We start from the raw sequence: 72089 nt of genomic DNA, 5'->3' as shown, positions 1-72089 counted from the left end.
TAATGGTTCACTTGCCATATTACATTTCTTTCTTGAAGATAGCATAGTGATAGACATTTTTGTTGCAACGGCATGGATCTAGTGACTCTCTATTTGGTTTCTGTTCAGAAGCTTGAGAACACCTAAATACAAAAGCTTGAAAATACTTAAATAATAAGGGTTCAACTATTTGATAGCACACATGCACAATCAGTTCCATGATATTCTTAGTTAGGGAAATAATTGAAACCTGTCACAGTGACACGCCAAAATAACCTCCTGTCACGGATGATAAGCTCTGACATGAAGTTCAGCACGTTTTGGTGCACGGCACGCTAGTGTCATGGCCTAAAACATGCCGGACTGGGTGTCCAGGTTAGCTGAATGTTTTCTTTTTTGTTGTTGTGTGTGTGTGTATGTGTGGGAGGAGAGAAAGAGAGAATAAAAAAAAGGAAATGAGGTGCTGACTGTTGAGAGATAGATAGATGAATATGATGTCTTGAGTTGAGAAAGAGGGAGTCAAAAGGGGATGACATGTCATTCTTTTTTTTATTTTTTTATTTTTTCCATTTACCATATATATATATATATATACATATATAGGGTGCTTCTATGGTGGTACCATTGTTAAATTGTATGTACATACACAGACACGTGTGTATATATATATATATGTCATAATATACATACATAGTAACTAAGTATTAGTTTAGTTTTTTTAGTTTCTTTTTGTTCTATTTGAACTAGTCAACATAATGTTGATTAGTCAAATAGAGACGTTGGACCAGCTCCAACGCTATGTCACATGGGTGCGGGTGCGACACGGGTGCGGCGCAATTTCAAAAATTTTGGACACGGGGACTCGGCTATATATATATATATATATATATATATATATATTTATATATATATATATATATAAGACTCGGTCAAAGTTTTGCCCATTAGGGGACAGGTGATGAGTTGTGAAGGCATTCTGTACACTTTCTTCGTACAGGAATAATTCACTTTTGGGCACTTTCTTCATACACTGTAATAATTCACTTTCTTCATACAGGAAAAAACCACAAAAACTTGAGTTGTGCCCATTCTGTACTTAAAACTTGAAAGTGTACAGGTTTTTTTAGTTGTGATGGGGTTTTTTCCTTACAGCTGTAGCCCAGAAAATTTAAAAAAAAAAAATTCAATTTTTTTTTCCAAAAAATGGACCGAAATGACCCTGGGTGCGTTGACCACACCCAGGGTCGGGTTGACCGAGTCCGAGCCACACCCGTGTCCGCACCCGTGTCGGTGCGTGTCGACGCGGGTGCGGCGACCTTGGAGCCGAGTCCGTGTGACATAGCTCCAACGTCTCTTAGAGCCTCCATGTTATATATAAAAAGGGTAGAAACCCCTCAATTGAAACAATGCATTTTGTTGCATTTCTTTGATCAATAAAATAATATTTTTTATCTCTTTTGTGAGAATACCCCTTTGAGGATTTTGTGTGTGAACTCCATTGTGAGTGTTTCTCTTGGTGATTGTCCACTTGTGTATTTTGTGGACTTTGGTGGTGATATTTAAATATCACCATTTCATTACAACCATAACACCATAACTTATGGTGGTACACACTTGATTTACATAGATCTAAGCTCCAAATGCAAAATCTAACCTTTGGTTCATGTTTAACATGTTCTATTTACTATTTCCATGTGCTAAAGTTGACTGAAATATGATGTTTTATACCATTTGTAGACCTCCCGTATTTTCATGAATTGTGAGGCATTGATTTTTACTGTCTCAAAAATCAGATTTTATGATATATTAGGCATGATAAAGCCTTTGAACATGGTAAATAAACCATGCTAGACACATCTGCACGGTTAAATCTACAATTTGGTGGCTAGATCCATACAAACAAGAGTGTGTACCACCGTAAGATAAAAGTCTTCATTGATTTGATTCAGCCATACCGGGTGTCGTGAAGGAACCACCAGGATTTGATTCAGCCATACCGGGAATTTGTTGTTGCTCCAAGATGACTTAACGTAAAAGTCTTCCATGATTTGGAATGGTTTGCTGGCTTGTATAAAAGCATCTCAATGCTATTTCTACCTTGAAAGTAATGAATATTCATCTATTGTTTTGCATCAAGCAAGGGATGAGGATGTCTCTTAGCACAGAAAAAATGGGGAGGCATTTAATTAAGATCATCAATTACGTGACATAGGATGTGGTTTTTCCTATATCAGAACCTTTCCATCAATTACATGACATAGTACATGTTTTTTTATATATCAGAACCTTTTGTTTATGTCCTTGGTGGTTTGCTTTTTTAAAGAACATGAATATTCAGAAGGCCTATAACCTTGTTATGCTGCATTCTTATGCATAAAGAATTTGTTTGTTTTGAAATTATTCTTAAACATTAGATATTTTCTCTTTTTTCCTTTTTCCCCCCTTATTAGATTTCACTTGAACATATTGAATATCTTCTAAGTCTTTCAAGTTTTAGCAGTTTTCTGTGTTTCTTTATCTTAGGTTAGTGTTTCATACTTCCATTTCCATCATTATTTAACATGTCATTAGTGAGAGCTCTTTGCCTGCAGTTTATCACTCACTGCTTGTGATCTATTTTTTCAGGATCCATTGAACTCAGTGATAACATGTGACTATAGGCTTTGTGAGCTTTTCAATTGTGAAAAATTTCCTGCACTGGGCTTGTCAGAGATGCTGTCATGCCATTTCTTGAAGAGATAGTGTGATAAATGTAAACTGGTTAGTTTAATTAGTGATTTTATTTTCTTTTTCTTTTTAGAAAATTTATGCTGACCTTTTCAATTGTCTGATAAGTTCTTTTGCCTTGTAGTGGGATGTTGTATATCATCAGAAATGCTGAATATTGCAATTCCAGATGACCCTTATTGCACTACCTAACCGTTCTGCTGTCTGTCATTTGCTTTTGTTGGTAATTGGCCCTTCAGTACTATTGATCTACACAAATCAGGATCTTAACTTATTCCTATGCAAAGAGTTCACAAAGCTAGGACCTTAGTTTGATAGAAACTGGAAAGAAAGTCTTGACTACTTTTAGAATTTAATAACTATGAAGTACTGTGATTGACATGTGGTAGTATGGAATGGAAACTGTTTCGCGAACTGTGGTGGTAGCACAGTCCTGGATATTGGAATGACGGAGCTTGTTATCTAATTCCTCAGTATGAGAACATAGACTCTTGACTAACGTTAATACATTTTCCGCTGATGGTTCTGTCAATTCCTGTGTCAAATTTTAATGACACTTATGTTTTAAGGTACATTACCTTTTTATTCGTCTCCTAGTAGTGTATTTTCCTTCATTGAAAACGAAAACTGTTCTATTTGTGACTGCTGATTCTTGATGATTTTTCTATAATGAACTTATTCAAGTTGAAATATCTTTTAGAAAGAGATTCTCAAAGGGGAGGACACTTTATATAATACTCTTAAGCATAGTACCTGGTATTTGTTGAAATTTAAGCCTTGGAGGACCTGTTACAGTAGGAACTTATCCAGGTCCTTAGCCAGTTAGATACTCGAAGGTCTCAACTGTCTGGTCTCTTATATAGTTGATGACTCTTGGCATTGAGTTTCTACTTGTGTGGCCATGTTCTATGTAATGCTTAATTATTTGTTTGAATTTATCAGAGAATAGATATGGAAGAGTTAGGAGTAGCTTGGAAATCATGGCAGATGTATTTTTCTATATCTTTTGATTGTGTCATGTACCCTTCGCTTCCAACCATCTAAGGTAATATTTCAGTTGCCATGAAGCATTAACAACAGAAAGTAAAAGGAAATGTCTTTGAAATTTGTGTGGTGAAGATAGTGGTCACATTGTGCATGAACTATTTGCTTTATGCCTTTTGCTGGTTCATTCATGAATGGAAAGAGATTTATCCCATCCATGATAAATTTTCCTGCTGTATTATAATCCCACCTTGGAGAATAGACAATGCAAGGAAGTGTTTGTTCCACAAGAATCTCTGATTAATGTTTCACAAAATCTGCTGGACCGAAATATCCTATAATTCTAGATTTACATAGAATTGCTCTAAGACAAAATTAATAAATGGATGTCATGCTTCTATGTGAACAAACAATCTTAGACAAAATATAAGTGCACCAACGTGTGAATTGTATACACATTTGATAACCAGGTGCAGAGTGTATTGCGTTTCTGATTATGTTATTTATTGGCCGTTTACTTGTATTTTATTAACAGTTTTACAAGTTGAATAGTGGTCTTATACTCCAAGCAGCTTCAGAGATATGGCACAACTCTTTGTGGGTGGTGATTGAGTACCCATAATCATAGGGATTTGGGATGTCATTGTGAGCTAGTGTTTAACATTATGCAGAATGGAAAAGTTGCACGCTGATTGTTTCTGTGTGGATTTGCATAAATTAATGGTTCATGAATCTAAGGGTAAAATGATTGGAAACTGAAATCAGCAATTTCCAGTGCATTAATGTCACTGAATGCCACTCATGTCCAAGTTTTGAGTTATTCACTTGAGGAGCCTCAACATTGTTGATAAGAATGAGACAAGAATAAGAAAAGGAGAGAAGGAAAGCTGGTATCGGTTACAGAGGGCTAAATCATCTATTAGACAGTCTTTACTTTTGTTATTTTTTACTGGGGTTGAGTCAAGGTACCTAAAGCTGGTATATTTTATCTGGGGTTCATGACAAATATACCCTCAAGACTGACAAAAATAGCTTTGCTACTTTGTATACAGTAAAAAACAAAAATACAGCTGTTTAAAAAGACCAATATACCTCTGTGCATTTCAAGACTCCCCGTTAAGTTGGAGATGATATCCTTTAAGCATTTTGTAATCCTTGTGATGTTCATGATATTAATATTGTTAAGATATACATATACGTGTATATATATGTATATATACATGTATATGTATATATGTGTTTATTGTTAACTGAAATACCCATTTGGGGTATTTCGGTCTTTTTTCTGTAATAGGTGTCAGCCCATTAGGGGCTGACATTTCTGCATTTTATTTCATGTATTTATTTTTGTCTTTTTCTTTTTTTACCTTTTTGTCTTTTTCAGATTTGATGGGACAACTCCATATAGCTGTTGGAGCTTCCCCAACAGCTATATTTATGATGGGACAGCTCCATATAGTTGTTGGAGCTGCCCCAACAGCTATATTTCTGACTGTTGAGTGCAGCCCCAACAGCCATATTGAGTTGCACCCCATTGGCTTCATTGTATTATAAATTGGCCTCTTGTGGCCTTGTATTCCTAACTCATTCTTGAGTGCTTCTATGCAATAACAAGTTTGTAGACCCTTGTGTGGGTGGTTTTGTGATTCAATCAAGTATTTTTACTTGATTGAAAGTGTGTTCTTTCATGTGTATCGGATTCAATCCACTTCATTTCATGGTATCAGAGCTTTGGTGGTTCAAAGGAAAGTTTTTTGAAGAAAGTTCGTGACAATATCAAGAGGAGAATCGTACGCTTAGGGGATACAACAAATCGAGGATTGTTACATCGGGAAGCGTGTCATCTCTCAAATAAGTGCTCGTATTTCATTTCTTTTTTTTTCGTTCTCTACCCTTTCTCTTAGCCTTGTAAGGAAATGGAGAATGAAAGAGAGGTAATGGTCTCTATTCCCGTACGCCTAAACGATACAAACTATATGATGTGGGCATCCAGTTAAACACAAAATATGGGAAAAGGGATTATGGGGTTTGGTGGACGGTACCGAAAGAGAACCCAAGCTCATTCTTACGAAAAATAAGAATGGGAAAGAGGTTGCTTTTCAAGGAGAGGAAATGGGTAAAGCTGTTTTCGATTACGAGAAAAAATGGAAAGAGTGGAGGATGGGCCACTCCAAAATAATTGGATGGTTCATCAATAGTGTGGACATCCACAAATCTTCTAGCTTAGCGAAATTTGATTTCGCTAGTGATGCATGGAAATATCTTAAAGACATGTATAGTCTTAAAGATATTGCACACATATGCAATGTCCAAAACAAGGTGAGAACCATGACCCAAGGAGAAATGAGTATTAGAGAACATTACAATGCAATTTCTCTCCTTTGGGATGAATTGGCTCTTCTTGAGCCAAAATGGCATTGTCCTTAAGATGTAGAACTCCGTAAAAATCAAATTAAAACGGAGCATTTCTACCAATTTGTGAATGAGCTTAGGCCCGAATTTGAGGGAACTAAATCGGCTCTCCTTCATAGAAGGAGGTGTGCCATCCATGGTCGAAACTCTTGAAAAATTGACTATGAAAAAAAATAGATTGAAGAAGCCATCCACTTCAAAGGATGAAGAAACCATGCTTGCTCTATGTTAAAGCCCGGTAATCATACTAGGAGTTATAAACCTCCTCATTTTGTGAAAAATGAGAATGAGAGAAATCCTAACAACTATGAGAGGAATGACAAAAAAGGTGGCAAAATCATATGCTATCATTGTTATGAACCGGGACACATCAAGCCGTTTTGTCCAAAAAGAAAGAAAGAAGATCACCGAGATGATAAGAGAGTTGCTTCGGTGGAAAGAAATGATGTTGACAACTCCAAATGCATTGGCTCCCTATCTTTAGCTCAATTAATGGAGGCACTACAACCAATGTTCAAAACTCAAGCTTCTTCCTTTTCGGGGGCGGTCGTATCCACAAGTGGTGACCCTGGTAAGACTTCTTGGATCTTGGACTCCGGTGCCTCTTTTTATATGACTCCAAATGAGTCAATATTATCCGAATGTCATTCTAACTCAAAGGATTTTTATGTTTCAACCGCCGACGGGACATTCTTAAAAATCAAAAGTCTTGGAATCTTTAAAAAACAACCAAACTTTCACATACCAAATATTAGGGTTGTGCCAAAATTAAATTTGAACCTTTTATCGGTTTCACAAATTATGGATCATGGTTGTAAATTTTTATTTTCTTCTAATGATTGTTTAATACATGATCTTTAGTTCGAGAAACCGATTGGGCAAGGCCATAGAAGAGGAGATCTCTATGTAATGGACAATCTTGATTTATCAAAACAATCTTTTTGTAATTTTGTAGAAAAGAAAGATATAGAAAATTGGCACAAAAGACTAGGACATCCTAGTGTGACCAAATTACACTTGTTTCCATTTCTTACTTATTATAAATAAAAAAAATTGGTTTGTGAAGATTGCATTCTTGGCAAAATGAAAGGTTTACCCTTTGGGTAAAGACAATTTATATCCAAAAATCCATTTGAGTTAGTACATTCGGATGTATGGGGACCGGCTCCAGTTATATCTAAAGGCGAGGTATCTTACTATGTTATATTTGTAGATGATTATAGTAGACATTCTTGGATCTTTTTTCTTAAGCAAAAGTCAGAAGTACTTGATTGTTTTAAAAGATTTTTCTATTATGTAAAGACCCAATTCAAAACCAATATTCAAATTTTTAGATCCGATTCTGGGGGAGAATTTGTATCAAAAGAATTTAAAAAAATTCTTGATTCAAATGGCATCATTTATAAAAAATATTGCCCTTACACTGCTCAACAAAATGGATTAGCTGAAAGAAAGCATAAACATATTGTTGAGACCACTAGAACACTTCTTGTATCAAAAAATGTTCCAAAAATGTTTTGGGTCGAAGCTACTCTTACGGCAATCTATTTGTTAAATAGAATGCCCTCAAAAGCTATTGAAAATATATCCCCTATTGCAAAATTGCTTAAAATCCCCCTCGATTATAAAAGATTGAGAGTCTTTGGATGTAAGTGTTTTGTTCTTACCCATAAGAACGACAAACTTTCCCCAAAAGCAATCCCTTGTGTTTTTTTTTTGCTATGCCGAAAATCAAAAGGGATATAGATGTTATGACAGGGAAAGGGACAAATTATATGTTTCACGAAATGTTATATTTCTTGAAAATGAAGATGGTTTTAGCAAGGAAAAAACCCAAGAAAACTATGATTATTCGTTTCTTTTTTATCTCATCAATGAACATGAAGGGTATGAAAATCTTCATAATGAGCATGAAAGTGAACATGAAAACTCTGACTCTCATGATGCAAGTGAAAATATAAACAACAATCTTAACAATATTGACCCATCCCATAGTAACATACAAACATATACTAGGCGGACCGAAGGGCACCCACCATGTACTTTAGAAAGATATTCTCAAAATCAAGATATTGATTCTGCTAGTATTAGAAAATCGGTAAGAATTTCAAAAGCCCCTAGTAGATTTGTATCCTATGATTCTTTTAAACCAAGATACTGAGCATGCTTAATGGCCATACACTCATATTTTGAACCATCATCCTATTATGAAGCTAAAAATCATCAAGAATGGATTAAAGCCATGAATGATGAATTAGAAGCATTAGAAAAGGTAAAAACTTGGGAAATTCAAACATTACATAAAGGAAGGAAAACTATAAGTTGTAGATGGATTTACAAAATCAAAACCAAGTGGGATGGGATATTGGAAAGATATAAAGCTAGACTAGTAGCTAAGGGATATGCTCAAGAATATGGAATTGACTATAATGAGACCTTTGCCCCAGTTGCTTGAATGACGACTGCCAGAACTGTCATCTCTATAGCATCAATGCAAAAATGGCCAATTTTTCAAATGGATGTGAAAAATGTCTTTTTAAATGGTAATCTGGATGAGGAGGTCTACATGGATCCTCCACCAGGTTTGAATTTAGCATATGAAAAAACTCTTTATATACGAAAAACCTTGTATGGGTTAAAACAAGCTCCTAAAGCTTGGTATGATAGATTTAGTAATCTGATGACTCAACTGCATTTTAAATCTTGTTTTACTGACACTGCATTGTTTGTTAAGTCTTCCAATGCAGGGTTGGTTATACTGTTGCTTTACGTAAATGATATGATAATCACAGGAGGTGATAAGAAGGGAGTAAACCATATCAAGGATGTGCTTAAAGACAACTTTGATATGACAAATCTTAGCTTTTTACGGTATTTTCTTGGAATTGAAGTAGATTACTCACCTCGTGGTTATTTTTTGTCACAGACTAAGTATGCCGCAGAGATCATAGAGAGATCAAGACTCTCAAATGAAAAACGAGTTGACACTCTAGAGGTCATAAATGTAAAAATGAAGAAGGATGATGGAGAACCTCTACAAGATCCAACCCCATACAAACAAATGATTGGAGCTTTGTCCTACCTTTCTATTGCTCATCCTGATATCTCTCATGCTATTCACTCTGCCAGTCAATTTCAGCATGCTCCCACTACAGTACATATGAGTGCTGTAATGAGAATTATTAGATATATTAAGAATTCTATAACTCATAGATTGTTTTTATCATCTTCTTCCGCATTAGAAGTCATTGCATACTCAGATTCTGACCGGGGAGGGGATGTGAATGATAGACGCTCAACTACTGGTTTGTGTGTTTTTGTAGGCGACTCCCTAATCTCCTGGCGATGCAAGAAGCAAAAGAAGGTGTCTCTCTCCTCAACTGAAGCTGAGTATCGCGCCATGTGTATTGGTGCACGCGTCTTTGTGTGTGGGTGGGTGGGTGCGCATGTCTGTCCCTGGAGATGGCATTTCTTGTTTATCTGCCAAAATATTTCTTTATAGTACTAAAAAATCTGAAACATTTCCCGCATTGAATGAGAACAGATTTTGGTATGGTTTGAAATTCACCACAAATTTGACTTTTAGCAGGAGCTTTATTTTCTTTAACTTTTGAGTTTGCTTGATTTTGTTAAGTTGATCTATTTCAATATCTTTACTTTTTTTCATGTAATACATCTTTTGAAGTTTTATGCCCTTCCGGTTTGTTAAGAACACATGCCTGTCTTCTAGTTAATCAATTAACACAGATTTTTTGTTCACTATTGTAGGATGTTAAGGGCATCTGAATATGGGTATTTAGAATCCTTGTTTCCTTCACATGTTGATTTTTTTCTCTAATGTTTTGCTTTAATTATATATACTTGCAGATCAGACAATACAACATCCCTTTTCATTTATTTGCTGCTGTTTATGATTTTTTCCCCATGTGTTTTATCCTGTCACATGGGTGCGGGTATGGGTACGGGTGCAGGGCAATTTCAAAAATTTTGAACATGGGGACACGGCTATATATATATATATATAAAGATTGATTTTTTTTATAGTTTTTATACGTCTTTTGCTCTAAAATGGACAAAAATAGACTCTGTCAAAGTTGACCGAGTCCAAAATGTGGACGGACTCGGCCCTGGTGCATTGACCGAGTCTGACACTTGGTTGACCATGTCCGCCCCGTGTTCGAAGCCGCACCAGTGTCGGGGCATGTCGACGCGAGTGCGTCGACCTTATAGCCGAGTCCGTGTGACTTAGGTTTTATCATGAATTCATTGTTACCGATTGACCTCACTTCCCATTCTGGCTCTTGGCCATCTACATGTGTGGTCTATAATTTTGGATGCAAAATCCACAATGGATCAGTTCTTTTGGCTTTTGTAGATCAACTGGACCCTTTTATAGTTCACACTTCTGGTGCAGCTTTTATGCTCATAAAGTATAGGACTGCAATTTCGTAAGGCTTTCTGCTAGTTTCTATTTGTGGTGCGAATGTTTTGCTTGAGGCTTGGGTTGGCCAGTGTGAATGCTTTCTTCTTGGTTGTGCTATCAGAGTAGGAAGATATATAGATTTATCCTATCAGATCATTGAATGGAAATGGTAAGGCACGATGCATCATCTGCGTTGTTTGATTGCTGCTCTTATTTTCTTTAGAGTTCTTGCTGTTGTTCATCAGTGTATGTTTGTGGAGTTCTTGTCTATGGGGGATGTAGTAGTGATTTCTCTAGTTGTTTGAGCTTGAGTCATTATATTTGTTTGCAATTACTCTTACCTAGTCCTTTATTCAACTTCTCATATTCCTTATCAATGTACATTTAGTTCTTCAAAATGGTGCAATTGAATCATTGCTCAGTAGTTCCTAGTATTTGCTTTTCTTCCTTCCATTCCTGGATCTGTTCTACCTAATGTCATTTGAACCAACTTTGGAGCCTACAACTTTACCATCATCATAAATTACTTTTCCTTATCTGCTTTTTTAGGATCATCAGTTAATAACAGTGCATGTTGGAACGTGTGATAAAGTAGGTGATTTGTTTCCTGATGTTTTCTAGCTTTGGCCATTGCTTGGGTTGTTTTCTTTCATGTATTTAGTACTGTTATCAACTCTAACTTCAATGGTTCTAATTGGCATTTTCCCTAAATTAGATGCATTATTTATTAAAAAGGTACAATATTTTCCTCTTTCCTTTTAAAATGGTTCATTCAGGCACCTGTGTCCTTGCTGGACATACCCATCGTGGTATTCTCATCAAATTTTGTTGAAGAAAATTTTAGACAGTTTGTTATTTTAACATAATTTAGTCGGCTTATTTCTTCTGCTATTTATACTTGTGGAAAGTGGGATTTTCAGCTGTTTGAAAAAAAAAATGAGAGCAAATCATGCTTGTCCAGCTTCAGAATATATACTTCTGTTAGTACGCAATTATGCAGCTTTCAGGTGTACTTTATTCTTTGTACATATCATTTCTGCTTATATTGTTCTTTTTCTTTAGGTTTATTTATGTCCTTTGCTCTTTTCTATTCCACAGTTTATACACTTATTGCATCCAGTGTAACTACGAAGGTTATTATTATATTGTCAACTTTGAGATGCATTTATTTAAATGGATTGCTTAGAGCTCTAAAATTGGTTATATGTTTCATAAATTTAAGAAAATAACTTTGGTGCCTCCTTGAAGACTAGGCACTTCCTTGGATTTCCTATGTCAGGGGTAATAAAAACTGCTGAAATTCTTAACATCCAATCGAATACGATTAACCCATGCACGGACATGCACGTGTATTTCTTACTCTTTGATTAGATTCAGGGGTCTCTAATCCAGTTTCCCTAGGCAAAAAGTAAATGAATTTGCTAATTAAGATATATAATGTATCGCAAACATGAACCAGTAACCATGTTCCTGCACTGTATTGAAGAGCCTGTCAAGTTTTCTTTTTTGAGAGAAGAATGAATAGTTCAGATAAAAGGGTATACAACTGAGAGACAGGTTTGATGAAATATCAAAGCCAATATAGCCAATAAATAACGGTTGCCAAACAGAGCCTGACAAAACCCAACATGAATAATGTCAAAGAGTATTTACGGACATAAAATTAAAATTAAACCAAAAACATGGAAGAACCGATTGGGATCAGCCCTGTAGAACAGCAAGAAGATCCCTCTCCCAATCAATTCAAATCTGTGCCCAGGCCACTTGGAGCGTGCTCTATCATAAAGCTCCCACCTCAAGAGTTCAAGTGTGGCCGCATAGTTGCTGAATAGACCTCTAAAACTACGATGATATCAGCCATACCCGCCATATAAACTCTCAACGTTTTCCTTTGAGATTCATATGCAACGCAACCAAGGTGTCTCTAGGGAAGCAAAAATCTACCCAATTAAAATTCAAGTCCACCCATACACGATTCAACATATTTCTCATAAAGTCACTCCCAAAACAAGTGCAATAGTGTTTCCTCCTCACATTGGCATAAAATGCACAGACTTACTTGCAAGCGAGAGACCCGCCTTTTGAGTCGGCATTCTGTGTTGATCTTCCCATATAGTATTTGCCAACCCAAGAGAGAACTTATAAGAGGGATGCAATTTCCCCAAAGTGCCTTCTTTGGAAGCCAAAACATCGTTGGGAATTGCAAAGCTTTATAGAAGGAGACAGCAAAACTCCCCATCCGATGTTAACATCCATCTTGGTTTATCCTCCCATTGACCAATTGGAAAATTCAACAATTTTTTCATGAGACTCGACCATTCTTGAAAAACCAAATCTGATGGTACCTTCTTTGAACTATATCCCAATTGTTATCAGTTTGAGACCAAACTTCCCCGACGAACGAAAGCTTCTCCCATGAAGCTGCATACAAGTTTGGGAAAGCATCCCTTAGCCTCCCATCTTCCCACCACCAGTCTTGCTAAAAGAAGGTGGCACGGCCATCACCCACCATTGCACAAACATATTGACCAAATTCAGCTAAAATGTAAACCTAACCTTTTCAAATCCCCGAATCCCTCCTCCATTTATGATTATCATTCCAACTGGAGGGCCACCCATAAACTTTATATGTTTCCTTGAAGATTACCGAAGTCCTTCTCTCGTCCTTACAAATCATCCATAAACATTTAGCCATAAATGCCTTATTGAATCTCTTCAGGTTATGGATTCCCAATCCACCTGTATCTGCAGATTATGGATTTCCATAAGAGCCTGTCAAGTTGACGAGTTTGTTCTCTTTGTGCGACGAGTCGAATTGTTCCTTTATTGTAAACCCTATTACATGACCTTGTCTGTCTCAGCATGAAACTGGTTGTATACATTTTTATTGTGTTACATTTGTCGTTCTTCACGTCTTATCCCACCCAGTGTGCAGCTTACGTGCAGTTTGTTTCAATTCTATCTGAAATTTTTGTGTATCTTGAGAATTGGTGTTGCTTCATGAACATGATGTTGGTGTTCATGGTCTCTTCAACCTTGGATTGTTCATTTATCGATAATCTATAAGAAAATTCTTTCGTATTTTTTTTCATGTGTTGGGAGTTCTAGTCATTGATGGAACTGATCTGTACACTAAAAGAAATGTTGCTTCCTAGTGCAACAGAATGGGATACCTTGAAAATCTGTTGCTGTTTCATTCTTGATTAGTGACTAAATGGTGCATTTGTTAAAAACTAACGCATGTTCTGATCTCCAAATCTGGTTGGAATGAAATAACTTTAAGCTCACGCTTCACAGTTGGGACACGTTTATCTCCTAGCAAGATGCTTCACAAAATCTGCCGTTTCGGATGGTGTCCTTGGGTAATAGTACAACTTTCAGGTCATCTGCATGCGGAGTAGGCAGGTGAATATGCAAAGCTATTGTTGGAATAGACCTGTTCTATGGTTCAGGTTGTCTTGTAGGAAAATTTTCATTTAGGGGCCAAGTTTTTGCCCCTAATTCCAAAAATTGCCCACACTTTTATGAATTTCCTGATATCAGCCACAGGTTTCCTGAAAACCCCCGGATAGTGTTCTCAGATTAACCTCAAACATCCTGGAAAACATGCCTTTTGCTGAGGATATTAATGTCATTTACCCCAATTTAACTGAGATTTAACGTGAGTTAGTGATCCATAGTAAGAGTAGGTCCCTATTTGACAATTTTCAGAAAAACCGAGGCCCATGTCAGAAAATTCAGTGACGTGACTCCCTTCTTTGGGATTAGGGCAAAAGGTTGGCCCCTTAATGGAATTTTCCCTTATTCATAACTTGGATTGAATGAACAAAACTAGGGGTGTCAATGGGTCGGGCTTGACCCTGCCCCGACCTTTACCAAACCCTATAGGGTCAGGGTTTGGTGATAAATAAAAAGGTCCAATTAGAATTGGCCGATTAATATATGGAACTGGGTATGGTTTGTTAAATTTCATACCAGACCCGGAACTGACCTGAGTTCAAACAAAGATCCACTATTTTTCAATGTAAAAAAAGATTTAACACATTTTATTTTACCGGGTATGATTTGGGTTTGGTTCATGTAATCCTTATGGGATCCGGTTATGATTTCTCTTATGGTGGGTATGATTGAACCTGGGTCTGGACTTGGTACCAGCATCTCAAATCAAGTTAGGGTCTGGTTATACCTGGATTGAAACAAACCCAACCTGTTGACACCCCTAAACAGAACCCCTATTCCAGCTGCATGGTGAAAAAGGGCCACAAGGGACAAGTCTTTTGAACAAAAACTTTTAATTAGTCCAGTGGAAAGCATAGGTCGACGTTTAGATTAGGCCTAATCCTGGTGCACATTTTAGCTTGGCAAAGGTTTGGTACATGACTAGGGATGGCAGTGGACCAGGGCGGAGGCGGAGGGACAAGGTCTCCACCTCCGCCCTGTCTCAAAATCTGGACCTCCATCCATGCACAGGTTTGGATTTTAACCTCCATCCCTGTTTCATGTCCTCCATCCCCGGTCCAAACAGGGTGAGGTGGGGCGGAGCCCCGTTTCTCCTCGGTCCATTGCCATCCTTAGAAGGATTGGGGACAGGACGGGACAGGGGAAAGTGTAGGTCCATCCCTGCCTCCATCCCCACACGGGTTTTGACTTTAACCTTCATCCCCGCCTCCATCACCGTTTCATGTCCTCCATCCCCATTCCAAAAAGGGCGAGGCAGGGCAGGGCCCCGTTTCCCCGGTCCACTGCCATCCCTGTACATGACATCTAAGAAAAATACTTTTTTTTTTATGTTATGAATTTATGATTTGCTCGCTTCTTATTTGTGATTGTCTGTTGGGTGGTCAAATCTGCAAAAGGGATAACGTGGTGTGATGCTCAAGTCAGGTAAGTGAATGAAACGTATAGAAACAAATTTATTTTTTAGTGAGAAACATATAGAAACAATTAATGAATAAAATTTGTTTACCACGCCCACCCCTCTTTGTATTTTGCAAAATAAGAAAATGGGCCTTCCATAATGAATAGCAATACCACGGCTCAAACTGAATTCGAATGAATATTTCAATCATCTTTTTGTTAATTTTCGAGAAGCAGGGACGTATTTGAAACTAATAAAGAAGTATTTTCTTGAAAAGTTTTCATAACATTGTAGCAAATGATCAGGATTTGTTTTCTCAAAGATACAATTGTACCAAGAATCTCTTTTCAAATAAAAAAACAAGCATCAAGAATTACCATTTTTTCATAATAATACAATTATACAAAAACAGGGGTGATAAAAAATTCCCACCCATTTGCGGCTTTTCTCAAAATTACATGGTACCTCAAAAAATACCATCAAAAGATTAGCTCTTGTTTGGATGGATCGTACCCGTCGGTTTGTCCATCTTTTTTCCTTGTGGCATCTCTAAATCGCCATCTTAAGAAAATAATGTTTCGAAAGCTGCATCTGATTTTAACGTGACAAACTCAGTTTTAATCGTTATATTTAATCAAATCAACCATAATTATGTTTGACAAACCAACCGTAATTGGTCTTATCAGAGAGACTGGTCCGAAAAAATTGAACGGTTAGCATTTGATCTTGACCATGTCAAAGCTTTACAATGTAGGTTTAGTCTTCTGTTTTTCAAAGACTAATTAATATTATGAAAAATGCATCGAATTTTAACACTTGTTCTTCAATTTCTATTCATTTAATCATATTAACCACAATTATTTGTCACCTACGGCCGAAAAGCTTGACTACCCGAGTTGGGTGCCTCAATCGCGGTCTACCGATGGGCATGGTTCCGAGGAAAATGACAGCAGTTATTATTATGTGCAACCGTGAAAAGATATGATTGCACAAATATTTGTGCATTACGCACCTGATCACCCTCCATCTTGGGGACAGGGCCCGTCAGTTGTGAGGCCTGATGGAGGGCGATCAGATGCTTAATGCACAAATTTTGTGCCATGTGATTGCACCCGATCCGGACTCTGTGCAACCATGGGAAAGAGAAAAAACACTAAACTTTTCGAGTTACGAGAATCATCTACTAAATCCATGCATGCAACTATGCAAGCAGGAGGATCGGGTACCCGTGTACCACCAAATAACTAATTGTCACATCCGGGTTAGTATTTTGTCTAGTTAAGAAACTGAAATTTCAAACTCAGGTTCATATAAATTAGTCGGATTAAGGTGAGCCCAACCAGATATCCCACAAAAAAATCATAACCTAAAACCAGTGCACATATTACCCGAGCTAGGTTCAGGTCAACTCACATAATATTCATCATTTTTATGCCCATACTCGGGTATTCTGGTTCAAGCTTCCAAGTAGGGTGAAATTGGGTCTGGCATACCCGACCCAATCCGAACCGATATTGGTGGACTCTTGGATTTGGGTTGGGACCAAAATATAGACTCGTAGTGAAAATGGGACAAGTATTGGGTATTGTAAATGAAGCCCCGAACCTAAACATGAATGGACTCGACCCGATTATGTACCCTGATTATACACCCGAACCCACCCGTAATCGAAGAGTATATACCTGAACCGACCCGTACCCGAACCCGCTTCATACCCAAACCATTTGAAAGTTTTCAATTGGTAAATATTATATATTCAATTAAACATTTAAAGATGTTAATAAACTTAGAATTAATATGCATTGCATTTTAATTTATTTTTTCATATACCTCCTATTGTCCTTTTGTGATGAAAATGGGGGATTGAAGTGAATCCCAAAATAATACTCGAGAACTCATTGAATTTGATACATTTTGAGCATGATTTGTTTTTTTGTTTCAACTTAAAAATTTTGGTTGGATTGAACATATTCTTTTATATTCAGATTTTGACAATTTTGTTATCCTATAATCTTCTTAATAAATAGTTGATTTTATTAATTTACATACTTTTTTTGGTGGGTAATTAGGTTTAGAATACTGATCATACGAAGACCCGAGCTGAAACCCAAACCCCTTAAGACCTCAACAGCTAAAACATGAACCCATTAACCTATATGGGTCTACTTTTTTTTTCATCCATACCCGGGTCTACTAATTAAAGACCTATCCTGGTTATACCCGACCCGATGTATACCTGAATCCATTAACCCATATAGGTCCACAGTTTCTAGCTGTACTCGAACCCAAACCCGAATTAGATTGAATCAGGTTTGGTTCTTAATTTTAGACCCAGTTCATAATCGAGTCTGATAAGACCCGAATCAAACCTGACCCGGTTACACCCCTACTTCCAAGCAGATCACCGAAACATCTGACAGTGGCCCTAGAAAATGAAGACTGCACTTCATCGATATGCTGAAATCCAATTAACCAAGTTTGTCCGTCGCCCTGCAAATCTGCATTTCCATTCTATTTGCCACTTCTCTTCTCTTATATTCTTTATTATTATTATTATTATTATTATTTTTATAGAAGAGATGAAAAGAACCACTATTCTTTATTGAGAATCTTTTTTTGCTCGGTCAATGAGCCCAACCGTATCATGGACGCGCCAACAAGTGAACAAGACACGACGATATGAGACACGTTACAGGACACACCATATTTTTATTTTTTAGTCATTTATACTTTATTCATATAGATTAAAATATAATAAATATTAAAAAAATGTGTCGTAGTTAGAACTGATAAATTAACCTAAAAACTGCAGATGAAGTGTTCAATCTCGGGTTGTTTATGTTGCAAGTCAAGCCAATAAGTAGGGATGTCAACGGGTTGGATTTACCCAGACCCGACCTGTACCAAACCATATATGGTCGGGGTACGACGATAAATAAGAAGACCTGATTAAGACCCGGATTCGGACCTGAAGATCCGATTAATACATAGATCTGGGTATAGTTTGTGAAATTTTATATCAGACCCAGGCCCAACCCGAGTTCCGATTAAGATCCACAAATTTCCAATGTAAAAATGATAAAAAATATTATTTTACCAAGTATGGCCCGGGTCTGGTTCATGTAGTTCTTAACGGGTCTGGGTATGGTTTCTCTTATGGTGAATTCAATTAGACCTAAGTCCGGATCTGATACCATATCTGAAAATCAGGGCCAGGTTTGGTTCCACCTGGATCCAAACCAAACCCGACCCATTGACACCGCTACTCATAACGAGCTCTAGCTAAAGCGGCCGAACTACGGGTAATTTGTTTACTAAATATATGTTGTATAGGTAACAGTATTTGAACTATCGACTTGACTGAGCCAAGCTGAAGATGATTACAAAAAATATGCATTGTTTCAAAGTGAGAAGCAATAACAATTCAAGTCTAAACCTATTGCTTGCAAGCCAAAACATTTTCAACTATTCATTCTAAATTATACTATAAAATATATTTAAAAGATGTTTATTATTACTTACTGAGCCTGTACGAGCTGAGGAGACCCCGGCACTTGTTGCTACAGTTTTACAAGTTCGAACATGCTCCAGAGTTTAACATAGTTTGAATCATGAGAGGCACGTATTGGACCTGGAGTCCGTGCCCGAATCAGTGTCCATGTGACAGAGTCCGTGCCCAAATCAGTGTCAAAGTGACAGAAATGTAGGGTCTGGATGGATCACACCCTTTGATTTTCCGACTTCCGACTTGTCCCATCATTGTCTCGAAGGCCTTGCTGGGCGGCCTTCAAATATCTGAGGCCATTAGAGTACCGAAAAGTTTCACTTAAAGCAAGAAGATACCAGATTCTTCTAGCCTGACTGGTAAAAAATGTTAAATGCAGGCTCCTTTTTACCTTACCGATGCTACTCTCGTGATACCATCTTTTTATCAGCAAATCCTACGATTTTTACTGAGATAGCAAGAATACCCCTCCGTTCGTCCGACTACCGTTTTACCTGAAAAATTCAGCGGCAGTAATATAAAAACACAAGGTATTTTTGCTTTTTAATTTGGGAGGATAACAAGTTGGCGCACCTCATATGTGAAAGTTAGGGCCCGGTAAATGAAGCAAAGCTTGACGGAAAGTCGCAAGTTCGAAACCATGGGTGGTCTCTCTTGCCGCAAGGCAGAAGCTGGGTGTATTTTTCGGTGGGCAGAGAACCTCAAGGGTTTTACCAAGAGGAGGTCAGCCAATGTGTAGTCGGTGATGAGAGAAAATAAAGCATGAGAGAGGGCTCAATTTATGGGACTGCGTCTATATAAGCTTCATGAGTTGCATGGTTTTGATACAGAGTGAGTGAAGAATACATAAAGGCTAAGAAAAAGAAGAAGAAGATGATGACGACGACTAAGGGTTTGGGAGTAATGCAAGTGATGGTGGTGGTGGTAGGGTTGATTGCAAGCACGGAAGCATTGTCGATATGCAACATGGACGCTGGGGAGTTCTACGGATGCCTTCCGGCCATCGGAGGCCCCTCGCCGTCGCCGCCGACCTCCGGTTGCTGTGATGCGATCAAAAGGGCAGACCTGAACTGCCTGTGCAGCTACAAGGACTCCGCCCTCCTCCCTTCATTCGGCGTCGATCCGAAGCTGGCTATGGCCCTCCCTCGCAAGTGCCACCTTGTTCCTCCTCCTGGCTGTGAAGGTTTTTTATTTTATTTTTCCTTTTCTTTTCTTTTCTTTAGGTTATTTAATTAATTCCCACTCCTTTGTTTAGCTATTTCTTTGGTTACTGAATGAATGGAGTGGCTATAGACTACATTGACATCCAACTTAATTTTAATTTGTAGTTGCATTTTTCATTGTATTGCAGAAGGAGGTGGTGCCCCTGAGAGTACTCCAGCGCCTTCCAACTAGAGAGAGAGAGAGAGAGATTATGGTTATCTTTGATGGTTCTCTAGGGAAATTAGAAGTCTTTTTTAGTTTTTAGAGATAGGATGATAGTATAAGAGTATGTAAGAGGACTACCTCGAGCCGTTTAATTTTATAAGCAAGTCTGCTTCCTATTACGGTATTACCCAACGTTAATTCTTACTCTCAATGAAGGAAGAAATCTTAGCTGCATTGTGGTAATCCCACGCTACGTTAAAGATGGCCAAATAGTGCAAGTTTTCGTTTGACAATATTGCCATTCATTCAGTTTAAGTTTCTGGTTTGAATATTATTATAAAAAAGGACATGTTTCATCTAACAATATTGCCTTAGTCAAACAACGGTTCAAATTGAACAGCCTTTAGGATGCACAAAAGATTCGTCCTTTCCTCGAGAAAATTAATTTGCTAGTTTATAAATCCCATTATGCATTTGTTTCATATGAGAAAACTAGCCCACCTTTGCTACTGGAAAACTATTCATGGGTATGCCTTTAATTTAATTTGCTCTAGCGGCCGTTTCATGTATTTATGGGACGTGCCTTTCGCGTAAGAAAGGCACACCCTTTGGAATAATGTTGCGAGCGTAATTTTTTCATATGACATTCTCTAATGGCCGTTTGTTTAAGGGCACTTGCATGAGAAAGTGCCAAAACAAATACCCCAAAGGTAGGTAGAAAAAGCCTACATTGCCCTGCTACGGGGCCAGGGTCCCCAGTTTTTTTTTTTTTTTTTTGCTTGGGTATCTTTTCTTCTCTCATGGGAAAGACAACTTGGTAGGAGGTTTTAGTAGGGATGGCAGTGGACTGGGGTGGGTGCGGGGGACAAGGTCTCCACCCCCGCCCCATCTGAAAATTTTGCCCTCCATCCCAATCTCCATCTCCACATGGGTTTTGATTTTAATATCCATCCTCGATCAATTCTCAGTTTCATGTCCTCCATCCCCGGTGCAAACGGAGCGAGGCAGGGCAGGATCCCATTTCTCCGGTTCTTCCATCACTGCTGCTTTTCACCTTCCACGGTTATCACCTTTTGCCATTAGAGGAAGGAGAGAAAAAAAATAGGAGCTCACACAGCTTGTTAGAGGAAGGAGAGATGTGAAAATGAGTTTTATGCTAAGGCTAAGAATATATATAGTAATTTTCTTGAGAAATCGAGGACGGGACGGACAATGTAGGGTGGGAGCAAGGTAGGGCGGGGGCAAAAATAAGTCTATTCTTGCCTCCATTCCTGCATGGGTTTTGATTTTAACCTCCATCTCCGCTCATTAGGTTTTAGAAACTCATGCCATCCCCATCAATTGTTATTCCCGTTCATAAAAACCAAACAAACGGCCTCTAAGCAGGTGGGACTTGTGGATGAGTATTCATGTTAAACTGTCATGAGTGAGAAACAGTGGGCCCACACCTGCTAGCGCATGTACAACACAGTATTTTCGTTTCATGCATAGTAGGAAAAGCAGCGAACCTTTTTCATTTGAAAAGATGTCATCTTCACATGAAACAAGCGGCTTAAAGAAGTGCATTACCTAACAGACTCCCCTGTCCACTAAGTTCAAGGAGGAGAGATCCAAGATATTGAAATAAGAACGACACAGGTATGCTCCTTGGCGATCCCCTTACGATGGAAAGGACACAATGTAAAAAAACACATTATTTAACTAACAGATTCTTTGCTAAACCATAAGATTGAGACCACAAAGACGCTCATCTTGTTGTTCAAATTCGATATCACAAAAACACTGGTGATGTATATGCCACTATCCAACCTAGCCAAAGCATAGCCTCATCAACATGCACATCCCATCTCACGAGTCTCAAATGGAAGGTGCAACCATGCATCATTACCATAGTATGAAGTACGCGTGACAAGCCATATTAGAAATGAGAAGCAAGAGAGTGAGTGTCAAAGAAATACTGGAGAACGATGTGTCGGATTTTATCCAATATTCAACTGAATCCGATGTGTCTTAGACCAATTTGTTAAGTCAAAACCATATCCGATTATAATAGGATGCAGATATGGTTTTGTTTTTTTCCTACCAAATCTGATAGATATCTGGATTTGATGAATATCCTAACCCAATCATAAGTAAAAAAAATTGGATTTGGTATGAACTTTTCACCGACTGAACCTGAAACCAAATCCAAACCATGTAGCCAACATCCGATTAGTAGAACTCTAGCTTACATGCCTATGGTGAAACCGACTCGAATTCCAACAGTTTACATGCCTATGGTAAAACCGAATAGAGGGCAATAATGAACCAACAAAAAAACTCATCATGCGATAAGTTTTAAAAGGAAAATTCAATTAACAAAATACCATTATTCTAATATGACATTTTCAAAATATCGTGAAATTTATGAAAAAACATAAATACCGCGATTTAGACACTATATTTATATTTTAAATGGCTATTTATCATAAAAAAAACTGTGTATTTTTATTTTTAAATAATTTTTATTAATATTTTCTTATGCCGAGGTTTTGCCGAAAAAAAAGTTTGTCACTATGATTACTCGTACGTCATTGGCTGGGAACAATGAGACGTGAAGTCATACATCCATAGTATAGATGCGTGATGCAATTAAAAGCAACCAACGAGGGCTCCACTTGTCTGGTAGGAGTAGTTAGTGCACGTCACCTTGTGTTGGGACGTTGAAAGTTCAAATCTCAATGGTATCGTTTGTATAATTGATAGGGTTCTGCATAACCCTAGCTTGCCTTTAAAAAAAAAACTTTGTGGTGATTTAAGAACACAAAGAAATTTGTGTTTCGACATATCTTGAAATCCATCGCAAACCCCTTTGCATATTCAATTACCACCGCACATCTCAATCGAGAACCTTGGGCCTCACGTGGGATATGTGACAGTGGGGTGAGGTCGTGATATGTCAAAACACAATTTTTTTGTGTTTTCAAATCACCGTCCACAACCTTCATCTTCAGCTTTAATTATATCATGACGGCATCTGCTTTTACGGTGAGCATCTGATTTCAAAGCACAAAAAATTGTGTTTTAACCTATCACTTGAGCTGACCTCTAAGTGGGGCTTTGCACACCTCAATCAAGTGAGAAGAGGCAGTCACTGACGGAATATAACCAGCAATTTGGTTAATTATATACAATATGATCGTTGCTTCTGTCAATGGCTACTCGCACATCCTTAACTTGGATGTAAGCGGTTCCAATATAATATCTGGATGTGGGCTAAACATATTCATATTCCGATTCAGGTTTGGATGGCGAAAAGCTCATATCAAATATGTCTGTTTTTTTACATCTAAATGGACTCAAATAGTTGCCGAATTCGGATATTTATCGAACTCTATAGCAAGAAATGAAAACTATAGCAGCATCCTATTATAATTGGATGTGGTTCTGGCTTACCAAGTGCAAGTAAACAGAATCGAATTCGGTTGGATATTGGATAGAATCCAATTGATTGACATCCCTACGTTTAATGCAATACAAAATACAGGCTGGCTTGGCCTGACCAGACCTGCAAATTGACTATGTCAATCGAGCCATTGACCTGCTTGGGCCCAGTCAAGCCCGGTCCATCAATTAGGCAAGCTGAGCATAAGCCCAGTTTGAGCAATATAATATCTGCTTTAAACAGACTCTTAAAAAACGTGTTTTTAGGTGCTAGATCTCAAACCTACACGAAGCCAAAATGGCATGTCCCTGCGACATAACTCTGAAGTGGGTTATTGAAGTTTTAAATAAACACTCTTAAAAACGTGTCTTTTGGAGCTAGATATCAAACATGCAAAATCCTACTTTAAGCCTCTCTTTTTTGTTTTCATAGCAGATCTATAAGTTGAGGGAATTGAGGCCGTCTCCTATAAAAATGTTACAAATCTTGATTTTTTGACAGACAGAGGGCTCAATTCATGGGATTCCACCTGTCTTACGAACAGCGAAGACTGTATAGGCATATCAGCTTCCCGCAAGCTGCGTTCAGGGAGCCATAAGGCCAACCTTTCACCATGCTTTCGGTAGCATGATGCTACCGTGAACTCACCATCCTCCTCGTGTTCCCACCGAATCCCATCTTCACCATCCGAGAGCTGCACCTCCATGCCCAAATCCATCAAACAACACAGCTGCCGGTTGGTGACACTGTTGTGACTACGCCCTACATGTACACTCCATTGGTGTGCCACCAACCAGCAATCCCTCACCGTGCTACTTGTCCTCTTACTAATACTAAACAACTACAGATAAAAACTTGTCCTAGAGGCGCGCCGGCAACCCATACATCGCTCCAGAGGCGGAGCCAGAAATCCGAATTAGGTTGGATACAAATGTATGGGTCTATCTGTGCATGCACGCTTTCATATATATATATATGAAAGGTAAGCTGGGGTTACGCAGACCCTATCAGATAACTCTTAAGCCCCATATGTAGCAGAGGGATTCAAACCTGCAACTTGGCACAAGACCTTGCTTACCACATGGGATACCACCTGGGTCACACACACGCGTGTGTATATATATATATATATATATCCATCACCGACAGGAAGTATTTTTTTTTTAATTTAGCAACGGATTAGTGATGGATAATATCCATCGCTAATTTAAAATAGCGAAGGACTCACGACGGATTATGTTTGTCGCTAATCCATCGCAAATTAGCGACGAAAGTAGCAACGGATAAGTTTTGTCGGTACTTAGCATCAAAAATTTTGCGATGAAATCTAGCCGTCTCTAATCCGACGTTAATCTGTCGCTAAACTGTTTAGCGATGGATTAACGTCGAATTAGAGACGGATTTAGGTCGTCGCTAATCCACAAGTTTCTTGTAGTGATACAATAATATGTGAGAAATTACTCATACCTAGCAATTGCACTCCTTCGTACATCCTGCATTCGCTAGCCCTCTGAAGTAGATAGTTGAGCACCTTACGATGAAATAAACAGTAGAGGGGATAGAGGGTCTCCCTTGCCTCAAACTCCTCTTCAGCTTGCAGAAGGGCTCCCGCACGTGCTGCGCACATGAGCACCACCGCATGCGTGTGCTGCGTGCAGTGCACCATGCACGACATGGCACAATGCAGGCATATGTGCATGCCACTTGAGCCAAATTTATTTCATATTGTTCAAGACTCCCATCCCTAAACCACTCGTGGGTTGTCAAACCACTTTAAGGGTTCTGGTTTTTTGTAATCACCTTGGTAGGTCTTTATAAGCCAAGGTGAGAAGAGGTAAGTTTTTTTGTCATTGTGAGAATTTTCTAAGTGATACAACTTATGAGTTGAGATTTTTTTCTCTTTGCTTGAATCAAGTGCTGAGATTTTTGGTGAACTCAAGATCTTTGAGCTAGCTTGCCATTCTTAAGGAATTGGTGAGTTTGAAAAGATCACTTAGGTGAGACCAAGTATTTCATCACACAACCGACGAGTGAAAGTGACATTAGCGAGTTCAACCAGCCTGTAAAACTTGTGAGGGTGCAACCAACATAATGGTTCTTTCTATATCCATTCTAACATGTTTTCACCGTGAAAGATTGACAGGATTGCGATTGGTGAGTATCTTGGTTCTCTTTTTAGGTGTTCAATTAATTCCATTGAATCCTTTCATCGCACTTGTTTTTTCATTATCATCTTCGGTTTCTTGGAGCTTGGGACGATTATGAACGTGAGTGGCATGTTATTGGTGTTATAGTTTATCTTCTTGGTCAGTGAATCAGACATTAGTGGATGCAGCCACAATGCATTGTTGCACACCCCGTTGAAGCCACTTCTTGTGCAAGTCCATAGCCGCACACCACGAATAACCAATTCTACTCGAATCTTGATCAATGTTTGCTTTGTGCATTCTTGATAAAACACAAGCCCATGATCGTATAAATTGGTCATTAGGGTTGTGCATTGTCAATTGCACTTAAAACCCTCTTGTAGAGGTTCTTGAAGTACGGTCTTGTGAGTGTGCACAAGCTTGTGATTGATCGTGCAGAATTTCCAATTTATACTAGCGATATGCTTTTTACTTTACATTTTTATTGAAATTTTATGAGCATATTAAGGGTTGTACAAGGACCCACGTGTCCAAATTTTTACTCTACTATGTCCTTAACCTGGGTTTGTAGGATCATGACCAGAACTTGTAAGAACTAGTGATTGACAAGACAAAACCTCTCTTCAACCTCTTTTGCACTTTTGTTTAGGCTACTCTTGTAAGGCTGGAACCTCTTGAGAAATTTCAAGGACATCAAGATATAAGGCCCCGGTGTAAAAATATCAAAATCATTTTGGCCTTTCTTTGTATATGCATTTAGTGAATTTCACATTAGAGCACGATATGCACAACTCTACAATCAAGATCCATCCACAAGAGACCCATCACCCCCAAGTGTTCCACCCCTCCTCCCGCAGTTGTGGTACTTGGGACATATGAAACAAAAGCCAAAAAGGTAGAAAAAATAAAAATATAAAATATAAAAAAAAATCCTTTTACCAAAAACTTGACTTGTCCAAGCCATACAAAAACGAGCCTGTTCTACACAATTCTGTACGTACAGTTAAACATCCTCTGAGGGTGGGGTACAGAGATGCATATTTCTTGGACTATCCACACACAAACCATTCATAGTTGTGAAGCCTATGTGTCAAAATTAAGGACATGAATATGTTTGTCCCAAAGCTGAGATATTCAAATATTCTTTTCATCAATTGTGGGTGAGCTTTCTTGTTTGTTTACGTGGATGTACATCCTATGAAGCCAAAACTGCTAAAAATTATGCCCAGTTTCTTTTTCTTGTTACTTTACACATGTCATATGCTGGGATGCGTTTCGTAAAAGAAAGAGGACAGGGGGTGCCTGATGTCCATGATTCAATTTCTTGATGCCTTGAACAAAGATCTTTTCTAACCTTTACATTAAGTGGATGTTCAAACATGTTAGCACCTGGTCCTCTCTGAGAGAAACGGTGGCCCTGAAACAATCATGAGGCAGGCAGCTTTAATTCCATAAAAGGTCCTTAATTTGTCTCTCAGTCTCCATCTTCGTTCCACAACATTATTTGGAAAAATCTTGCTCCACCAAAAGCATTTAAACAATGGAGTAATTTACAGAGAGCCACTCAATTTCAGTAATTACTTTGAACTACCTGTTCTTATAAATTATGTTCTAAGTCATGCTTGATCTTAAAATCATTCAGTTGACCATTGTTTATTCAAACCAAGTGGCTAAAACGCCATAGTAGTAAGTTTTTTTTTTATCAAAGGCTATAATATGAATTAAGATGAGTGTTGTTCCATAAAGAAAAAGGCAAAAAAAAAAAAAAACATTTTAACCTCCCGTCCTTGCGTATTTAAAATGAATTTCAGAAAAAAAAAAGTAAGCAGCTGTATGTAATAGTCGACACATTCGGTTTTTTATAAATAACTCATAAGTTAGGCGGTTTTATGTAAATCAGTATGTCAGTCAACATCTGGAAAGCTCCGCAGAGTGCTTCCCTTTCGCCAGTAAACAACTCATAAAGCGACTTTCTGCAAACTCGTGGTGAGATGATGCAATAAGATAAGACTATACGGAATGTCAGAGATCAGATTAATTACAGGAAAAAAAAAACAGGACAACCTGAAGCTACTTGGGCACAAACAACAAGTTTTTCTTGGAAAAGGTAACCAAGAACCTTCTCAACATGTGAACCTTGCATGGATAGGTTTAGATCTCCGACTGAATTCCAATTGAGCACGGGATCTGGTCAGTGTTATTCTGTCATAGCACTTCTGGATGCCGTTGATCTCAAGATGCCCATCACTTGGATGGGCCCCATTGGTTGGTGTTAAGGATGGACGGCATCGGATGGTTTAAAATGAATGACTCACAATGAGCTTGTTCACTGTTTTGATGAGTATTTATCTTAGAAATAAACGACATTCAAGGCAGCTCTGAGGGTGGAGCTGCCTCACGTTAACCTCTCTCATTCCAATTTGTTTAGTCAGATTTTGAATATCAAACAAAATCCAATTAATAATTAGAATCAGTTTTTCTTTTATTTTAGTCAGACCCCTGCCAGTTATACAACTATACCATTGGGTTTTGAACCTGCAACATCCCAACACAAGGTAGCGAGGATTAGCTGCTCTACCAGACAAGCGGAGCCCAAGTTTTTGTTTTATTGATTAGGCTAGGGAAAGCTCCTCATCACTGGCTACATATTGGCAGATTCTCTAGGTGGTAAAATCCTTTCTGTCCACTGAAAAGTACACCCAGCTTCCAACTTGAGGTAAGGGGGCACTCTCCTCATAGGTTTTGAACTCATAACATCCTGTCAACTTGGTGACATTCACAATTCACCCCTACCAGATGAGCAGAGCCCTTGGGGGTATAGGATTCAGATTTGGTACGAAGTGTTATACATCAAAACATGAATAAGAATGTAAGGTGTATCTGAATAGGTCTTCCAAGTCGATCGATTCGAGGTAGAATGAGCACAATTCAAGCTAATTTCACGGATTTTTGAAGAGGGACGAATGGACTTGTATATCGTATGACAAAAGGCTCACTACAACAAATTTGAGAATTAGGAACATGCTTTTCGGATGACTTTTTAAAACCCGTTCCCATTGACTTGTGTTTTGTCAGGTCTCTCTCTCTCACACACACTTCTCCTTCTGCCTCTTGAAACCTTAGCTACTTACAGACATGGATTCCCCACTCCTTTCCATCTCCCTCTTCAAATCATAGCTACCGGAAATTGATTCCCCACTCCTTTCCATCTCCCTCTTCAAATCATAGCTACCGGAAATTGATCTCCCACTCCCCTCCTTCTCACTCTCCAAACCCTAGCTACCGGTCGTTGATCCTTCACTCTCTCCAAACCCTAGCTCGATCCCACAGCTGATCTCTTCCTGCTCACATCCAATCGCTCTCCCTCTACCTCTTCAAACCCTAGCTACCAAGCCAGGATATTTCAAGTTCTTGGAGCATCCAAACGGGATCTCATTTCTTTGAGACTTCACCATCCTCACAAACACCCGCCAGAGGATTCTCAAGGTTCTTTTTCTGGTCCTCTGCTTCTGATCTCCGTGGTTGGTCCTTCTTGAGGCCTTTGACAAACCCATGGGGGCTAGCAGAGCGCAACTCCTCCTTGGTGGAAGAGCCACATGAAATCCTGTAGTTACTCTAGTTCAATTATTCTTAGAATATTCTGGCGATCAATCATGTCTAGTTAGGTTTTTAGCAAAGCAGGTTATATGCCCCCCCCCCAAGATGCACTGTAGCAAAAGTTTCGTGTTCGGGGGTCTGAATGAGTGTCATGTATATAAGCATGTGGGGCTCGTATCCCCGTGTGTGTCGGCATCAGTTAGCATCGGAGTTTGGTGCGGTTGCAAAGACTTAAGTATCCTTTCTCAATGTTCTCGTCATGAAACAATGATTCTATAAAAAGACAAAAATGTCTTTCATCCAGAAAAGAGAGGATGATCTTAACTCTTTAAAGTCCAAACGTTTTGTTTTCTCCCTAAGCAGTAAACTCTTCTTCTGTAAAAGGAGCTCCTCACAATATTTTGCCCTAAACATTCCGGATCACCCTTTGACAACGCATCATCTGTTGTAACAGAAGCTCCCTTTGACGATGCACCTTTTGCCATCGTCTGCTGTCGTCGAAGCACCCTTTATCGTCGTCTGTTGCCGTCGGAACACCTTTTGCCATCGTCTGTTGCCACCAGAGCACCCTTTGCCGTCATATATTGCCGCCAGAGCACCCTTTGTCGTTGTTTGCTCATGAAAAATAGTTGAACTACTAGAGGAATCAATATTTTGTCTATTGTTCATCATAATACCAGGGTGCAAGTGTCGAACTGAGTAGACAGAGAATAGTAATTTACAATAGAGATAATGGTGACAACGTCAAACTGAGTAGATAGAGAGTAGTAATTTATAATAGATATCAGATCAGAGAGTAGTGATTTATAATAGAAATCAGATCAGAGAGTAGCGATTTACAGTAGAAATCATATCAGAGAGTAGCGATTTACAGTAGAAATCAGATCAGAGAGTAGCGATTTACAATATAAATCAGATTAGAGAGTGACGATTTACAGCAAAGACCAGGTCTGATTTTTATTGAAAATTGCTAATCTCTAATCTAATCTTTATTGTAAATCGCTACTCTCTAATCTGATTTATATTATAAATCGCTACTCTCTGATATGATCTCTACTATAAATCGCTACTCTTTGATCTGATTTCTACTATAAATAGCTACTCCTTGATCTGATTTCTACTATAAATAGCTACTCTTTAATCTCATCTATACTGTAAATCACTACTCTCTAATATGATTTATATTGTAAATCGCTACTCTCTGATCTAATTTCTATTGTAAATCGCTACTCTTTGATCTGATTTCTATTGTAAATCGCTACTCTCTGATCTAATCTCTACTGTAAATCGCTACTCTTTGATCTGATCTCTACTGTAAATCGCTACTCTCTAATATGATTTCTAATGTAAATCACTACTCTCTGACATGATCTCTACTATAAATCATTACTCTTTGATATGATTTCTACTGTAAATCGCTACTCTCTTATCTGATTTCTACTGTAAATCGCTACTCTCTGATCTGATTTCTACCATAAATCGTTACTCTTTGATCTGATCTCTGTTGTAAATTGTTGCCCTCTGTCTACTCAGTTCGATGCTGCCACCATTATCTTTACTATAAATTGTTATTCCTCTGTCTACTCAATTTGACGTTTGTACCCTGGTATCATGATGAACAATAGACAAAATATTGATTCCTCTAGTAGTTCAACTATTTCTCACAAGTAGATGATGACAAAGGGTACTCTGACAGTAATAGACGACGGTAATGGGTGCTCCGACGACAGTAGATGACGACAAAGGGTACTCCGGCGACAGCAGACGACGGTAAAAGGTGCATCATCAAATGAAGCTTTTGTTACAGCAGATGGTGCATTGCCAGAGGGTGATCTGCTGGCAGCATAGGAGTTTACTGCTTAGGGCGAAAATGAAATGTTTTAACTTTTTTAAAGAGTTAAGATCATCCTCCCTTTTCTGGATGGACATTTTTGTTCTTTTCTTGAACCGTCATTTTATACCGGGAATAGCAGGAAAGGATACTTAAGTCTTTACAACCACACCAGACTCTGATGCTAAGTGATGTCGATGCACACGGGGATACAAGCCCCACATGCTTATATACATGACGCTCATTCGGACCCCCGAACACGCACCGTAGCAAACCATGCATCTTCGGGGGAGTAGACACGTGAATGTTGATATTTAGAAATAGTTTTGGTCATTCATAAAAGTTATATTTGTTGTAGTGTCGTTGATTCAATCTAAATCGGCGAATTGAGATCGATTTTAACCCAATGTGAAAAACAAGCCATGGGTCTGTAGTGGGTCTAATTTCATTTTTCTTGGGTCAGGTGGGATTGAACCAGATCCATATATACATAAGTTTTAAGGGAGTTCCCTTTGGGATAGAAGACAAAGTAAAAGAGGAGTAGCCACGAACGTGCGAGCCAAACCCATCCCTCACCAACCTAGTGCATGGTCAAACCGTGGTTTATATGACCCAACTCCTAGTCCTCCTCAATCTCTCTCCCTCTCACCAGTTGCCTTGCTTCACCACACACACACACACACACACACACACACACACACACACACACACACACACACACACACACACACATATATATATATATATATATATATAATGAGTCCATGTTAAACCCATTTAGTGTTAAACCACATGCTAAATGGGGTTTTGAGTTTCTCCTGTGCTTTTTATGTGGTTCCCACCCTATAAATGTGTTGGACATGGTTGATTTACTAAGCATCCACACCTAAATCATGTGTTTTTTATGAAAAAAATGATGTTTGGAGCTTAAAAATTTACAAAGATTTTGGATAGTTGATTTTTTGAATTTTATAAAAACCCACCGATGTATTGGAATCAAACACTTCAAGAGCTGATCCCTATAAAATCAAGTACATAGATCACATCTGTACGGTCAGGATTTTAAAATAAAATGAAAAAAACCCAAAACACTCATTTAGCATGCGGTTTAGCACCCCCCCCCCACACACATATATATATATTTATATATATATATATATATCATTCACCTTATGTCACCGTGACACATCATTTAGACTGATTGGGCTTTTCCTTTACAATAGATCAGGTTTATGGATGAAAAAATAGGGTGGGGAGCAATTTTTACAGATTATACTAGGTTTTGGATCGAACTTGGTTTGTAAAACCTAGTTCTTTGTCACCAATGTACGCAACCGTGCTTTACTTGGTAATTTGATGTCATCCAAATGACCTCTGAAAAAATAGATGAGTTTTAAATAACTCAACCATGTACGAACTAGAAAACCTAAGTAAAAAACTATGAAGTACCAGAAAGTGTAGGTAACACAACGTGGTGATAAGCTAGGTTTGTGTATTGGTGTAAGTTTTATAAAATACATTTTTAAAACAATATTTTCAATAAAAATAGTGTGAAAGTCAAACACCAAATACTAAAAACCGGCTCACACGAGTGGTGGAGTTCGGGTCAATCTAAGGGAACGAAAAACATACTTTATATTTCACAGAAATTAAGCTACTATTTATTGCTAAAATAAAATAAAAATAACAAAGTAATTAACTAATTAAGAGTGTTGTCCTCTACGGAGGGCTTAAACAAATAAAAATAATAATGAGTGGCCTTGTTACGAACCCAATTGAATTAATTAAATAAAATAAACCTTGAGCTAAAAATAAAAGAAAATGGTCTTTAGTGCTTTGAACTTCTAGTCCATTCTTTGAATCAATGTATGTTCTTCTTGCTTATTTGATTCATAAAGGGCTCCTTGAGAGACTCTTTGAAGGACTTAAAGGGCCTTTTTAAGGGATCTTTTGGGGGCCTCAAATGGCACTTCGAAGGTACTTTTGAGGGCTCACTGCACGTCCAACCATTTTTCTGTAAAACAGAATCACAAAACATGAAAAAAATATAGAGAAACTGAATAAAAAATTGATGTTAATTAAAAGAAAAATCACAAAAACAAGAATCTAACTACTACTAATAAATTAACTAAATGTAACGAATATGAACTAATATGTAACAAACTCAAGCACTAAATGACAAAATAGCAAAACAAACTAACTATCAATCAAGAACTAATTTATGTAACAAACTAATAACAATTTAACTAAGAAATCAAGAAACTAAGCTAGCCGAGAATCAAGAAGGAAATTAAAACTAATATGAATGACTAACTAATTAACTAATTTAACATTAATAAATAACAAAAATAACGAGAAAGTTAACTAACAAACAATGCTAACCGACTAACAAGAATAAATTAAAACTAGCTATTAAACTAAATACAAGATTAATAATTAACTAACAAACAAATGACAAATGACAAATAACTAAAACATGTTGTAGGAAATTCAAAATTGAACTAATCTAAGTAACAAACTTGGAAATAATATAATAACTAACCTAAGCTATTAAATCTAATTAATAACAATGAATAAAAGGGCAAAAACAAGAATCAGCTATTATTATTTAACAACTAACCTAATTATAAATTGCATATTGAATTAAAAACTAAACAAACTTAACATGAATTAAACAAAATTAAGGCTCACTAAATGGATTAAAAACTGAAATTAACCTACAACTTGATTATTAACATCAACTACATTAATTAAATAAAACTCGATAATTAAAAGAAAGCATAAACCGACTAAAAAAATATTTTAATATAATCTAAGCAATGAATTAAAAACTTTTGAAATCAAACAAAACAATTATCTAACAGATACAAGATGACAAAAATTAAATCTAATTTATGTGGCTGAATTAAAATAAACAAAAAAAGAATAATAAAAACACGAATCTATTTTCTATCGATTTTTTTAATCTAACAAATAACTAACTAAAAACTAATTTAATATTGATGAAGGTTTAAATGCATGCGTTGAACGGTAAATAACTAACCTAGAATTGAGTTTAAACCAAGAAAAATAAGATCTACTTGATGCAAATAAGAAAAATATTTCAAAAAACTGCAAAAACCCTAATCGGCTAATAAAAAAAAAAAGTTAATTGTTCTAGTTAATAGTGAATATTAAAAACATTATATGGACTAAATCTATCCTAGATCTAACATAAATTGAATTAAAACTCACAAAAATATCAGAAAACTCTATGCTAAATCTATCAATTTAAATAAAAAATTATTATTCTATGCAAAAATAAAAAAAATCAGCTAAACTAAATTAAGCTATTTTATTTTTTATTTTTATATTTATATTCTCAGATGATAAATATAAAACTAATCTAGTCTATTTAAAATAAATATGCAAAGATATGATGAACTACATGCATAAACTAAAACTACGAAACTACGGAGAGATGGGGGAGAAGAAATGTACTTTCCAATCTATTTATAACAGAGGGGTTGAGAAAAAGAAAGTGGTCTTACCTTCGAGCTACACGTGCCTCTGTCGAGTGGGGGTAAGAAGAATCGGCACCAGAGAAATGTTAGAAATAAGATAAAACTGGGGGAGAAAGGAAGAGATCAAGGGAGAACCAATTAAGAATGAGGAGGATGAAGAGAAGAAAAGAGGGAGAAGAGGCCTGCGATTTCTCTGAAGGCAAAAACGTGTTTTATGGCTGAAAAAATCTATTTTATACTCTAAAATTAGGTCAAAACATGATTTTTTAAAAGAGGTCTGATAATTTTCAAGAATTTTGAAAAGAGTCCTCCTCTAGAAAACATGTTTTCAAAAAGAAAAACTTCTAAACAAACTAACATTAATTAATACACTCCTAATTTAGTTAGACTACACATTAGAAAATTCTAAACTAACTAAAACTTTGAAAAACACAGAGAAGAGCTTGAAATATGCGAGTTTACCTGTATTTTCAATTTCAAAACAGTTTCTCAAAAACACCGATAAGAATGAATTTTTAATGCAAATTTTCACTAAATCATGCATAAAATCGTATGAATAAAATACAAAATATATACATGATCAAATTCTCCCATGCTTATCATTTGCTAGTCCTCGAGCAAACTGACCTTGAACGAAAAAGCAAAAGACAAACTAAATAAAGCAAAAACCTAACTCATTTTTATAGGAATCACGGTTGTATTTAGCGTATGCAACAAGCCCTTTAAACCCCTGAGTTACTCCAATGGATGAGTAAGGTCTTGTGAGGGTTTGCAGTGATGCTACACACAAACATCTTTGTCATGTATGCATAAAAACTTTAATTCAAGAAGCATTAGGTGATCAAGGAGTTTGTTTTCACAAATATTACATGTCATTACATTATCAAGACATTTAGAGTCTTACAGACCACCACAAAATAAAACTTTTTCTTTTACTTTTCTAAATATCATAATCATTTATGGTTTATTATCAGAAAATTAAATATATACATGTCATTATTTACTTATCTTCACTCATATGTTTTCCGCACAAGTTTCCTCAATACTTATTCCTAGACAGTGAACTTAATATTTCATGCTCTTAATTTTTTATTTTTTTCTAGATTTTCAATTTTTTCATACTTTTCTTTCTTTTTGTTGAGTACTATATCAATTTTTTAGTTTTCGTAACCCGTGTAATGAGTCGTAGGTCAGTGACTCACAGGCCAAACGACCTTAGGGCATAAGATATAAAGTATCCCTCAGACTTAATTGCTCGAGTCACTAGACATTCCATTTTTATAGTTTTACGTATAGTCCGAGTCTTGTCATATGCAATGTCAATATCTATTAGGCTCCCTATAAAGTTCATGTAATAGACTTTTGAGCTGGTGGCTCCCACACCAGATGGCTTTAGGGCACTAGGTGTAAACACCCTTTAGGCTCTATTTGCTTGAACAAAATAGGCCACATATATTAACTTAGACAAAGAAGTAATTTTCTTCGTTATTCTTTTTAACATTAGAATCAAACACTTCAACTTGTGTCTGAGCCTAGTTACTGGAGAATACGAATAGATCAAAACTAAATGTATGTGCTCTTTCATTTTTTGAGCTCTTCTTTTAAATTTTGTTCATTTCCTTAGTTTTTCAAAAATAAACCATGCATATTCATACCTATAATTTAAAACAAACTTTAACATGCACCTACCGTAATTTCTTTAAAATCCACACAAATAACCATATTTTTCTAGATTAGTGTCAGAATTTTTTTTTTGTGGCTTAAAAATTCTCTAAAAACATTAGATTATATAAAACATTTATATAAGGTCAAACTCACTCCTTAAAAGCCTAATTTTTATAAGTTTTGATCAATGTGCAATTATAAAGATAGAAAACTTTGGGTGTGCAAACTACACCCTCCCCTATGCTTGAATGAAACTGACCTGAGTGACACTCCCCCATGCTTGCATGGAACTATATGAATGCACGTGAGAAACAGAAAAAATAGGAGGAAAGTAATAGAAGTCCTCTGATTTACACTGTAGAATCTTACCTAATGTTGCTCTGTACTGGCTCTACAGAGATTTCACCTGTCTCAATGTTTATAATTCATAAAAATACACAAAATGCAATACATATATGATCTAACATTCATATTCATGAACAACGTCTTAAGAAAACTACGAAAGAACAAAAAATCTAATCCTAAAAATACAACATACAAACACTGTGCACGACCTCACTCATCAATGAGGTCAATGGGCTCGATGTCCTGACTAACTACTATATCAGAAATATAGGGCTTCAGTCGTTGCCCATTGACCTTGAAGGTCTCGTTCGTACGGGGATAAAAAACAACTACTGCGCCATGTGAGAACACCTTTTGTACTATGAACGGGCCGTCCCATCTGGACTTCAGCTTTCCTGAAAAAAGATGGAGTCACGAATTGAAAAGTCAGACCTTCTGACCAGGCTCAAACTGTTTCTTCAAAATATGCTGATTATGAAAATGTTTAGTCCCAACCTTGTAGATCTTGGCACTCTCGTAAGCCTCATTTCGCAACTCCTTAAGCTCACTCTATTGATTTGTTATGGATGTCGTTGCGAATGTGTGGGTATGATGTATATGTTTTGTTTTCAGTATCGATAATGTATGATTGTGAATGAAGCTTTGTTGTCTGGGTCATTGCCTTGGCCATCACCTCATACATGCGGTCAATGAATCTCGAGCTCTCCACTACGATCCTGGTGTTTGTCCCAATTGTCAGCTTAGTTGTCATAAGTGCTAGGCAGATCTTAGGTGGTGAGCCTCTAAAAAAGCTTGGGCAGACTAGGCTGTACCCCAAATAAAAAAATTAAAATAAAAACATACAAAATATGTAAACAAACTACTAAAATTAATAAGAAAGATGTATACAACATAAAATCAATCAACAATAAGTAATAGACAAATAATGTGTTATCAGGCACTAGAAGCAATTCTATTATATAACCTGTTCAACAAATTAAAAATAAATTAATAATTGAATAAACAAACTATACAATTAACAATGTCAATGAACAATATACAAAAAAATAAAATTGTATACAAAAAAATTAACAATAATGGACATAATACAAATAATAGACAAATAAAAAGAACCGAGCCAAAGAGAGGGGTAAAAAAATACCCTTTTATAAGTTGAATAACCCTAAGCCGTCGCAGCCTAAGCAACACCTAGGCGAGCTAGGTGGTAAAATAGGGCCCCACCGCCCAAACTAGGTCGGACAAGAATCGTCACCTTTGACAACTAAGGTTGTTAATGAATATTTGAAACACAACATCCGAGTATGGTCTAAACAAACATTGTGCTCGGTAGAGTTTTAAGGAAATGTTCTAAGTCTTTTTTGTTTATTTCTGGACGGTTAGGTTTGTACTATTAACGATGGATGTAGTGTTCGAAACCTATGGCAGATTGTCTGTCACAAAATAGGACCCCAATGTGCTTAATTGTTTATAGAAACATTTTCAAAAGACACCTAGCTTTTCAACATAATTTAAAGACTGCGCTAACATTTGAAAATTATTAAAAAACGACAATGTTATTTTGTATGTAAATAAATAAAAATATTTTAAAATTAACAGCAATCGCTATTAACATATTTTAAGTTAGTAGAAAGAGCTTGCTTTTTTTTACCCTTTTTCATTTTATTATTTTTGATTTATGCACACAGTGTGCTGATGTTTATTTAATAGACAAGCTAGGGCTCAGGCAGACCCCTACTAGATATCCCTTAAGTCCCATGTGGCAGACGGATCGGAACCTGGGCCTTAAGCTTGGCACAAGATCCCCTTACCACATGGGATACCACCTCGGTCAGTGTGATGATGTTTAGATCATAAGAAAAGGGAACCCATCTCATCTAACCTTCTGTGGAATCAATAAGACGCGGTTTCTTAGTGAAAAGGACATTGAGCCCACTACGCTCAGTCAAATATTGTGGAAAAAATAAAGAATGAAATGAAAATCAGAAGCGACTGATGAGTGAGTGCAACAGGAAAAGCGAGTGGTTTCCTTCATGTACAAATGTCTCATAAAACATGTTCCCATGCCATAACAAATTGGTTCAACTAATTAGAAAAAGAGATCGGAGTTGAAGGCATAGATAAGAAAAAAAATGCTTAATAAAAATTGAAGTCATTTTTCAGATTTGAAACAGATTTTAACATATTTTTATTAATCATAACAATGTTTCAGTGTACTGAAAACTTTTTAAAAGTTGAGTCTGCTTCTGAATTATACCAAAAAAGTAAGTGCCAAATTGACAAATTATCCTTTTTAGGATAGATTGGAAAGACAAGGTATGTAATGACAAGGGATCGCTATCGATCCGTATCATCGTGTTATCAACCACCACCTTGTTCTTAGGCGACGTATTTTCCTACACTGCACCCCCAAAGACCCCCCCCCAATCCCCATTCCTCACCACCACCATTTTCTCCTCCCCCCTTTTACCAGGTCCTCACCAATCTTTCCCATGAGAAACCAACCATCCAACCCTCTCTAAAACGTTAAAAAACCAGAGAACAGGCCCAGGCCATCATTTCTCCCCCCACCATCTATGCTCATTTCTACAATGGCACCATCGTTGGTCCTCCTCCTCCTCCCTCTCCCCTAAACACCCATCTCGTTTTCCTGCTCGTCTGGCTCTTGGGATGCACGCAACTCAGGCTCAGAGGCCCCATTGGAAGAATGCCACCACCAACAATGCGAATGTCGCGAAGAAGAACGCCACCATCACGGTGAAGTTCACCGACCTCTACGAGTTCACCGTGGAGGGGAACCTCGACGATGTGAACGTGTTGAACGAGGTGAGGGAGAGGGTGAGGCAGCAGGGCCGCGTCTGGTGGGCTTTAGAGGCCAACAAGGGCGCCAATTGGTACCTGCAGCCGCAGATTTCTTCGATCTCTGAGGGGATTACGGTCTCTTCGCTGAAGATTTCCGTCCTCGCGAATTCGATCCTGCTGCGGAGGCTTATCAGGAAGGGGATTCCCCCTGTTCTCAGGCCGAAGGTCTGGCTGTCCCTGTCCGGTGCGGCGAAGAAGAGGTCGACGGTCCCGGAGAGCTATTACGCTGATCTCATCAAGGCTGTTGAGGGCAAGGTCACGCCTGCGACCCTGCAGATCGATCATGTGGGTTTGCAGTTTTAGTTTTTCCTTTTTTCTTTTTATTGGGTTCCTTTATTTCTTTCATGAATTCAATGGTTCTGTGGGTAAAAATCATGTTTTTGGTTACTGTTTGATGATCAATGGTGCATTGGTTTCTCAATTGTTCTTATAGCCTCGTATGCTATTATTGATGCTTATGAATTTGCAGATTTTATCGTGACCATTATCATCATGATCAACGTCATTATTATTGTTGTCATCATTAATATTTTGTTTAAAAATGACATTGTAGAAACTTGATGCTACGTAGCTTTCGGATGCGTGAAGAATCCTTCATGCCTGATTTTTGCCAATTCTTGACATCCAAATGATATTTAAGTCATCAAGCAAGATTTGGTCCTACATTTCTGATATTCAAAATCTTTGGACAAGCACCTTGTTAGTTGTTTCCATCTATAAAGATGCAAAAAATGCTTCAGTCTTCATTTGATGTGTGAATGGCTTCACCACATAGTTGCAAGCTATGCCACATGGATATGGCTCCCGATATGGAGATACAGGAATTTTCATGGAGTTTCACGTATGATTGGTATATAAGGGGATATGGAACGGGGGTAAAAATGGAGTATCCATGTGATATAGGTTGCAAGGTTCCACCCTAGAATCCTACTTGAACAACCTTGACCCAATTTGAAGCTAGGAATTGCTGCCATGTCTTAAAGAATTATGTTGCATTCTTTTATCATTATTGTATGGAAGTAAAGGTTTGACTTTTTGTAATATCGTGTATTTTCGTACTTAGTCATTTTCTGATTTTATCAAAATTTTTTCTAAGTCTGGGAGAAAAATCGTTTGAACCTCGATTTTTAACCGATGTTTTTGAGTCTGAGCTTAGCTCAGGTATCATCGACAAGGTTGAGTATGAGCCAATCTGCATTTTTAAGGGGTATGAGTTGGGGTCGTTACACTTTTGGCCAGTTCTGTTAGTTGCATTAGATTTATCTTGCATTGCCTACTTCCAATCTGTAATTTTGTACTTCCTTTGATCATTTGTATTTGCTTATTGATCATCCAACAAGTCACAGAATGTTGTTGCCTTAATAACAGTAGATAGTTGTTTCTTTCAACCCTAGACAGGAAATAAATCAGATGGGAGAGTCTGTTAGGTGGAGCAGAAGTTGGGTAATCAAAAGCAAAGAAAAAGGTAGGATAGGTCTGTATTAATGGCTCCACTCCTTGAGATTTTCGCAGTTTCTCATGAAAGAACTGCCTATTGGCAGGGGGTCTTATAGAGATGTCAACTTCACCTTCACTAACCATGTCTATGTTGTATTGATCTAGGTCCTATCCATGAATATCATGTTCCTCTCATAAAACTCTGCCTAATTCCTAGTCTAACCTAGGTCTCTGTAACATTGTATTCCATGTTCAGTCCTTATATTGGGCCACATGGGGGTCCAATCTGATGTGTTCAGGTTCATATTTAAACTTCATAACTTCTGATCATATTCATTAAGGCCTGATATATTCCGGTATTGATACTGATCTGAACCTATCAAGAATAACAAAATACAAAAACACAGTTCAGTTGTTGTTCATAGGCTTTCTGACGCAGGTCTGTAAGAGTCAATTTTTAGCATCCAAACAATCAGAACCATATATATATGGAATCTATATCCTAGATCTACTTCTATCCTGACAGAAACCTTGTCAAATTCATTTTAGACAGTAAGCCAAGATTGAGGATCCTTATCCTGTCAAAACTGGTTCATAGGTGGTTGAATGTTTAAGCTAAATTGTGGTATTTTTTTCCTAGAGATAATAATAATAAAGATTGCTGTGATATTGCAGATGCAAGGCATACCAGTTTTAACTTTATTACCTTGAAACAATAGATAATATAGTGTAGGTTCAGGGTGTTGAAAAATCGAGTCAATGACACGTGGCTAAGTGAGCCCTCAGAGTACTATAAGCGAAAACTAAAGTAATGGCTTCTGATCTGGATTTTCTTCAGCCAACTCCTACAAGGGAAATTTTAAAATTGAAACTTCATAGTTGTAGACTTTGTGCATTTTAGCGCTCGCTAATTTCAATTTATCCATCCATGTGTTCCCTTTTTTAGGACTTTGCACAAGTCATGGTGAGTGAGTGATGTCCATCTCTTAAGTTTTCTGGTATAATGTATCTACGTTTGTTTATTCAGTATCATATTGATGAATGAGCTGCCTGACTTATCTTACTGTTATCCATCACACAATATCTCTATAAATGTTTGAGTGAATTGATACTTCTTTGATGAGTGGAATGTAATCATGAAAGAATATCACATATTCAACATGTCATAGCAACATTCATTTTCACCTAATGTTTTCCTTGCTATTTCATTCTTGTCAAGTCAAACTGCAGAGCTACCAATTTTCATTAGTGCTTCACTGGATTTCATTACAGAAAAATAGTCCTTAATTGGGACATCCAAGAGCAAGTCATATTCTGTTGATTGTTTCTTATTCTGTACAGTGGCTAAACAATTGGAAGTTGGCTGTCATGAATGCAATGAAAATTTGTGTCAAATTTGCTACTTGACTAGAAAGACTCATAGAAACATTGTATTAGAAGTTGCATGCGAAATTGGTTTGTATATTCACTCGAGTCACAGTACGATTTTATTGCTGATCAGTGCATCTGCTTCTGTCCCATCATTTTATGAACTTTGCTTTTCAAGTCCTTGCTAAGGTGCTTGTCATTGTGATGTTATATTTGGAAGATTTTGGACATGTAATATAATTGGTGTCGCGAAATGGCATGAATTCCAATGCACTCCAAAATGAACTCCAAGAATCAAAACATAATGAATTTGGACAAATAACATAAGAACTAAAATGAAACACAAGGAATGTGAATGAATAATTTCATTAATAAAGAACATTAAAAATACAAAAGAAAATTACATAAAGTCCTCACTAAAATATACTCAAACACACAAAAATCTAAAAACTACCCATCACTCTACTCTCTCAACCCTCACACATACACACACCTACCATTATATAGAGAAAGACGAGAGAAGAGAGAGTAAAGAGAGCGTATCTAGCTGTTGGAGCAATGGCTAGTTTGACTAGCCATTGGACCTATTCCAACGGCTAGATATCTATCCGTTGGACTAGCCTCCAACGGCTAGTTAAAGTCAACCTAAGTTGACTTATAATATATAATATGTATAAATATATACGTATATATGTATGCATACGTATATATAAAATAGTACAATCATCTTAACACCCCCTCTCAAACTTATAGTGACTAGTGTAAGTTTGCAAATACAAACAAAAGACCCATTAGATAAAAGGTTTTCATTTGACTTCATCAAGTTCTTCCATTCATTGCTTCCTTAAGTGGTGCTCTTGATCTTCAAACATATGCTCTATTATACAAAGGGTCTTTAGAGTCTTCAATATCATCAATACTTGAGGACTTATAAATAGAGATAACAAAAATTTCAACTATGCATATATCTATCATAAGAAGATTTCAAAAAATAACTATATTAGTTACAAAAAATATTTAATAAGACAATTTAACATTTTAAAAAAACATTTAAAGTAAACTTTTTCAACATCAATTTTGAAAAATCATTAATTTCAAACACAATAGTCATTGAGAGACTTACCTCAATATATAATAATTAAGACATCATAGTTCTTAATTCATAAAAAAACATAATTGCATATTATAAAAAAAAGATGCATACATAAAATATCTCAAGGATAAGCTCATAAATCATTAATTATTAAAGCATTCATGTAAACATGTATTATTCAAAGTCAATACACACATATCTATGTCACAGGGATTCGGCTAGCAGGGTGCCGCACCCGCGTCGACTCGACTCGACGCGGATGCGGGTGCGGCACCGGGTGAGGTCAACCCGATCCTGGGTGCGTTGACCGCACCCAGGATCATTTCGGTCCATTTTTTTTTTTTTGATTTTTTTTTTTTAAATTTGCCCTGTGAAATGGGCAGCAGAATTTAAAAAAAAAAAAATTCTGCTGACAGCTGCTTGCTGCTGCCCCTCTTGTTTTATAAAGGGGCACTTTTAAAACCATCCGGATCCTTCTTTTTCGTAAAGGATTTTCTCTCTCCATAATAAATGTTAATGATGGTGGTAGCCTTGCTGGCTATTAGTATTCACTATTCTCCTGACGAGATGTAGCCTTGTGTAGAATAAAAACTATTAGTATCTCGGTGCTCCAGCTGTAGCCTTGTGTAAACCTCTCTTTTTCACATGTCAAATCCAATAAATTTCTTTTAGCTGTCATCTCTGTGCAGCTGTATATAAAATGAAATTTGAAAAATCCTATGGCGTGGCAGTGGAGTCGTAGGCCTCATGAAGACTCTCTCTCCAACAAACCACATCAAACCTTGCGCTTATATTTTTTTTCGTGAAGACCAGGGAGTTTCAGACATGATTGAATCATGACAATCAGCAGAACGCAGCAGGCTGGGATTGCCAATCCTTTCATTTCATCAATTTTATCCTGTTGCCTCAAAGTACACAACAAGCAGAACGTGGGTAACGAGTCTTCAAATAAACACACACTAGCAAAAAAAATTGGACTCCCGACCTGCGCCGGGGGAACCCCCGGACCCCCTTATATATATTTACATTTTTGCCCCTGTCGCACCCAGGTTTTTTGGAAGTGTCGAATCCCCGCACCCGCACCCATGTGACATAGACACATATCTATCACGAAAAACTCATTAATGCATAAAAGGCATGAAATATGGGTTTTCAAAAAACATCAATACCATGAACAAATAACTCACAAAGGAGTTTACATCATAAGAACCCACAAAGGAGAATAAATTACTCATAGATTGATTTTCTTTTAAGAACGAATAATTTTTACACAATGGAAGATACAAGAAATGATTCAAATCATTCAATAAATATTTAAGAAAAAATAAATAAATATGAATCAATCAATTATTACATTTTAGAAGTAATATTAACCACACAATTAATGCATATATGAATGAACCATGTAATAGTTTAGAATCAATGAAAAAAGTCACTTATGGACCAATCTCAAGAAAACCTTTCAAGGGATAACAATTTACAAAAAGTATGAAAAGATTTAAAAACCCACAAATATCAAGAAATGTTAAGACCAAGGAATCTCACAATGGAGATACACACCAACAACTCACAAAGAGTCACAAGTAAAATATAAGAGATCTTTCATTAACACATGCTTAGAAAAGCATTAATTAAGTTTATGCAAAACACGCAAGACAATCCATCATAGAACAAATTTAAAATATCCTTGATCATGCTATTAAAGCATATTCAATGCAAAATGCATGAAAATATTTCGATAACCATTTCCCATTCAAGGAAAAATGAGTTTAGAAAATTTATGGAGAGATTTAAAAATCCCACATAACAGAATGAATGATATTTGCAAATCTTAACAATAGTTCGACCACCACAAGTAATCACCTCACTAGACCTTCAAACCTCAAAATTTAAGTGTATCAGCTACTAGAACAAGATCACCATCACAATGCCACTTGTGGGCTTTACAAACACAACAAAGTGTGAATAAACAAGGACCACTTATGGGTCAAATACTAGTTACAACTACAAGAAGTGCACATACTTTACCTCACAAATGATTGTAAAACTGAAAATGACACCAATGAGTGCACATAACTCAACATATTCAAAAAACATCTCTTATCTACATAAAATGACACTTAAATAAGAGGCATAAGAGGAAAAAACACACGAAGTAAGAAAGCTTGTAATAAAAACAAACTAATGTCATCAAGAAGAATAAGGATATCAATTTTAATAATCTTTCGAAACACCATGGTTTAAAAAATAGATAGCCATCACAGGTAAACATAATTACAAGCATCTGTCATAATAACAGTGACCAAATATACAAATGAGTGATACAACACACTCACAGAACCCGAGATCAAATGACCGTCAGTTAGAGCCAAACTATAAGCCGACAATCAAAATTAACAAAAACTAGGTGCACACAACTCACCCCAACAAACATTTTTGGTTCAACAAAAAAAACATGGATTCAGAGGCCAATCAACTATCAATCAGACCCAGGACAAGTGACAACACGTCACTCATAACCCTTGGGAATCTAGACTGATAAGATTGAAAAACCTGCCTTTGAACTGGCGTACTTTGTGAAGAAATCGATAAAGGGGGAAGGAGAGAGAACAAACTCTTCTTGGGGAATCGGCAACCACTTTCTTTTCTTAATGACTGCACTAACACATCATTAAGTTTAATAGGGTTATAATATTTTATATGGACGAAATTGCCCTATATTAATAATACATATTACAAACATGCATGTGCTGTATCGGATATGGATCAAGATCCATATCCGTTCCATATTCTAATACCCTCCCTCAAGTTGCGCATGGGAGTGAACCAGGTGTAACTTGTTCTTTAGATACCAGAAACAGTTACTTGTGAGACCTTTTGTGAACATATCAGTGACTTGGTCTTCTGAAGACTCATAAATCGGTTCAATTTCTTTGTCTGCTAACTTTTGGCTGATGAAATGTTGGTCAATCTCAATATGCTTAGTCTGATTGTGATGAACAGGATTGAACGCAATTTGTATAACACTTTTATTATCACACATAAGAGCCGAACTTGAGATATTCTCTCCCATCTCTGTAAGTAAATGCCTAATCCAGGTCACTTCTGCTGTGGTGGCTGCCATAGATCTATACTCTGCCTTTGTGCTAGATCTCGCCACAACCTTCTGTTTTCTGCTACTCCATGAAACAATATTTCCTCCAATAAAAACACAGTATCCTGAAACATACCTCCTCTTATCTGGGTCCCCTGCCCAGTCTGCATCTGTATAGGCCAATATGTTATGTTTTGGTGTTCCCCATGAAGATTGTACATATGTGAGTCCATTACCCACCGTGCCTTTTAAGTAACGAAGAATGCGTTTGACGACATCCATATGACCAGTTTTCGGTTCATGCATGAATTGAGATACGTGATTTACAGAAGTAAAAGTGAGGTATTGTAGCATGCCCCACTAAACTGCGATACTTGCCTGCATCAGGATATAACTCACCATCACAAAGACTGAGTTTTTGATTGACAACACTGGGTGTGGGCAGAGGTTTGCAATTTGTCATTCCTGCTTTGGCCAGAAGGGCAAGAGTGTATTTGTGTTGAGTTAATAGCATTTTTCCATCCTGTCTGTCCACCTCTACACCAACAAAATATCTTAGTTCCCCAAGATCTTTCATCTTGAACCGCATACTTAGTAAAACTTTAATTTGTTGAATATGGTCCGGAGCATTACCAGTGATCACAATATCATCAACATATATAAGTAAGAAAACTATAGTGGTTCCATCCCTGTATATGAATAGAAAATGATCTAGTTGGGAGCGAAAGAAACCGTGGTTCTGAGTCTCTAAGGAGAAGCTTTCAAACCATGACCTGGAGGCTTGCTTTAAACCATACAATGCTCTGGTTAATTTGCATACATATTCTTTTGGATTTCTCTCTGCATAACTTTGAGGTTGCTCCATGTAGACCTCTTCTTTTAAATCTCCATGAAGGAATGCATTTTTAACATCAAGCTGACTAAGGGTCCACCCATGTTCAAGGCCAAGAATAATACGAATAGTTCTCATTTTCACCACTGGGCTGAATGTCTGATCATAATCTTGACCATATTTTTGAGTAAAACCTTTGGCAACAAGGCATGCCTTGTATCGTTCAATGCTACCATCCGGTTTATATTTAATCTTATATACTCATTTTGAGCCAACAACATTTTTATCTGGGGGACGACCAACTATCTTCAATGTTTGACACTCATGAAGTGCCTCGATCTCCTCATTCATCGCTTCAATCCATTTGTTAGATTGAATAGCTTGACAAAACCCAAGTGGTTCCTCGTGTTTTTTAATCTTGGATAGAAAGATCTGAAAATCTATAGAAAAGTTGTCATAACTCACCAATTTTTCAATAGGATGTCTTATCCTGCCTGATCTTCTTGGTGCCTCTCTGTCGTTGGGCAATGCCACATGTTCTCTAGCAGGTACATCTGTTTGCTCTTTGGATCTCCTGGTATAGACATTTTCTTTGTATCTCAGACATTTTGTTTCTGATACCTTATCTGAAGTCGTCTCATCATGTATGCTTTCAGGAGCCAAAGTAGTATGTACTGCAACGTGCGAAATAAGTTCAGCACTGAGTCATGGATTATAGCAATTAGCAGCTGCATCAATATGATCACGATTGTGATCTGCTTTATTTTCCAAAAAACTATTTTCATCAAAAACAACATTTCTGGAGATTTTGATCTTTTTATTGGCAGGATCATAGCACCAGTAACCCTTGTGTTCATCTGCATAGCCTACAAATTGGCATATAGAGGCTTTGTCCTGAAATTTAGTTCTCATGGATTTATCGATATGTACATAACATGTGCATCCAAAAACTCGTAACTCATCATAATCGGGATGTACACCAAAGAGAACATAATAGGGAGACTGATTTTCAAGGATAGACATAAGAAGACGATTTATCACATGAGTGCCAGTATGAAAAACTTCTGTCCAAAGACCAATAAGCAAGTTATAACCATGCATCATACTCATTGCACTTTTCACAATGTGTCTGTGTTTGCATTGAGCAGTTCCATTTTGCTGTGGAGTGTACGGGCAAGAAACTCTACGATGTATCCCATTATCTTGGAGAAAATCTAAAAATTCTTTGGAGGAGTACTCACCACCTCCATCACATTAGAGAGTTTGAATATTTTGGGAGAATTGAGTTTTAACGTAGGCATGGAAGTGACGGAAAATAAGGAAAACATCTGATTTGTGCTTCATAAAGAATATCCAGGTAAAAAGAGAGAAACTGTCAATAAAGGATACATAATATTTACTTCCAGAAGAGGAAGGATTGGGGGCTGGGCCCCAAACATCGGAACATATTATCTCAAAAGGCATGAAAGCTCTTTTATTTATTTGATGAAAAGGAAGTACATGACTTTTGCAAACCTGACAACTGGGACACACTTTGTCTTTCAACGAAGGTGAAACAAACTCTGAAAGAAAACCATTGGACACTATTTTTTCAATAAAGACTTGACTACAATGACCAAGACGGGAATGCCAAAGATCTGGCTTATTACATTTGGATATACTTAGAATACTTTTAGAGACATGATCGGATTTGGGCTTCAGGACACTGGCGACTGAATCTTCATTGAAGATATACATGTCTCCACGTCGCTCTCTTTTAGCGAACATCTCTTTCGTTTGAAGATCCTTGACAAAGACAGAAGTAAGAGTAAATTCTACAGATGAATTGGTAGAGTTAACAAGCTTAGAAACAGAGACAATATTTTTCTTAATGTTTGGTGCATGAACAACATTAGATAAAAGAATGGATGAAGACTCGGACAAGGGGATGAGGACGTTGTCTACGTTTGAAATAGAGCAGTGAGTCCCATCTCCAGTTACAATATTAGATTTACCAAAATAGGGAGTCAAAGTAGAGAACTTACCTGCATTGCCAGTGACATGAGCTGCTGCCCCAGAGTCTACATACCATATTCCTCGTACTGGAAGAGTTTAGCACGTAATTCCTCAAAATTGGGCAACGTAGACAAGCATAATAAAGAAGTGACAAGAACATGATACTCTGATCCCAGGGCATTCAGTGTCTCTTACACCTTTTCTTTATCTGACACTGGATATCCAACAATGGCTAATTGATCTGTGATGCTTTTGACTTGGTTTAAAAATTCAATAATGGTCATTGCCCCCTTTTTTAAAAGCTGAAATTCACGCTTGTCCTTAGCCTCTGATATCTGAGAATAGGTCTGAGCTAGAGTCTCCCACAATACTTTAGATGTGCAATCATCAGCAATAGAAACCAATACTTCTTGCAACAATGTGGAGGTGATGTACGCGACGAGGGCCTGATCGCGCTTCATCCAAGCAACAAATGCAGGGTTGCGAATGATGTTTGATAATCCTCCGTCTTCTTTTGCTTCGGTTGTGATAAATTCTTGAGGCATTGGAGTGGAGCCATCCAAGTGACCTGAAAGATCTTGACTTCGAATGAAAGGAGTAATCTGCCTTTTACAAGTCCAATAGTTGTTTGTATTTAGTTTTTCTGAAACTAGCTGCCCCAGAAAATTGGAAAAAAGACCAGAATTGGCTGAAGTATCCATTTGTAGACTTATGACAAAAAATCGGCTTTATGACAGAAAGAGAACAGTGGCTGAAAATAAAAATGACTTGGTGTAAAGTGGCTGGATCTAGACTGCTATCATAAAATGACACAGTTTTATGATTTATGACAGAAATCGGCATAGAGAAATGATTTATGACAGAAATAGAGTGGCTGAATCTGGACTGCTGTCATAAAATGATGCAGCTTTATGATTTATGACAGAAATCGACACATATTATAAAAAAAAAATGAGAACTCGACAGAAATGAAAGGGAGACGTGAACAGCTGGTCTTAGATATTATTTCAGATCTGTGTGGGACGCACAGCAGATCTGAATTTATTTAGATTTCAGATCTGTGAATGAATGAGGAAAGAGAAGGCGTGACCAACAGTCGCCAAACCAGATTCACGTGACTAGTAGAAGTCACGTGAAATAAGAACTCGGCTTTTGCGTGAAACAGGAAGAGAAAAAATGGAGATCGGCTTTTTGCATGAAACTATAAGAGAAGAGGAGAAGAAGCTGTTGCCAAACCAGATTCACGTGACTAGGAGAAGTCACGTGAAATAAGAACTCGGCTTTTGCGTGAAACAGGAAGAGAAAAGGAGAAGAACTCGGTTTTTCAAAGAGAAAAACGAAAAAACAGAATTAATGAAAGTGACCTGATGAAGAGAAGAGGAACTCAGCTTGTCATGTCTCTGATGAAGATCCTTTTTATGCCCAAAGATGCTGAAAACCTACCTTTGAATTGGCGTACTTTGTGAAGAAATCGATAAAGGGGGGAGGAGAGAACAAACTCTTCTTGGGGAATCAACAGCCACTTTCTTTTCTTAATGACTGCACTAACACATCATTAAGTTTAATAGGGTTACAATATTTTACGTGGACGAAATTGCCCTGTATTAATAATACATATTACAAATATGCATGTGCTCTATCGGATATGGATCAGGATCCATATCCATTCCATATTCTAATACATCAGACCCAGGACAAGTGACAACACGTCACTCATAATCATTGGGAATCTAGACTAATCATTGGGAATCTAGACTGATAAGATGACATGAGACACATGTAATGAAGTATGTGGAAGAATTCAAGAATGCAAATGCATTCACTATGTTCAACGCCGGACAAAAGAAACAAGCATAAGAGAGGAAATCCACTAAGGGATATACGAAAGGCCTTACAACAAGGCTACACACATAAAATAAATAATCCTTTTATTGGAGAGGAGCTCTCAAGAGCAATACAAAGATACAAGGGGGTTCCCCCTATTTATAAGCAAAGGGAGACTAAAGGGGGCTCCCATTAGAGTCGTTGGGAGCCCCTAACGGTCACAATTGTGACCGTTGGGGCCCCAACGACTCCATTGTGGGGCCCCTTTAGTATCTCAAACAAAGATTCTAAAAAACAAAAAAACAAAAATAAAAAACAGGAAAATAAAAAGAAATAAAACAAGTACCCCTATCGGGTACTTGTAAAAAGACCATAATACCCCTATCGGGTATTATGGTGAATATAAATGAATACATCTATATATATTTATATATATAGATGTATTATTACATATGTTTTAACACCCCCCCTCAAACTTTACGGGGAGATGAGCGAAAGTTTGCAAAGGAGAAACAAGAAGCGAGGAGCAGAAAGTGCTTTGGTAAAGAAATCTGCAAGTTGATATTCTGAAGTGACGTATGGCAGTGTAACTGTCCCGCGAAGATATTTATCATGAACATAGTGACAGTCCATTTCAATATGTTTAGTCCTCTCATGAAAGATGTGGTTGCTAGCAATATAGATCGCACTTTTGTTGTCGCAACAAAGCTTCGAAGCACCGGTAATTTCGACTCTCATATTTTGAAGAAGACTTCGAAGCCACACAAGTTCCATTGTAGTAGTTGCCATGGCCCTGTACTCAGCTTCAGTGGAAGACAACGAGACTTTCTGCTGTTTCTTGCATCTCCAAGCAATTAGCGAATCTCCTAAAAAAACACAAAAGTCAGTAGTTGAGACTCAATCATTTGGGTTTCCTCCCCAATCAGCATCAGTATAAGCAAGTAAATTTAAGGAAGAAAGTGAGGATATGAATAACCCTTTAGTTAAAGTATTTTTTATGTAGCGAATGATCCGAAGCACAACACTCATATGCAAAGTTGTAGGGGCATGCTGAAAATGGCTTGCAGAGTGCACAACATCAGCGATATCAGGCATGGTGATAGTCAGATAGGTGAGAGAGCCAATGAGTTGCATGTAGGGCGTAGGATCATCCAGCATAACTCCATCCTCCAATCATAGTTTAGCATTGATAACCTCGGGAGTCTCCACCTTTTTGTCATATGAAATCCCAGATTTGGAACATATATCTGCAACAAGCTTCATCTGTGACAAAATATACCCTCGAGGAGAGTACGCTACTTCTATACCAAGAAAGTACCTGAGAAAACCCAAATCAAACATATTAAAATTATGTTTTAACATATTTTTAACATTAAGAATACCACTTTCATCATTGCCAGTGATGCTCATATCATCAACATAAAGCAGAAGGATGATAATACTACTACCTGCACGTTTAACAAAAAGAGCAGTGTCAGTATAACATGAACGAAATCCCAATTGTAACATGATAGCACTAAATCTATCATACCAAAGGCTTGTTTAAGGCCATATAAAGCTTTTAATAATCAAAGAGTTTGACCTTGGTTAACATTAATTCTCGGCAGAGGGTCCATATATACTTCTTCATTCAATTGACCATTAAGAAAGACATTTTTAACATCTAATTGAAATATAGGCCATTTCTTAGATGATGCTACAACAATTAGAGTTCTAACACTTGTTATGCGAGCCACGGGGGCAAAAGTCTCCTCATAATCAATGTCATATTCTTGTGAGTATCCCTTAGCAACTAATCTAGCTTTATATCGTTCTAGGGAACCATCACTTTTTGTTTTGACTTTATAAACCCACCGACATCCTATAGCTTTTTTATTTGGAGGAAGTTGAACTATTTCTCAAGTTTTAGCTTTATTTAAAGCATCTAGTTCAACTTTCATTGCTTCAACCCAATGAGGAATATATTTTGCTTGATTATAATGGGAAGGTTCATAGTAAGAATGTAAGGCTATTAGACAAGCTCTATAGTTAGGTGAGAGAGTTTCATAAGAGACAAACCTATTAGGTGGAATTGATTCTCTAGAAGATCGCCTGAGGGAGGTTTCTTCTAGAGGTTCATTTAGCCGCAAGATTTTTTCTAAAGCACTAATAGGTTGCGCTTGCTCACGCCGAGTGTATACTTGGAGTTTGTCACCATTAGTTGGTGATACCTCAATATCATGAGAATCATTATTATGAGTATTAAAAATTCTGGATGACTTAAAGAGTCATCATTTGAATCTTCTAAAAGATCATTGATAAACATAAAATCAATTTCATTTGGTTTTTCCAATATTTCAAAACCATTTTCATCTTCTAAAAAAGTCACATCTTTGGAGACAAATAACTTATTGCTTTTATAGTCAAAGCATCTATAGCCCTTTTGATTTTTACCGTATCCTAAAAACACGCATTCAATTGCTTTTGGTGATAATTTATCTCTTTTATGCAAAAGAATAAAGCATTTACACCAAAAAATACGAAGACGATTGTAATCGGGCGTTATATTAAAAAGCTTTTCATAAGGAGAGATATTGTTCAATTTTGAAGATGGCATTCTATTGATTAAATAGGTGGAGGTTAACACGTCTTTGACCCAAAAATTTTTAGGAATATTTTTAGAAATGAGTAATGATCTAGTGGTTTCTAAAATATCTCTATGTTTTCTTTCCGCTAGACCGTTTTGTTGAGGAGTTCTTGGGCATGATTTTTGATGACAAATGCCATGCTGTTTTAAATATGATTGAAACTCATTTGATAAGTATTCTCCACCCGAATCGGATCTAAGAATGGATATGCGGCTTTGAAATTGATTTTGAACTTTTGCATAAAATTCTTTAAAAAAGTTAAAAACTTCCGATTTAAGGTTAAGAAAATAGATTCATACATATCTAGTATAGTCATCAATAAATGTAACATAATACGAATAACCACCTTTAGATAGAACCGAAGATGGTCCCCGTACATCAGAATGCACCAATTCAAAAGGTCTTGTTGACACAAAGGTTATTATAGGAAAATGAATAGACTTCATTTTTCCAAAAGTGCAATCTTTGCAATTGATATCTTTTTCTTTACAAAACTTGTTTCCAAAAAGAAAAAGACACATTTTAGAGTAACTTGGATGTCCAAGCCTTTTATGCCAAGTTTCAATATTTTTATCTTGGACATAAGTACAAAAAAATGTATTAGGGAGCGTTAAGTTATCCATAAAATAAAGATTTCCCTTCCTATGACCTTGCCCAATCCGCTTCTCGAATCGGAGATCCTGCACAAAGCACCCTTGAGATGAGAAAGATATTTCACATCCATGGTCGGCAATTTGGGAAACGGAAAAAATGTTAAGATTTAGTTTAGGAACTATTCTTACTTTTGGAACAAAGAAATTTTGAATATTTTTAGAATCAAGAGTTTCAATACCATTTATTTTGAGAAAAGTTCCATCGGCCGTAGAGACAAGATATTTTTGAATTGGTGCTCACGTTGGTTAATGTATTTTCATGAGGAGTCATGTGAAAAGAGGCTCCGGAATCTAAGATCTAAGAGTACGTATCGGGAGGTGATGATGAGGCAATGGCGGCACCGGAGGTGGAAGAAGTGGCCTTTAGAATTTGTTGGAGAGCCATGAAAATTTGACCAAGAGTATCCTTGAGATCCCCGTTTTTGCCTTCATCTTCTTTGGTGGAGGATTCCTCAACGGAAGCCATCTTTGGCTTGAATGTCCCATTTAGCTTTGGGCAAATGGGTTTAATATGTCCCGGCTCATAACAATGATGACATATAATCATTTTTCTTCCACCACTCCCTTGCTTACCAAAAAGAGGTGGCTTGTATGTTTTAACATGATTGCTGGGTTTAGATACGGCAAGAACTTCATCTATGCTTTACTCATGCTATGCCTAGTCTCTTCTTGAGTGATTTCGGTAATAGCCTCCTCTAAAGGAGGAAACACAGATCTATGGAGGAGTGGGGATCTAACTTGTTCAAATTCGGGACGAAGCCCAAATAAAAATCGAAACAATCTATCTTGTTCCATTTGCTTTTGTCTTAGTTCCACATCCTCCGTAGCCACCCATTTAGGCTCTAAAAGAGCCAATTCATCCCACAAAGGATTTAGAGCCCTATAGTAGTCTTGTATGCTCATGTCGCCTTGTTTTTTGGTTCTCACTTTTTCTTGCAAAAAGTAAGCTCTTGCAAGATCCTTTTGGGTATACATACCCTTCATAAAAAAACCAAGCTTCATTTGCCCGACAGAATTTTGCAATATTTGCACATACCTTAAGTTCAACGTTATTCATAAACCATGCTAGGATTTTTGCATGGTTGCTCTCCCAATCTTCCATTTGGTGATGATAATCCTCAATGGCCTTGAGACGAGCATCACCTTCAAGCGCTTTCTCTTGATCTTCTTCCATCTTTGTGAGCTTAAGTTGGGGTTCCGGAACGGTTCCCATTACATAACCCCAAAGCTTCTTGCATTTGAGATTATTCTCCATTGCGGATGCCCACATCATGTAATTTTTCCCATTAAGCTTGAATGATAGGTCGATCTTGACTTCCATTGCTACAAAATGAAGATGTGAAATAGAAAGGAAGTAGAGAGAGACAATATTTCACCTTAGAGAATCGTATGGCTCTGATACCATGTAATGAAGTATGCATAAGAATTCAAGAATGCAAATGCATTCACTGTGTCCAACACCGGACAAAAGAAACAAGCATAAGAGAGGAAATCCACTAAGGGATATACGAAAGGCCTTACAACAAGGCTACACACATAAAATAAATACTCCTTTTATTGGAGAGGAGCTCTCAAGAGCAATACAAAGATACAAGGGGGTTTCCCCTATTTATAAGCAAAGAGAGACTAAAGGGGGCTCCCAATAGAGTCGATAGGAGCCCCCAACGACTCCATTGTGGGGCCCCTTTAGTATCTCAAATAAAGATTCTAAAAAACAAAAAAAGAAAAATAAAAACAGGAAAATAAAAAGAAATAAAACAAGTACCCCTATCAGGTACTTGTGAAAAGACCATAATACCCCTATCGGGTATTATGGTGAATATAGATGAATACATCTATATATATATATATATAGATGTATTATTACATATGTTTTAACAACACACATAACCCACCTCAATAGCTAACCCTGACCCAATGACAACAAGGCCAAAGAAGATGCATCATATAAAATTTTGTGATGGACACACAAATGTCATAAGAAGGCGATAAATACTTACAAAAATTAATTTCTAAATAAGTGAGTTCATATAGAAAGTGTTTTGAAAAAACAAAGTTTCAAATCAAATTCTAATAACGGTAGATGAAAACTTAGAATGAATATAATGCAATCATATGCACAACAAGATGTTAATTGATGCAATCATATTCATGGACAATATAAACAAGCTATATAGAGAGATAACTCATTCTAGATTGCAAGTCTACTAAGTGACAACAACAACACATAACATAGAAGAGGGTCAAAACATATATAGAGATTCTCAAAGAACTATATAGAAATTCAATAACATAACTATCACTAACCATGAACCCACATATGTCATACAAGAAATTTTATCATAATGCAACAAATATAAAATCTCCAAAAAGCAAGAGCCATCAATCATACCAACAAAGCCCACAAAAGGGCATACACAAGACCGCCCAAATAAAATAAATATTTTATTCAATCCACAAAATGCAAGCATGCAATGAAATATTAATGCACACGAAGGAAATCACTAAGGGTTACAAAAGTGCACAAGTGTTCAAATCAATAAGCCACCAATGGTCAAAAGCGCAAGCATACAAGGGTCTTTTAAAAAATACAAGTTTTATTCATAAAATGCTCAAGAAGAAGCATAAACACTAATATTATTAAAATATGCATTTGAGTACATGATGACAAACCATGCTTATGCCATCCAATAATAATCATAAAAATTACTTGTGGCATATACCTAAGAATATAATACAAGAATTCCTTAATCCAACATCATACACAAGCCACTAACTTGAGAATAATTTTTCTTAATAAGGTATTTTAAATAGAGCAATATCACTCAAACATACATGGAATAACACATTCACACGATCATAGAAGAACCTTATGAGAGCATAGAAAACATATATGTTATAACCAATAACAATACCATACAAAAAAAAAATTCTAAGATTAACAATCTTAATCATGGAGTTAACACAATCTATCTTAAAATTCATGCTTGGTTACATAACTAAAACATCAAAGAAACATCACAATATATTAAAAATCTCAAAGATAATCCATGTATAAACATTCGTTAAACGACATACAACATTTAATATTTTGCAAAACATGAAACACATATAAGGTTTTAAGAAACCACATATTTTTGCAAAATATAATTTTTCAATATACATTATCCATAATCCAATCTAAAAATATATATTTCATATATCAAAAGACAACAATTTTTACATATTCATATTTAAAAAAAACATTTATTTTTAATATAACCCTTTTAAAAACACCTATCTTACATATAAAATAGAAAACCCAAAGATACATATCAGAATGCGAAATCCTTGAATCCATACCATTCATTAATACGAATCTTTTCCAAGGCCATGATGCCTTGCTTTGATACCATGTCACGAAATAACGAGGATCCCAATGCACTCCAAAATGAACTTCAAGAATCGAAACATAATGCATTTGGATAAAAAATATAAGAACTAAAATGAAACACTAGAAATGTGAATGAATAATTTCATTAATAAAGAACATTAAAAATACAAAAGAAAATTACATAAAGTCCTCACTACAATACACTCAAACACACAAAAGCCTAAAAACTACCCATCACTCTCTCAACCCTTACAATTTCACCCACCCACCATTATATAGAGAAAGAGTAGAGAAGAGAGAGCCTATATAGTATTATATATAATACCATATATAATACTATATATAATATATTTATATATTATATATATAAATATATATTTACATATATATGTACACATACATATATATAAAATAGTACATGCACCTTAACAATTGGGGGATGTGAGGGTGGGTGGGTAGAGGGAGAGGGGGGAGACATGGGTCTCTTTAGAAGTATCACGTCTCCATTAAACCTTTTGGGCAGCATATGTAGGAGCTTGGTCTTTCTGATTCATCAAGCCAATCAAAGATATTAAAATTTGCTGTTCTTTTTCATGTTCTGAAGGCTGAAATTTCTGTGGTTGTTTCTCATGTTTTCTGTTTTCTGATTTTTGTTTCAAAATTAATGCAGGACTTGCCACGTACATTCCCATGCCATCCTTGGCTGGACACTCCAGAGGGTCATGCATCTCTACGACATGTTCTGGTTGGCTATTCATTCAGGGACTCTGATGTTGGATATTGTCAAGTGAGTCATGTTTTGGCCATCCAAGGGACTCTCTACTTGGTTTCCTGAACTCATGCTCAGCATTTTTGCTTTTTGCATGCAGGGATTAAATTATGTTGCTGCATTGTTGTTGCTTGTGATGAAAACAGAGGAAGATGCATTCTGGATGCTTGCTGTCCTTTTGGAAAATGTGTTGGTGAATGACTGCTATACTGACAATTTATCTGGTTGCCATGTTGAGCAAAGAGTGTTCAAAGATCTGCTTGCCAAAAAATGTCCAAGGTTAGTCGTCGTTGTTTCTCAGCTACCTGATGTTAGCACCTGTTTTTATGAACACTATGTGACTAATGGGAAAATCACATCCAGAATTTCTGCTCATTTAGAGGCTATGCAGTTTGACGTGTCTCTTGTAGCCACAGAATGGTTTTTGTGCCTCTTCTCTAAAAGCTTGCCTTCAGAGGTAAGCCCTTTGTACTCCTGAACAGAAAATATCATTTAAAAAAATAGTTTACAAAGACATGGTTTCATAAACAATTAAAAGCCTCATGGTCTCTAAAAAACTGATCACACAAACATGTGTTAGTATGCTCACAGATTCGTGAACCAAATCTTCTTCCTGCATTGCTTAGTCTACTAAGTTTAATTTCTCTGTTTCAAGCTTTATATTCCATTCAACATGGAAGTTGTTTAACACAGAGATAGTTTTTGGCACTTTTCAGCTACTAAGGTTCTGGCATTTGTATGCATATGCATTAGTATTTTGAGCCATTTACCCCCACTGTTGTGCAAGTACGTTTATCATTGCACAGTTGCATTTGTTGATGTGTGCACATACATGATTATGTAGTGAAAACTATACTTTTCATGAAAAATGACATATAATCCATTTCTTGAACCATATCACATTTGTACCTATGTAACGTTTGAATGTCAGAATTATGTGACGCTAGGGATCATATCTAGGAGGCTTTAGTTGATCACTATATTAGCTTAGAGTTGTATTATTTTCACATCCTTAAAAGACTAATTGTATCTCTTAATGTAGGACCCATGGGAAGAAGAAAAGTCAAAGGTGACTTGATTGATTGATGAAAGGAGTTGATTAGTCCCTTATTTTTGGACTCAGGGACCTAGCAGGATAAGGATCAACTCATATTATTATGCCTAGTCATTATCTAACTTTTAGAAACACTTGTTTTTTTATCACCGTTAGTTTTGTGGAGAATCACACTTGTCATAATACTCCACATTGGTTAGGTGCTCTAGATCATCTCATTTATGATTTCTTAGCTTTTTGTCCTATGTGTTCTCAAAACTGAGTTTCGAACATTAACTAGTAATATTCCTCTTTTGTTTTTTGAAAGATGTAATATCCCTCTAGTTCATGACTACCATTTCTACTCTTCATGAAAACAATCCTTCCTCCTATGTTGCAACAGATGATAAGGAAAAAGACTTTCTCACTCATTCTGGTGATCATAATATGCATATCTCTGCTGTTGTGTGTTTTTAACTAACTATAGATGTTTGTTTCTGTAGATGTTTATAGTGTTGCTTTGCTTTATGGTAATATTTTAATCTTGGTAATTTTCAGACAACCATGCGGGTGTGGGATGTCCTCTTCAACGAGGGTGTGAAGGTTCTATTCCGTGTTGCTTTAGCTATCTTCAAGGTAAATGCAAATTATGGAATTATAACATAAAACAGTTGAAGTTTTATGATTATCGGGTAAATTTTTTTATATATCTAGTCTTATGCCTTGCTTTGCTTCTTAAAATTGGTGTTGCTGTCAGAAACTTGTATGCCAATGATTTTGTTTCATTTTTCTCCTCAACTCTGTATATAATATTGTTTGCTTACAATCCTCAGCTGTCCTGTTTCCTTCCATGGAAACACTACGATTCACTACATCAGATCAGGTTAATCTTTTATGTAAATAGTTTCATAATATTGATGTCTGATTGATCAACTAGATATATCCATTTTTGGATGCATTTTTGACATCTGATGTTGCTGCAGATGAAGGAAGAGGAATTGTTGAATGCCCATCAAATAGGAGATGTGATTGACATTTTGCAAAGAACGTCTCACCATCTTTTTGATCCGGATGAATTGTTGACAGTAAGTTGATCTTAAGATATTTGTGTTTTATTAACTGTACCGTGCTTCCATATTCTAATGATGCTCACGAGAAATAATGATGTGATTTACAAATAATAGGTAGCTTTTGACAAGATTGGGTCTATGACAACAAATACCATAGCAAAACAGCGGAAAAAGCAAGAACCTGAGGTAATGGCGCAGCTCGATCAGAGACTAAGAAGACTTGACTCCTTAAGAAAGGATTGATAACTTCACCACGTGTAGTTGAGATGATTATGCCATCCTTTTGAAAGAGAAGTTTTGTTGCATATCATCCAGAGATTGATTAAGTGAAGATTCTTGTCCTGTAAAATTTTTCTCCAAAGAAAGAAATGCAATATAATTATAGTAATCTGTTTGTACTTTTGAAAATTTGCCATATGTAGAAGTGAGTTTTAACAGGAAGTCCAAATATTTGGAGATGGACTTTCTTGCTGCTAATTTTATCATACACCAGCAATTTGCAGGTGTGAATTTGCATGAAGATCCTTTGATGCCTTCATTTGGCTTAATTTATTGGCGTCTTTGCCAATGTTGTTTATTGGTTCTGCCAAGAGTTTGGTGGTTTAATCAGCCTGTGTCCTCAGTTCAGAAAATAAAATAAAATTGAATAGGAAGACAACTTAACAAAGAGAGCAGTCTCAGCATCATAGAAACTTCAAATGGTGGGATTAAAGAGGCTGGTGAGAAAAGAAAGGGCATGACCGATCGACTTCTCAAATGGAAAGAGGAGCCTGATGATGTGCTTGAAAAGTTTGGCATCATTCCAGGGTTCGGCTTAGCGCAGATGGGCGTGACCATGGATCGCTGGTAATCCATCTCTTATATATATAAAGGTCTTTTTTTACAATGGATGCTCGCTGGGCGTCCATCACGCTTCCATTTCCATCAGGCAGCTACCACTCTATATATATGGGTGCTTCTATTGTGGTACTGTACCACCCTAACTTAGGGTGGTGCACACTTGATTTACATAGATTTAAGCCCCTGAAGCAAATTCTAACCTTTAGATCATGTTTAGCATATTTTATTTACTATATTCATGTGTTAAAATTGATTGAAACATGACATATTTTTAAACCACCCTTATCTTCAAGAAGTATAGATTTTTCATCATTTAAAAAATAGAATCGTATGGTGTATTAGATGTAATAAAACCTTCTAACATAGTAAATCAATGTTGCTAAACATATCCGCATGGTTAGTTTTAGAATTTGATGGCGAGATCCATGCAAACAAGAGTGTGATCAGAGGCAAAAAAAAATATGTGGAGTACATGCCTTCTTTGGAACTAAATTGCCAAGTAGGTAAGAACGAGGAGTCACCAATTACGAAACCGTCATTATCCTCATTAATAGAATACGTGCCTTCTTTGTGAAGCTCATCCGCCACCTCAGAAGACCGAGATTGCTCCAGCAATGGGGGTGACGTTTCGGATTCCTCCTGATAAGACTTGCCAACAATCCGGCGAACGGAGCCAATAACTCGGCGACCCACGTCCGAATTACATGATGGACGAAAATGCCTGGCCAAAATGAGAACATGAAAATCGCCTATCCAGACCGTAGAAGAATTAATAATCGTCACGAGCACTCGGTCATTTCCAGAAACCAAAGATTCCTTTACTTCGTGACTGATGGCCCAGCTTTGTGGAGGCGACAAGCATCTTCCCTAACCACGAATATGTTGGGATTATTCTTGTCGGCATCCAAACCACACCGAAAACATGATCGTCTTCGCCAAAAATTGTGATAACTGCACTTTTCACACCACCAGTCTCCTGGCCAGGCTTGAGCTGAGCAAAGACTGAATCTTCCGATCTTTCCTGGTTACTAATGTCTTCCAGAAGGAGAATGTAAACGAGATCTTAAAATCGTAGTTCTGTAAGACCTGCGGAGGAACTCTATTAAAAAAACAATACACACGACCATTCTAGGGAGCCATCATCAAGGCAATCCTTAAGCGTTCGGGACAATTTCAGGAAGAAATCCCGATCGAAAAAACAATAGCCACGATCCGAGATGCATTTCAGTAGTCGATGGCGTAGATTGAGAAAATAATCCTCGTTGATATCCCGTTTTGGCGCCACTGGATCCCCCAGGAGCTGCTCTCCGATAAAGGCAGAATGCTACCGACTGGAGGGTGTCCCGCTGTTAAAGACCCTCTCATGAGACCTCTACCTCTTTGACGACGGTCCCCACGGGCACTACTGCATCGATGAGAACGTCTCTTCCTTGAGCCATATTCTGTTTTAATGCCATTGATATTATTGTTTTCTCTAAAAAACTGCACCTTCCTATTCAGCCACAATAATGTCTAGATAACCTCTTCATAACTAAGGAATAGATACGGAGATCTCGTTGCCTAGTACCTCTTATGCAACTAAAATTTCCACTTGGACACTCATTAACTAACACAGATAAGGAAACCGTAAAGACACAAAACATGATGTAAGGAATTCTTGTGAAAAGTCTGATTGACTCGATCATAAGCTTTACCTAAATCAGCCTTCAAATAAAGTGCACCCTTACCATCCTCAATAACCAAGTCCAAAAACCTCATGGGCTAGCATTTTTTTTTGAAAGGCAAGCTGGGGTTAGGCAGGCCCCAACCAGTTATACAACTATACCATTGGGTTTTGAACCTGCAACGTCCTAAAACAGGGTGACAAGCACTAGCTGCTCCTACCAGACAAGCGGAGCCCCCGTTGGTTGGCAAGCATTTTTTTTTAGTTTTTAGAAAAAATATGGGTTTTCAGGTTTTGTGTAATCCAAACACCAAAGAAAATTTAGTGTTTTGGCAAACTAAGTTTTGCCAAAAAACCAAGCCTAAAAAGCTCGGTTTTACCCCCTACCACTTAAATAGGACATTAGAAATTTCTAGAGTCTGTAGAAATAGGATAAAGATGGGATACTAAGAGATTTTTAGGGCCTACAATTGAGGTCGTCCTGTTTTCTTGTGGAATCAAGGAAAACCCTTATGGATTCAAGGGTATGTCATGGATTCAAGTCAAACGTTACGAAGAAGACGTTCTTCTGTTCCCTCACACTTGGCAATGCCATGCCTTCATAGTTCCTCGATTTTAAAGTCTAAGAAGTATTATTTCATTATCTCAAGGATGAAAACAACAGTTTCTCAAACTCACATAGAAATGGATGCAGATATGGGGATACGACCATTTTTATGAAGTTTGCAATATGTCTAGTACATAAGGGGAAGGATACGAGGACCAAAATGGAGTATCCGTGCGACATAGTTCTCATACTAGCAAGAGTTGGGTTAACAATAACATAAGTTGCTGTGATCTCTTAGCAATTTCCAATCCTTATTTATGCTTAAATGGTAGGTAAAATTTAAGTGATTTATTGTTTTTTTTTTAATTTATTTAATGTTTGTGCATCTTTGAAAAATAATTGCAACTTCACTAGAAACTAGACAGCCAGCTCCTCCTTAGAACACAAATTTTAGCTGGAATGGGTTGAGTTTAGATCCATTTATGTCTCTTAAACACATTTATTGGGTCCAAATAAGCATCCAAACATACTCATCTTAGGAATGTCCCTCCCTGGGGCCAGGTTGGAAATTGGAATAGTAAATCTTGCACATATTTTTTTATTAAAACTATTTGAGTGTTTCCTCTAAGGTCTTTAAGCTAAGGGAGGACTCATTCTCTTTTTGCAGGTTTCTTCAAAATTTTTAGCCTGTCAGGGCTCTGCTTATCTATACAGGGGTTAGCTCATAATGTCAAGTATAAGGGGTGTCACGAGTTCAAAACCTACCATAGTTCTCTCACGCAATGCCAAAGCTGGGTGTAGTCCTTGGTGGACAAGGAAGCCTAGGTTTTTATGTCAAGCCATGGGTCAACCAATAGTACTTCCAGCAGGCAGAAAATCATTTGCTAAAAAGACAAAAGCTAGCCGTCTCCTTGAAATATAAATATAAACCTCATGGTAGGGCAGTCAACAGGTCAGGTTTGTGTCAGCCAAATACCCGATCCAACTCTAACCCAAATACCTGGGTATGAAAAGCTTTGACCAAAATATTATTCGGATCAGCCAAGCTGATCACCCACGTAACATGGTGGGTCGAGTTTGATATATAATTTTGCCAGATATCGGACCCAACTCTGAGAGGCTGGATACATAACCCATTGACAGCACTACCGCATGGACATTTCTGGAGACACTGACAAGGGCAAACCTTTACCTTGCCATTGTACAAAGAAGGGGCCATGAATTCTATTTACCACAGCTATCATGTGTGTGTACATCCAATAAGACATCTTCAACCACTTACAATGATCACATCTGCATCTGCAATGAAGTATGGATTACTGGCCAAGATGGCTTTGATGCTGCCCATCTCACAGTGAACGGCATCCAAGGGACCCTCCAAATGTGAAGAATGCTACTCTCACTTGCACTCGACACCAAGTTGAAGCTCATGAGGGACAAACCGGGGCTCCGCGTGGTTGGTATCAGTGTACCTCTCCTTGTGGTGGGACGTTGCAGGTTCAAACCCATTGAATAATAACTGGTGGGGTTCTTCCTAACCCGAGCTTGCCTTAAAAAAAAAAAAAGTTCAAGCTCAGGCAGTGGCATGGCAGGCATAGAAATAGGGCAGTTGGTACATATGGTCGCATATCCATTTGGACCATATCCTTGCTTTCAGGATATGAATTAGTGTCACAAATCTCATTCTCGATATAATCTAGTGGAATTGTGAAAAATCTGCTTATTTTATATCTATTGGCACATATAGACACAAAAAGATAAATAACATAAAAGATAAAATGAAAAAAAGTGATTTCATCACACTAATATCATAGTAAGAGCAAAATATTTTTCAAACAAGTGATATTTTAAAAAGGGGCAATGTTTGTGTTCCCCTATGACCTACTTTGTACAATTGTGTCTAGAGTATGTTTTGCTTTGGTTGAGTCTTGATGTAAGTATTGAGTCACATGTAACTTTTTTCGGGCCACTCTTGCACTTTGGTTCAAGTTGATCAATGCCCTGAAGGGTTAACCCGCAGATCTGAACTGTAATGAACGTGTAGGCAAAATTATAAATGAATGCAAATCCGTTGAGCTTTCTTTGTTGACCTTCATTGTGATTACCTTCAAGTGATTGCAATTTCTCCCCCTCTCTTCTCTTTCGCTCTCTTGAACTCTCTATACTCAAAGCTTCTGCAGCGGCAAGCGATCAATCTAAAAGGCTTGTGGCGATAAGAAAGGACCATCGCGCCACACTGGCCTATTGAAGAAATATGCCCGTGACAAGTGGTATCAGAGCCCGTTCTCGAGCTAAAGAAGGGACTTCGGAGTTGGTGTCGAGAGACGCACCGACAAGCCGCGATTTGTGAACAAGACATTGTGGCGCTCCAATACAACTTGCGTATCACCAAAGGTAAGGCAATTATCAAAGTCGAGGAGATGAGTTCACCTTGGGGCCATGATCTGATGGCTTGGACTGGTGATTGATGTGACTTAGCATGAGGAAGAGATTTCATGCATATTTGAGTCATTCGAAGGACTGAACGATGAGGTGAATAGCCTGCGAGAGCAGGTGAGCTTGCTGATGGGACATGTTACTTCGCTGAGTATGATAGTGACCACCCTTTAGACTAAAGTAAGAAATATTTAGTTAAAAAACCGCACTTTGCAGCGAACGGTGACCCTAAATGGCAGAAATGGTGATAGGCCATCAAAGATAAATATGCCGAGGCCATCAAAGTTCAATGGTTTCAGAGAAAATAAGGCTATAGAGAACTTTTTGTTCTAGATGAAAGACCACCTGAATATTCAAAATATATTGACCGAGAACCTTAGGGTGAAGTCTGCAGCAGCTCTACTCGATGGAGATGCTATAGTTTGGTGGAGAAAGAAACATAGCGACATGAAAAGAGGGCATTGCGTAATTGATACTTTTGAGGCCTTTGAAATTGAGCTATGAAAGTACTTTATGCCGAAAAATGTACATCGCCAAGCATATCGGATGGTGTCGAAATTGAAGCACATTGTAGCCTTGATAGATTACATCAGGACATTCTAGAAGCTCATGCTGGACGTACCCAATATGCCAGACGAAGACAGACTCAACTGGTTTATTGTGAATTACAACAATGGGCACAATCCAAGGTGAAAAGAAGCAACCCCGAGACTTTGGAAGATGTGTATGTGATGACCAAACGACTAGTGGATACTCAGCACAAGTCCTTCACTCCATCGACAAAGGCCGGGAAGAAGCTGGACCATGAAGGCAAAATAGAGAATCAACACGACAACAAGGGTAAGGCGTCGACCCAACACCATTTTGACAAGAAGCAGAATTATAAGAAATATGACAACGACAACAAAGGGTGAGTTGTGACTTGTTGGTTTTGTGACGATAGGCATATCACAAGGCAATGTTCAAAGTGCCTCGTGAAGGACGATGAACAGGCCAATACAATATTGGCAGAGAGTAACGAGACTGAGGTCATGCAACCAAGGATGAGAGCCATGCAACCAATTAATGCAGCTAGAAGTCGTGCAATAGAGAACATGCCAATGAGCAAAGCGCTTATATACCTAAAAGTCATTGTGAATAAGAAGTCTACTACGACAATGGTAGACTTCGGGGTCACGCATAACTTTGTCTCATGGGAAGAGGCAGAGCGGTTGGGCTTGAAGCCCGGGCCAAAGCAGATGACCATCAAGACGGTGAACTTTGAGGCCAAGCCCATCCTTGGTGAAGTAAGAGATGTGGCTATCCAAATTAGGAGTTGGGTCGACATAGCCAACTTCTTAGTGGTGACCCATGACAATTTTTGAATGATTTTGGGCATAGAGTTTTTTCGCAGCCAAAATGTGATGCTGCTGCCGAAGTCTAACTCGTTGATGATCATGAGGCAAAACTCTTCACACACGGTGCAGTGCCATACTGTTTAAGGCAAGCCTTCAATAATATATGCCATGCGATTGAAGAAGGGTGTCAAGAGAAAAGAGTAAACATTCCTAGTTGTCGTGCACACCAAAGAAGAGAAGGTGGAAGCAACAGTGTTGCCGACCCTTGCCCCACTATTAGCGGAGTTTCAAGAAGTGATGCTTCCAAAACTATCAAAACGTTTGCCACCGAGATGCGAGGTCGACCATAGGATTGAGTTGACCCCGAGAGCAAAGCCCCTTGCCATGGTCTCTTATCGCATGGGGCCAGCTGAATTGAAAAAGCTGCATAGGTAGCTGTATGAGATGCTTGAGACATGTATTATTTGTTCATCAAAAGCACCATTTGGTGCCCATGTGCTCTTCTAAGTGAAATATGATGGTTCTAAAAGACTATATGTAGATTACCGTGTACTAAACAAGGTCACGATAAAGAACAAGTATCCGTTGCTACTGATAGCAAACTTGTTCGATTAGCTAGGCAGTGCCCGTATTTTTTTGAAGCTAGATTTGAGATCAAGTTACTAGAAGGTGAGGATTGCTGACGGTGATGAGCCAAAGACAACTTTTGTCACTCGCTATGGTGCCTATAAATTTCTGTTGACGCCATTCGGGTTGACTAATGCTCCGACCACATTCATGACATTAGTGAACAAGATCTTATACTCCTACTTAGACAAGTTCGTGGTAGTCTATCTTGATGATATCATGATTTACAACAACAATATGGAGGAACATGTCGGGCACTTGCGAATAATGTTTTAGGTGCTGAAGGAGAATGACCTATGTGTAAAGCGAGAGAAGTGTCTCTTTGGCCAAGAGGAGATCAACTTCCTTGGCCACGTCGTGGGGCGTGGTTTGCTGAGCATGGACAAATAGAAGATAAGCGCCATCCAGGAATGGAATCCACCGACCAAGGTGCCAGAGTTGCAGTCATTCCTCAGTTTGACAAACTACTATCAGTGGTTTATCAAAGGCTACTCCCTCATTGTTGCACCCCTCATGGATTTGCTGAAGAAGAATCAGGTATGACTCTAGACAAGAGCCTGCCAAGATGCTTTCGATGGCTTGAAGAAGGCCCTAGTGAGGGAATCAATGTTGCAATTGCCAGACTATATAAGACCCTTTAAAGTCCACATAAATGTTTTAGACTTCACCATCAGCGGAATTATCATGCATGAAGGACATCCAATTGCTTACGAGAGTCAAAAGCTAAAGGATACAGAAAGACGCTACACTGTGCACGAGCATGAGATGACGGCTATCGTATACTACCTCAGAACCTAGCAGCACTATCTTCTAGGTGCTCAGTTCGTTGTCAAGACAGACAATGTTGCCACGAGCTATTTCTAGACACATAAGAAGATGATGCCCAAGCAAGTTCGATGACAAATGTTTCTAGTTGAGTTTGACTTCGCTTTAGAGTATAAGGTAGGGAAGACCAATGTTATTGTTGATGCCCTAAGTCACAAGGTTGAACTGGCGACTGCACGAGCAAAGCCTTCTGAAGTTCACTTCGAGGGTGCATTGCTGGACCGCATCCATGAAGGAATGCATCACGACACAATGACATAACACCTTGTCTCTCTGGCACAAGTGGGAAAGACTTGACGACTTTGGCTATGGGACGACCTCCTCGTGACTAAAGGAAGATGCGTCTTCTTGCCGCGGTGAGAAAGCATTCATCGCGAATTGCTTAAGGAGTGTCATGATACATTATGGGTCAGTCATTCAGGTCAGAAGCGAACCTTAGCACTCCTTGAGCACGGTTACTATTGACCACAGATGAGAGATGATGTGGAGGGGTATGTGCGAACGTGTCTCGTCTGCCAGCAATGCGAGAAGACCAACCAGAATACTGCCTGCTTCCTTGAGCCTCTACCTATTCCAGAACGTCATTGGGAGAGCATTTTCATGGACTTCATTGTTAGTTTGCCAAAGGTAGATGGCTTCAGTTCTATCCTGGTGGTGGTGGATTGTTTATCTAAGTATGTCACCTTTATCCCAGCTTCGAAGGAGTGCCTCGCAGAGAAGACTACAGATCTGTTTGTCAAGCATGTTGTGAAGTATTGGGGTGTACCAAGAAGCATTGTGAGTGATCACGATGCTCACTTTATGGGCAATTTCTGGCGTGAAGTGTTTTGGCTACTCGACTTTGGTCTGCTATTTTCAACAAGTTTTCACCCACATATCAATGAGCAGAAGGAGTGCATCAAGAGACTGTTGGAGTAGTACCTCAACCACTTTGTTAGTGCCAATAAAAAAGACTGGGTGAATCTCCTAGACGTGACCCAATTCTGCTACAATCTTCAGAAGAGTGAGTCTTCAGGCCACAACCTGTCCGAGATAGCTATGGGGTAGCAACAACTGACTTCGTATACTTTAGCCGCACAAAAGAAGGGAAGGCCATCCTTCGCCTATCAGTTTGTTCGAGACTAACACAAGTAGATCGAGCTGGCGAAGGCATTAATGCACAAGGCATCTAAGAGAATAAAGAAGTGGGCAGACAAGTCTCGTCGGCCTGCTGAGTTCCATGTTGGGGACCAGGTGTTGGTAAAGCTTTACCCGGATTGCACAAGCATCTTTCGTGGGCAGCACCATTGACTGATCAGGAAGTACGAGGGACCATTCACCATCACCAAGAAAGTGGGCAAACTAGCGTATAAGCTGAACCTGCCCCCAGACTTCAAGGTGCACACGATATTTCATATGTGCAACCTGAAACCTTTTTATGCGGACGAGGAGAATCCAGAACGTATCATACCACAATGCGCTCTTATCCTGCAGAGGGTTCCGACAGTATAACAGGCCGAGAAGTGTTTCGGCAAGATCTGTTGCCACAAGGTCAACTACTTGAGCGAAGCGAAAAGGTATTTTGTGCAGTGGGAGGAGACAACGAAACCGACGTGGGAGCTAGCATTTTGAATGAAGAGCCACTATATAGATGAAATCAGGGCCTACCATGAAACAAATGGCATCGAGGGTGGCACATGATTTGAAGGGGGGAGCCTGTTCTCCTGTGACCTACTTTGTAAAGTTGTGTTTAGAGTCTGTTTTGCTTGAGTTGAGTCTTGATGGAAGTGTTGAGTCACATGTAACTTTCTTCGGGCCACCCATGCACTTTGGTTCAGGTTGATCAATGCCCTGAAGGGTTAGCCCGTAGATCTGAACTGTAATGAGTGTGCAGGCAAAATTGTGAATGAATGCAAATCTGTTGAGCTTTCTTTGTTCACCCTCGTTGTGATTACCTTGCAATTTCTCTCTCTCTCTCTTTTCTTTTGCTCTCTTACACTCTCTAGACTCAAAGCTTTCGCAGTGGCAAGCGACCGACCGAAAAAGCTTGTGGCGATAAGAAAAGACCGTCACGCCGCACTGGCCTATTGAAGAAATAAGCCCGTGACAGTTTGCTACTCTTGTGGGTAAGGAATCCTTAGTAAAAAAAATATAATAATTTTTATTTTTTTCGTGTAGATCTGACCCTTCAAATGTGATATACATGTTAAATTTAGCAGAAGCTGACATTTGGATCATGTTTTTCTGATGTATATGTCAGATTTTAGGAGGGTTGAAAATTCAATGGCTTGTAGTGCACCAAATTTTCAAACTTCAAAAATACATATTTTTACTTCGAACAAGTATAATTCAAGGGTTGATTCCTAATATTTTGACCATGCTGAACACATTCACAAGGTCATATTTGGTCAAAACAATACCCCCTGTGAATTCTAACTAGGGGTTGCTTACCCATGAGGGTAGCAAACACTATCCCTTTTAAAAATCTCACATTTTCAATATTTCTTTAGCCTTTTGAAAATATTGCTACGCTATATTTGTTGATAGCTATGGATTATTCATAAAAGTTAGGACGTGGATGTCTAACAAATATCGGTGATATTTTGAAAATATCATGAAAAAATGTGATATATTATCTTACAAATTTTTTGAGAGAAATCATCTTGTCATTTTAAACTTTAAAATCTCATGATATTTTCGCTGAAAGCTAAATATCACTTTTTTATCGGGAGATTTAAAATAAAAAAGAGACATTTACTTACCAGCAGGGGCTCCACTTGTTTGGTAGGAGCTGACGAGCTGTAATTGCACGTCTCCTTGTGTCGGGACGTTGCAAGTTTAGAAAAAAGAGAGAACCGTGCTTTAAATTCATTTAAAATGCATTGAACCAAATTATTTTCAAGTGAATAAATTCTCGTTAAACTATCTTTTAATTCATTTCTCTCTCATTTAATAGTAATAAACCTTCCACTCATCCACCAAAAACGTAAAATCAGTACTTTACCAATAAGGCAGCTTTGAAAAGTTTTGATAATAGAAA

At 37.6% G+C, this 72089-nt stretch overlaps 2 protein-coding genes across 3 annotated transcripts in view; both read left to right on the top strand.

Annotated features, from left to right (window-relative positions):
* LOC149838441 (uncharacterized) overlaps positions 1 to 2898 on the top strand; it is a 10672-nt gene extending 7774 nt beyond the window's left edge. The window contains exons 5-6 of one of the 2 annotated variants that reach the window (XM_090007693.1): positions 2605 to 2739; positions 2831 to 2898. In XM_090007693.1, coding sequence (XP_089863819.1) covers positions 2605 to 2721 — 117 coding nt within the window. In that variant the 3' untranslated portion in view covers positions 2722 to 2739; positions 2831 to 2898. Of the gene's footprint in view, positions 1 to 2604 lie in introns of both variants that reach the window. The other variant, XM_090007692.1, reaches the window with a different exon arrangement.
* Positions 2899 to 39196: 36298 nt separating this feature from the next.
* LOC149838440 (uncharacterized) lies at positions 39197 to 61164 on the top strand. The gene is made up of 7 exons (XM_090007691.1): positions 39197 to 39912; positions 58594 to 58710; positions 58793 to 58971; positions 59056 to 59149; positions 60284 to 60361; positions 60709 to 60810; positions 60910 to 61164. The coding sequence occupies exons 1-7, from the start codon at positions 39436 to 39438 to the stop codon at positions 61036 to 61038; spliced, it is 1176 nt and encodes a 391-aa protein (XP_089863817.1). The 5' UTR covers positions 39197 to 39435; the 3' UTR covers positions 61039 to 61164.
* The last annotated feature ends 10925 nt before the right edge of the window (positions 61165 to 72089 follow it).

The sequence above is a fragment of the Nuphar pumila genome, chromosome 5 (genome assembly GCF_984573655.1).
Source record: "Nuphar pumila chromosome 5, dmNupPumi1.hap1.1, whole genome shotgun sequence".
Taxonomy (NCBI): Eukaryota; Viridiplantae; Streptophyta; class Magnoliopsida; order Nymphaeales; family Nymphaeaceae; genus Nuphar; species Nuphar pumila.
Note: the sequence above shows the minus strand (reverse complement) of the source record. Positions and strands in the feature narration are given on the sequence as shown.

Coding starts and splice junctions, on each gene's coding strand:
- LOC149838440 (XM_090007691.1), top strand. CDS start 39,436: ATGCACGCAACTCAGGCTCAGAGGCCCCATTGGAAGAATGCCACCACC. Junction 58,972..59,055: donor CTTGCCAAAAAATGTCCAAG/GTTAGTCGTCGT, acceptor AATCACATCCAG/AATTTCTGCTCATTTAGAGG. Junction 59,150..60,283: donor CTAAAAGCTTGCCTTCAGAG/GTAAGCCCTTTG, acceptor GGTAATTTTCAG/ACAACCATGCGGGTGTGGGA.